This window comes from Garra rufa, chromosome 7, assembly GCF_049309525.1.
Source record: "Garra rufa chromosome 7, GarRuf1.0, whole genome shotgun sequence".
NCBI lineage: Eukaryota > Metazoa > Chordata > Actinopteri > Cypriniformes > Cyprinidae > Garra > Garra rufa.
Window position 1 is genome coordinate 30,856,552 of NC_133367.1, and position 72,089 is coordinate 30,928,640.

Consider the following 72,089-nt stretch of genomic DNA (forward strand, 5'->3'; position numbering starts at 1 on the left):
TGGTTTTTCAGAATATCTTCCAAGCAATGAGTGCAATGACAGAGGCCATGAAGACGCTAAAGATTTCCTACTCCAACCCACAGAATGAGGTGATCAAGAGGCCAAGTGTGTTTTTAGAGCCATTTTATATCAACAATCATGTTCACATTCAAAAGGGTGGTGAGATTGGCAAACTAAATGAATAAATCATTAAATAAATAAAAATGTTTTAAGAAAAAATCTAAAAGATTGGATTTCATACTGTAATGTACTAAAGATTTATGCCCAGTGGGTGCAGGAACAGGACATACATCAGATAACAGAGCTGCCGAGAAATCACGCACAGATTATTTGTCACCTATGGGCAGACAAAGGCATTAAGATGTGTTACAGTCGACGCAGAGAGTTTCAGCTACTAGACTCCATTAAGTAGTAAATGTTTTATCTTCTCTTTTCATAAGCAATTCTATCTCACATTGTGTTTTTTATACAAGAGATGATATTATTAATAATAACAAATCTGTTTTTAAAGTTTTATTGAAAACATGGCACGGATTGTAAATGAAGACTACATCCCAACACATCAAGATATTCTGTGTATCCGATCTCCCACTGACAGCATCACAGAGCAGTGCATTAGTTTTGAGAAGGCGACTCTCAGGTATTGCAATTGATCAACCAAACCTATTAACATTGTAAGTTATGCTTGAAATTTAAAAGGGACCGTTTTAAATAGCATCGAAATGAGACAACTAAACTTGATTTTTGGCTTGTCTGTCTTTCAAAGGTTTGTCGAAGTCAGTGGACAGAGAGGACTGAGAAGGAAGTGGATTCACTACTTCGACAATGTGACGTCGCTCATATTTTTGGCTTCTCTCAGTGAGTACGACCAATATCTGGAGGAGAATAACAAGGATGTAAGTTACTGCCGCTCTCTATATCTAAAATCATTTTCAAGAAAAGTCAGTTTACCATGTGGCCATATTCCGATGTTTCTTCAGAAGCTATTTTTGCTATTGCTTGCCACATTTTTTCACATCAATATTGAAACTAAGCTATATATAAAGTTTTCACCAGTTTCAACTTAAAAACGTAAGTTTAGCAGCTGCCTTAAAATGTTAAGTTAAATCAACTTAAGTAATTTAAACTCACAAGTTGTATCAACTAATTTTGATTGTAATAAGTTAAAATGACTTGTAGTTTTAAGCTGATTTAACTTAAAAACTTAAGGCAGCTGCTGAACTTAGGTTTTTAAGTATAATCTGGTGAAAACTTTTTACAGTGTACCTGATCTCATGACAAAAACATACCTGTGGGAACTTTTTGGACATAACACGAAATACGTACACTGTAAAAAAAAAGAAGTTGATTCAATTTAAAAAAAGTAAGTGTTCATGCTGCCTTAATATTTTAAGTTTAGTCAACATGAAATGTTAAGTTGTACTACACGAAGACGTGGATATTTGAGTTGAGTAAACTTAAAATTTTAAGGAAACACAAACAATTAAATATTTAAGTTGAAACAACTTTTTTTTATACAGTGTACCAATAAGTACATATCACGGCAGTTTCCAACAGAAATGAACACTAGAGGCGGTAAAACAGCGAGCACTTGTAAACGTTTTCGTACACTGTTATGATTACAGCTCCATATGTTTCACTTTCTGGACATAACAAGTTTGATTGGTAGCTCAGCCGGCAAGGAACTGGACTTAGGATGTGGAATCCTTGGGTACAAATCCTGTCAAAAACATACCTCATGATGAAATAGTTGAAAGACGAGAGATCGGAAAACAAGCTAAATCGGCAAGCTTGTGATTGCGTTTTTATGTCACATTTTCTTTTGTTCATACTAGGGCTGTGCAATATATCGAACGATATTGTGAGGCTCGTTTAGTCAATGAAGCCGGTGCTTTGATTAGTAGTAAATCTCCATCACGTGCGTTCCGCTCAGGTTCCGCTGGAGCGGCAATTGATACACAGAGACGTAAATCTCTGACAAGCTACGCCATATCGAGCTTAATATCGCATTTGACTTTTTTTTGCACAAAAAAAATATGTTCAACCCTCATTCTGACTCTGTCTAAAACAATCTGTTTTAAGGGGTGGGTCCTTTAAGGCTTCTCAGTAATCGGTGACTGTTATGATTGGCTAACGTAATTTAATAGTTAACAGCATCAATGCCCTGTCGCTATTGCATGTAAGTGTTTTGACAACATAATAAAAAAAAATTGTCATTTCCAGACAAAGCAATATGAAATAATTTACTTACAGTTTGTGATGCAGCTGCAGTCAAATCTTGTACCTCTTCATCTTTCAACAAAAGTTTCTTTGTACACTTTCCATGACACTGTGCCTCGTTTACAGCGAACACGCATCTGTATGTTGTATCCAGTGTAGACAAGATGGTGGCGGCAGTGATTGTAATTTCTATTTGCTTTTGAAGAAACCCGACACTTGCATTCAAGATAACCACTCAGCCGTAAAGTGACTGAACGCCAGTGGGCGGGTCTTATGATGAAAAGAAGACCAGTCGATGTCTTATGCTGCATTCATGCCATGTCGTATTTCCGAGATGAAAACACGTGACGCTACACAACGCTATCAACGCCAAAGCCCTCACGTGCTCCTGAACTTATAATTACAACTTGTAAACTCGGAATGTTCTGAGAGTTACAACTTAAACCAGTTACAGATGTACCACGTGACCGCCGTCAGGTTCATTATGGTGCTACTGAGGCGCTACCTCTGAGTCCGACAACATGGAAAGCTGTGAGTAAAATGTCATGTGTTTTCACCTCGGAATTACGGTAATTACGACATGGTGTGAAGGCAGCTTTGCTCTGGAGGCAGTGTTTATGTCTTGCACCTCAGATCCAAACGTTGTTTTTGGAGCTTGATTAAATGCTTTGTTTATAATGAGGAGGAGGTTTTTAAAGGTATGAAACTTGCAGGATGTTTTAATGGTACAATTGTGATGCGAACTAGTAAAACCCAACACATGGTGAAATTTTTACCTTTCTGACCAGAACCAGAAAATCAGAGCATATCACACCAGTCCTCAGGTCCTTACACTGGCTTCCAGTTGTGTTTAGGATAGATTTTAAAGTACTTTTACTCATTTATAAAGCACTCAATGGCCTAGGACCTAAATACATTGCAGATATGCTCACTGAATATAAACCTAACAGACAACTCAGATCACTAGGATAGAGTCAGTTAGTAATATCAAGGGTTCACACAAAACAAGGGGAATCCGCTTTTAGCCATTATGCCGCCCGCAGTTGGAATCAGCTTCCAGAAGAGATCAGATGTGCTAATACATTAGCCACATTTAAAAGCAGACTCAAAACTCATCTGTTTAGTTGTGCATTTATTGAATGAGCACTGTGCTACGTCCGAACAGATTGCATTATTTTATGTATAATCATTTTTACTTAAATCAATTTTTAAATAATTTTAAATGTTCTTAAATTCTCTGTTTTTATTGTTGTGATTATTATTATTAATTTTTATGATTTTTATGATATTATAATTTTAATTCCTCTTATGTACAGCACTTTGAATTACCATTGTGTATGAAATGTGCTATATAAATAAACTTGCCTTGCCTTGCCTTTTTTTAGGTTTTGGTACCATATGAAAGCTGGGTTCAAGCCCTTTCCAAAACTTTTTTTTGTTCATAGCTTGAACATAACAAAAGTTATGGCTATCCTAACGTTGGCTGATAGCTACGATTTTCAGGAATGGAATTTTGAGAAAAACAGGTTTTACTTTCACTTCACAGCTTTAACGGTCTGAAACGAGTAAGATCGTTTAAGTGAACAGCTACTTTAGACTGCGTTGTTGCGCTCTTAAGATATTAATATATAAATAACACTTTGCATGCCATAGTTTACACAGGACTGGTGGGGAATGTGCATTGATACACCTTTATTAAGTATGTTACGTGGTTTATTTTAATAGGTTTTTTTTTACAGTCATTTTAACTGTTTTTTGTGGTGTTCAGAGAAATCACCTACACTGTAAAAAGTTTTCACCAGTTTCAACTTAAAAACTTAAGTTTAGCAGCTGCCTTAAAATGTTAAGTTAAATCAACTTAAGTTATTTCAACACACAAGTTAAATCAACTCATTTTTTATTGTTATAAGTTAAAATGACTTGTAGTTTTAAGCTGATTTAACTTAAAATTTTAAGGCAGCTGCTGAACTTAGGTTTTTAAGTTGAATCTGGTGAAAACTTTTTACAGTGTACGCAGCGCATTCTTTAAATAAGAGAAAGACAGTCATTCCTGCTTGCTGAAATAAATCGTTATTTTATGCACTAAACAAGTGAATTTTGCCAAGACATTTTCAGAGATGATAGACAAGATGTTATAGAATAATAACTGAATGAAAACCTAATTTTGACAAAAAGAAATTGACATTCAAACCCTTTTTCGAATTTCCTGAAAATGTCCGAGCGAGACATCCAACAGGTTTTCCCAGATGGCATCACAATTTGATTTCTCATGTCATGACCTCTTTAATACATCAGCATCTTTTTAAATAAGAGTCTATCAACTTAGCAATTCTTGATTTGTCAGTTTTTTTCCCCACTCTTGCAAAAAAGCTCTAGGTTGTTCACATTGTAGGGGGATCTCCTATGTACCATCCATTCAAGTTATTCCACAAGTTTTTTTTTCCTATTTAATTTAGGGCCATTCCAAAATAGTTTAGAATTTTTGTGTAATAATAATAAATCTGTGTACCTTTTCTCCAGAACCAGATGGAAGAGAGTTTGTCGCTGTTCTACACGACCATCCACTCACAGTGGTTTGCTAATTCCTCCATTATCCTCCTGTTAAACAAAACGGACATCCTGACTGAGAAGATTCAGTTCTCAGATCTACAAACATACTTTCCTGAATTTGAAGGTAATCTGGTGCAAATTAAATGAAGCTATGCATTTTCTGTCATACCTGATTAACACTTTCTATTCCTTTCCTCAATGGTTTGGTGCCACCTTCAGGCAAACGTCAGGACGTAGAAGATGCCATGGAGTTTATTAAACAGTTATATGAGCAGAAAACTGTTAGCAAAGAGACAGAAAACAAACAAGTTATTTACCCTCACTTCATCTGTGCCACGGACACAATAAACACCAATGCTATTTTCCACACTGTGAAACGTGCTTCCGTGACAGCGTTATTCCAGCAGTATGAAGTGTTATAATGAGCCCAAAATGCACTTTCACTGACTCATAGACTGCTTTGACCTCCATCTACTGAACATTCAAAGACACTACTGTTTAATAAAGAAAATGCTCAACAGCCAAATAAATCATTCAGTTTTATTTATTTCAATTTAACAATAGAGCTTGCTTGAAAGAAATGTAATAAGGCCTAATGGTTAATTTTTACTACCTTTATTTTGTTAAAAATAAATATTATACATGCTCAAACTTTTGGAGTCCATTTGCAGAAGCAAATCTGATGTTTATTTACAAAGCGATATATGAAGTCAGTCTTATTCAGGTGTAATGTATAAACTCAACATACTGTAAAATAGTAGTAACACTGCCATTCGGAATTTCACTAATGTCAGTAGGGAAGGTAGGTATCAATAATTGGGGCATGCAACAAGACAAAGAACTTAAGAATGATTTACTTTTACTTCATTACTTGAGACAAGACAGATTCAATGCTGTTCATCTCAGAGTTAAATGCTTCAAAAGCATTTACTTTTACTTCGCCCCACGGACACTAAACGCCCTGACTTTCTTTAGCGATGTGACAAACACTGTAAAAAAAAGAGCAGTTTATTATATTTTTTATTATAATTACATATAGTGCCTTGCAAAAGTATTCATACCCCTTAATTTTTTTCACATTTTGTTTTGCAGCGTTATGTTAAACTGCTTTAAATTACGTTTTTTTTTGTTTTTTTTTTTCACATCAATCTACATCTCATACACCATAATGACAAAGCACAAAACAGGTTTGTAACAACTTTGCAAATTTATTAGAAATAAACTGAAAAGATCCCGTTGCATAAGTATTCATACTCTTTTCTGGGACACTCAAAATTTAGCTCAGGAGCATTCATATTGCTTCTAGATGTTACTTCACTTCGAGTGGAGTTAAACTGTGGCAAATTCATTTGAATGAGTATGATTTAGAAAGGCACACACCTCTCAGAAAAGGTCTAACAGCTGAAAATGCATATCAGAGCAAAAACCAAGTCCTGAGGTCAAGATAACTGCCTGTAGAGCTCAGTGACAGACTTGCGTTAAGGCAATGATCTAGGGAAGAGTTCAGAAGAAAATCTGCTGCATTGAAGGTTCACAGAAGCATTATCCATAATGGAAGACGATTGGAACAACTAGGACTCTAGAAAATGTCTGCCAGCCCCCATCCAAGCTGACAGAGCTTGAGAGGTGAAAAGGTGAGGCAAGAATGGCAGCTAATTGCCAAATGCAGATGTGCAAAGCTTGTCACATCATACCCAAAAAGACTTGAAGCTGTAAAGGTGCTTCAACTATGTACTGAGTTAAGGGTATGAATACTTATGCAATGTACTTATTTCAGTGTTTATTTTTAATAAATTTGTAAAATCTGCAAATCTGGTTTTTGCTTTGTCATTATTATGGTGTATGGAGTGTAAACTGATGTGGGGAAAAACTCATTTAAAGCAGTTTAACATAATGCTGCAACAAAACGTGAAAAAAAAATGAAGGGGTATGAATACTTTTGCAAGGCACTGTAATAATATGCCCCAAAAGTGGTGCAATAAGCAATATAGCGACCATGCACTAATTATGTCACGGTTCATTCCTCTGGCTTCCCATTGGTTCTCTGCTCTGCAACATACCCACATATTACGCACTAAAGGCAGACTTTCGGGAATAGTAGCCTAACTGGTTTGCTGATAGTTAATGAACGTGACGCAGCTGACAGAAAGCCACTGTTTATATCAAAGAAGACAGATATTGTGTCCCATTTCACGTCATAGGTTTTACAGAAGAAGGTGAGTGATTCTCTATGTCGTCTGTTTTATTTGTTGTACATTTAGGCTATTTGTTGTCCACAGAAAGAACTGCATTTGCATTCCAGTCAGAGAAACACATCTATATTTTATCACAGACTTCTAAAGCTATTCACGCTATAGTGGAATATACACATTAAGTTAAATCTGGAATGAAATCTGGGATATGTAACTAGTTTCAAAAAATTAAGTACTTGTAATAGAGCAAGGGTCACCAAACTTGATCCTGGAGGGCCGGTGTCCTGCAGAGTTTAGCTCCAACTTGCCTCAAGACAGCTGCCTGGAAGTTTCAAGTATACCTGTTAAGACCTTGATTAACTGGTTCAGGTGTGTTTGATTAGGGTTGGAGCTAAACTCTGTAGGGACACCGGCCCTCTAGGACCGAGTGTGGTGACCCCTGTAATAGAGTGTCACGGTTTGGTCAGTTTCCCAGATGCGCGGCCATATTGGCGATACTCAGATATAAACAACAGCACGGTTAATGCACTACTGAAAACATTGTTCTGCTAATTTTTGCTGTCTAAACCATAAGGGGAAAATAAATGTGTGGAAGCTGCTAAATCATATATGAGAAGGACTTAGTAAGCAGGAAAGGGCGCAGTATTTTGACTGACGAAAATGATAAGAACAAACATGAACATTGTCAAAACTCTTGCCCTGGAAATACTGGTTCAGTTTGGCCAACCACAAACACTGTTTGCTCCTCAGTCAGTTTTTTGCACTCCTCTCCTTGATTTATTATAACTTTTGGCAGTCTATAGTACTCTTCCCGTTCTGATTAGTACAGCCCAAAACATGAGAATAATGGACCATTTTCAGCAGCAATAATCAACAAAATATGCAAGTTTCTTTCGGTTCAGTGGCATTGTTTACATTGCCAGCAATATGGACAAGTCAAAGGCTTTGCACGTAACCTGCAATGTACAGGCTAAACGTCTATGTTCCAACTTTGGGTTGACTTTTTTTTGTAGTTATCGTGTGAAATGGGGGATTACTACTACTGTGGATGTTGCATCTGTTGCTTGTCTAAAAAAAAGAGGAACGCCATCGCCAAAAATGAGGAAATCAACCAGCTCCTTTTGGAGCAAATGAGAAGAGAAAGGAGAGAAATCAAATTGGTTTTATTAGGTGAGATGATTTTGACAGTTATCAGAAATGTTTTTAAAACTTATCCACATGGTCGTATTCATTTATTTTACTTTCTCACAAGATTCCACTCATAGAGAGAAAGGGTATGTTTGTGAAGAATTATTTGTAGTTTTTTTGGTCTTTAAAAGTGAAAGTAAATTTGAAGGGCATTAGATATTTAGACACAGAACAGGTAAATGTAATTAGGGATTTGTTATATCATCTCTTAAGGCAAATTTCAATGACATAATCTAAGAACTGATTCACTCAGGGGCTAGAAATTGTCAATTGAATGTCGAATTTGTGTTGTTATCTAGGCACAGCAGAAAGTGGAAAGACAACTTTTCTGAAGCAGATGAGGATCCATCATGGAAATGGATACTCAGAAGAGGAGAGGCGTAGCTACACTAAACAGATTTTTCTCAATATCTTCCAATCAATGATTGCAATGACAAACGCCATGAACACACTAAAGATTCCCTACTCCAACTCACAGAACAATGTAATCAAAAGAAGCCTGTATGTTTTGCACTAATTTAGAAAGGATCTCATACTGTAATGTATTGTCAGTCTGATGGAGTAATATGAATGTAATATCCACAGATTTATGCCCAGTGCTTCCAGGATCTGGATATACAGCAGATAACACAGCTGCAGAGGACTTACATAGAGGCTATTCATCATCTATGGGCAGACCAAGGCTTTAAGATGTGTTACAATAGGCGTAGCGAGTATCATCTACTAGACTCCACTGAGTAGTAAGTGTGTTTGTATAATGAAGTGCAGTTTCAGTTTTTTATCGAGGTTCGTTTTTTAAAGTTTGCAAAGTTTTTGCACCAAAAAGGCCCAAACTATTTGCATCCTCATTTTAACTCTTTGGGAAAAACACTCATCTTAAGGAAATAGTGAGTTTTTTGTTTAGTTTTCCGTCACCATAGATCTCCCTGCAGTTAGACTGTTCTAGTAATTAGACTGTCATCTTTTCCTGACTTGATGAATATCTTTTTCTTCTTCTCTTCCTGATGCCACATGCATTTTTTATGCAGATAAGGCCTTCATTAACAATTCACTTTTACAATCAAAGTGATAATATTATGTGTTACATTACTACTAATTAAAACATACAGTCAAAGTCAAAAGTTTACATACACCTTGCAAAAAGTTAAATATTTTACCAAAATAAGATGCATTGAGAGGCAGGGGATGAAAACTTTGTCAATTTAAAGATCAGGGTAAATTTAACTTATTTTCAAGTCACAAAAAAAAGTGTGACTTGAAGGATTTTTCTAAAGAACAGCGGGCAGTTTAACTGTTGAGGACAAACCAGGGGCTCATGAAAGAAAAAGCTGTGGATCATTCAGGCAAGTTTATGTAAACTTTTGAACAGGGTCATTTTTGTCATGTGGACTATATGTTTCTGAAATACCTTTTTCAGGTGTGTACTAAATAAAAAATAGCATGCATTTGTATAATATAAATAATTAACATTTGACAGATTCTGTAAGGTGTAAACTTTGGACTTTAACTGTATGTTTTTTAAAGCTTTATTAGTAACTTGGCCCGCATTGCAGCTGAAGACTACATGCCTACAAATCAAGATATTCTCCGTGTCAAATCTCCCACCAATGGATTCACAGAGCAGAGGATTACTTATGAGAATATCACTTTAAGGTATGGCCATGATCAACCAAATCACTTAATGTAGGTTATGCTGGCATTTGAAGGAACAGTTCGTCCAAATATTGGCATAATTCTGTCATTGTTTACTCCAAACCAAATGTTTGAGGAAATCAAGGTTGAGCACAATTCAGTAGAGGACATAATGAAATATGACAGAACTGCTTTTAGGGACAACCCTGGGACTTAGTGTCCACCACAGCAGATTTAAAAGTGAATACAATGATAAGAACTTGATTTCTGGTCTGTCTGTTTTTTCAGGATTGTAGACGTTTCAGGTCAGAGAGGAGCAATAAAGAAGTGGATCCATTGCTTTGACAGTGTGAAATCAATCATATTTGTAGCTTCTCTCATCGATTACGACCAAGTTCTTGAGGAGAATAATGACCAAAAAGTAAGGACCACCTAAATGAAAAGCAACTAATCTCAGTTTGTTAGATTTTTTTATGTGCTATTTTGACAGCATAATTACTAGCAGTCCGATCAAAAAATTATATTTTTTTAGTTAAAATTCAAGGTGAGTGTATTCCATTGTGGGTTACAGTACCTACGTCAGTATACTCTGTTGTACAGTACACTTCACATAATTGCCAAATATAGCCGGTCATAGGTATAAAATACCAAGATGATCTAATACAGGTGCTGGTCATATAATTAGAATATCTTCAAAAAGTTGATTTATTTCACTAATTCCATTCAAGAAGTGAAACTTGTATAATGTATACATTCATTCCACACAGACTGATATATTTCAAGTGTTTATTTCTTTTAATTTGATGATTATAACTGACAACTAATGAAAACCCCAATTCAGTATCTCAGAAAACTAGAATATTACTTAGGACCAATACAAAGAAAGGATTTTTAGAAATCTTGGCCAACTGAAAAGTATGAGCATGTACAGCACTCAATACTTAGCTGGGGCTCCTTTTGCCTGAATTACTGCAGCAATGCGGCGTGGCATGGAGTCGATCAGTCTGTGGCACTGCTCAGGTGTTATGAGAGCACAGGTTGCTCTGATAGTTGCCTTCAGCTGTTCTGCATTTTTGGGTCTGGCATATCGCATCTTTCTCTTCAGAATATCACATAGATTTTCAATGGGGTTAAGGTCAGGTGAGTTTGCCGGCCAATTAAGAACAGGGATACCATGGTCCTTAAACCAGGTACTGGTAGCTTTGGCACTGTGTGCAGGTGCCAAGTCCTGTTGGAAAATGAAATCTGCATCTCCATAAAGTTGGTCAGCAGCAGGAAGCATGAGGTGCTCTAAAACGTCCTGGTATACAGCTGCGTTGACCTTGGACCTAAGAAAACACCAGCAGATGACATGGCAACCCAAACCATCACTGACTGTGGAAACTTTACACTGGACCTCAAGCAACGTGGATTCTGTGCCTCTCCTCTCTTCCTCCAGACTCTGGGACCCTGATTTCCAAAGGAAATGCAAAATTTACTTTCATCAGAGAACATAACTTTGGACCACTCAGCAGCAGTCCAGTCCTTTTTGTCTTTAGCCCAGCCGAGACGCTTCTGTCGCTGTCTGTTGTTCAAGAGTGGCTTGACACAAGGAATGCGACAGCTGAAACCCATGTCTTGCATACGTCTGTGTGTAGTGGTTCTTGAAGCACTGACTCCAGCTGCAGTCCACTCTTTGTGAATCTCCCCCACATTTTTGAATGGGTTTTGTTTCACAATTCTCTCCAGGGTGCTGTTATCCCTATTGCTTGTACTGTACATCTTTTTCTACCACATCTTTTCCTTCCATTCGCCTCTCTATTAATGTGCTTGGACACAGAGCTCTGTGAACAGCCAGCCTCTTTTGCAATGACCTTGTGTGTCTTGCCCTCCTTGTGCAAGGTGTCAATGGTCGTCTTTTGGACAACTGTCAAATCAGCAGTCTTCCCCATGAATGTGTAGCCTGCAGAACTAGACTGAGAGACCATTTAAAGGCCTTTGCAGGTGTTTTGAGTTAATCAGCTGATTAGAGTGTGGCACCAGGTGTCTTCAATACTGAACCTTTTCACAATATTCTAATTTTCTGAGATACTGAATTGGGATTTTCATTAGTTGCCATTTATAATCATCAAAATTAAAAGAAATAAACATTTAAATATATCAATCTGTGTGGAATGAATGTACACATTATACAACTTTCACTTCTTGAATGAAATTAGTGAAATAAATCAACTTTTTGAAGATGTTCTAATTATATGACCAGCACCTGTACATATCCCACAATGCCATATTCTCAGCTGGCATCTTTCTCTACTTGATTTAACAAACAAAAGTTATTTTTCTCCAGAACCGTATGGAAGAGAGTTTGTCGCTGTTCTACACAACCATTAATTCACAGTGGTTTGCTAATTCCTCCATCATCCTCTTATTGAACAAAATGGACATCCTAGCTGAGAAGATTTGTTTTTCAGATCTAAAAACAACCTTTCCTCAATTTGAAGGTAATCTGGCGCACATTAAATGATGTGAAAGCTTCATGAGTGATCTTGTCAGATCTGATTCAGTCTCTCTTTTTTCTCTGTTCTTCAGGCAGACGTCGGGATGCACATGATGCAATGGAGTTCATCAGAAATTTATATGAACAAAAAGCAGATAACTTTAAACTCATATACTGTCACTTCACCTGCGCCATGGACACCAAGATCACCCAGATAATATTCAGTGATGTAAAAGACACTATCTTAATAAATGCCCTAAAAGATTATGAACAGTTTTAATGAACCGAAAACGAACCTTCAGTTGGACTTGACTATTGATCTCAGTGCCAATCCATCTGCATTCAATGACACAACTAATTTATAAAGGAACTTTTACATGGTCGTATACTGATTTAAAGTTGTATTATTATTATTTATACCAAACAATGCTTAGAAAAAAACTTAATTAAGAATTTGTTTTCAGTACACCTATTTTGTTTAAAAGTAGTATGCATTTACATCAGGGTTGTTGATTTACAGTCTAAAAACCCTTTAATTTCATAGCATTAATTATGCAATTGTAACTGCAGTGTAAATGCATTTAAGCCACCGATGAGCTGCAATAAATGATCTGTAACTATATTATGCCATTGTAGCTTACAAATTCTAGGCTGAATCAAATCAAATATTTTTTTCTAAAGCTACTTTGTCCTAATGTTTATTTGATGCTTTTCTTATTTATGATAATATAACGACTATAATAACTATAATGACTTTAAATGTGGAACTGTCTTGAAAACTTTTATTGCATTGTTACTGTAACAGCCATAAAGATGAAGTAATTGTAAAAAATAAATCTTGATTATAGCATTCATCAAAGGTAGACAGCCATGTCTACTAAGCAGATGATGCAATAATCTCCTTTTTGCGACACAATTTTTGCAATCTCACAAATACTTTCATAAAACAGTAACTAAAACAGTGGCAAATAAGAGACTTGTTGAGCAGTGCAATCACTGATAGACTCATGAGTAAAATAAGCTCTGTGGTAAACATAACTTGACGATACTTGGACATTTTGCTGCGCAGACTTACACCCCAAACATACAGTGCCTGGCAAAAGTATTCATACCCCTTCATTTTTTTTCACATTTTGTTTTGTTGCAGTATTATGTCAAACTGCTTTAAATTAGTTTTTTCCCACATCAATTTACACTCCATACACCATAATAATGACAAAGCAAAAAAAAAAAAAAAAAAAAAAAAAAAACAGATTTGCAAATTTTAAAAAATTTATTAAAAATAAAACACTGAAATAAGTACATTTCATAAGTATTCATACCCTTAACTCAGTACATAGTTGAAGCACCTTTACAGCCTCAAGTCTTTTTGGGTATGATGTGACAAGCTTTGCACATCTGCATTTGGCAATTATCAGCCATTCTTTGCCTCACCTTTTCACCTCTCAAGCTCTGTCAGCTTGGATGGGGGCTGGCAGACATTTTCTAGAGTCCTAGTTGTTCCAGTCGTCTTCCATTATGGATAATGCTTCTGTGAACCTTCAATGCAGCAGATTTTTTTATATATTTTTATACATTTTTTTGCTTTGCCATTATGGAGTGGGGAGTGTAGATTGATGTGGGGAAAAAAGTTATTTAAAGTAGTTTAACATAAGGCAGCAACATAACAAAATGTGAAAAAAATGAAGGGGTATGAATAATTTCGCAAGGCACTGTACATATCTGTCTAATTCGAAAAATAATCTTAAAATTTATGTTTTGTAAAGCTGGGCGAGCAAGAGTTCGATATATAAGTCAATATAACGTTTATGCGCCAAGAGCAAAATGAAACACAGACTGCTCGGTTCAAATTTCAAATGGCAGCTTGATTTCTATATTAAAGGAGTAGTTCACTAAAAAATTACAGATAATGTACTCACCCCCTTGTCATTCAAAATGTTAATGTCTTTCTTTTTTTTGTCGTAAAGATATTATGATTTTTGATGAAACATTTCAGGATTTCTCTTATAATTATCGATATCGACTGATATGAAAAATTTTATCGTGATCATTTTTTCTTGGCTACATTGCCTACACTCTTAAAAATAAAGTTTTTTGCTTCACAATTTTGCTTCACGATGCCACAGAAGAACCTTTTTCTTATGGTTCCATGAAGAACCTTTAACATCTGAAGAACCTTTATGTATCACAAAAGGTACTTTGTGGCAAATAAGGTTCTTCAGATTTTAAAAGGGTAAGCAAGAAATGGTTCTTTAAAGAACCTTTGACTGAATGGCTCTTTGTGGAACCAAAAGTTGTGTAGCCCTAGTTTTCAGCATGGGTGTGTGTAATTTAGAGCAAAAGATCTAATATTGTCAAATCATGTTTACCAAAAATGTTATTCGAAAACCCCATTATTAAAGTATGTATTATGTTATAAGTAGTAAGTATTATATTATATAAAACAAGCTATCTTCTATTGTTTATGGCAATAAAGACGCCGTGTCTTCTGGTAAGAAACAAAGCATTTTATGCTTGCAATTGGAGCACCAATTCCACAACAAACAACCCTCACAGCAAATATGCTTCATAAACTGCAACCTATATGTCAAAACATATCCTCCTTATACTGAAAGTGAAATTAACATTATATCTTATTGTACTGGTCTACATTAATACAGTTAAATTATTAAAACCCACAGTAAACCTTTGTTTTGGTCAAAACAACCCCCAGCTAATATACGGTTTGACACATTTACAGGTTGTAAATGTGACAATCAGTCCTCACAACTTCCCTGTGTGACAGCCATGCTCTCCTCTATGGACTAACCTAATAAAACAACACAACACAATGGAAAGAGCTACTCTTTGAATAAAAACTAAACTTTAAAATACAGTAGTCAGCATTTGAAGTGGATCAAAACCTTTCATCAAAGTTGTCCTTAAACCAAAACAATACTTGTTCTTGTCTTAGGACAACTTTGATTAACTTTTTTGATCCACTTCAAATGTTGACTACAGTTACTCACCTTTAAGGAATTATGTCACGGTTCATCTCTCTGACTTCCCATTGGTTCTCTTCAGCTCTGCAACATACCCCGCATATTATACTTTAGAGGCAGACTTTCTGGAAATGCAAGTCGTTTGTCTGTGTTGAACGAATGTGACACAATTGACAAAAACTCTTTTGGGAAAACTCCTTCAAGGTGGCACAGCCACTGTTTATGTGGCATAAGATGGATGTTGTTTCCCGCTTCACGCCGTAGGTTTTACAAATAAAGGTGAGTGTTTCTCTTTGTCACGTTTGCTTAGTTTTCATTGTACAGTGAAATACAGTGAAATACAGTACAGGAAAAGTATATTTGTTGTCTATAGAATTTTCACATTTCCATTTCAGTCAGTGATCGATTGAGTAATCAGTATTATTGGTGACGGTAGAAGCTACACTTAAAAAATAAACGTAATAGACAGATAGACATAGACGATAGGCAGAATGAGTGCAGTTAACATGAACATCTTAAACTCTTGAATTTGGCTTGAACCAAAACCAGTCTTAAGTAGCACAGGTATATAATTTGTAGCAATAGTCAAAAATACATTGTATGGGTCAAAATTATGCAATTTTCTTTTATGCCAATGATCATTAGGATATTAAGTAAAGATCATGTTCCACGAAGATATTTTGTAAATTACTACCGTAAAACTTAATTTGGACAACTTTAAAGGCAATTTTCTCAACATTTAGATTTTTTTGCATCCTAAGTTGAAGATTTTCAAATAGCTGTATCTCGGCCAAATATTGTCCTGTACTAACAAACGGAATCAGATGTATAAATCTTGTGTCGTGGTCTAGGTTCACAATTAAATCAGTACTCATAATACAAGGCAGTAGTCAAGTCTTAAACATTGAGGACCAAACTTTTTTTCTTGTACTAGTTTAGGTTTAAGGATTAAAGTTCTAGTTAAGTTCTGAGTAAAACAATTTTAAGACAGGCTACCAGGAACACAAGTACATAACAATAAAGAATATGCAAACATTCATTCTTAACCATAAGCCTAATCTGTTAAAAACAACTGTGTTGTGCATCTTTACATCACATTCAATTAGTTGTTATTGTCTATCACTTATTTTTATAGTAAAAAAGTAAAATATTAAATGTATAAATACTTAAATCTTACCTCACACTCTTTAACTGTTTAAACTGGTGTAGCGCTTTGAATTCGCGTGGCGTCTGTTTACAAAAGCCCGCCAACTTGAATTTGATTGGACTTTCCAATCATTTTGACGTTGAGGAGCCGGTGTAAATGTAAATTTGGCCATCTCTGATTATTGGGGGAAACTCATTGTTCTCCTCAAAGTTTATGGTGCTTATAACCCTGAAATAATATGAAGTCAATCTTCACAAAAACAAATGGCTAGCTAGTTTGTATTATTTCTTCTCCACCAACGAAAAAGTTCTAGATGAAGTCAAAAGCTGGTAGCTTTGCGTGTAACCTGGCAACAAAAAGACTAAAACCCGGTCTGGATAAGCGTTTATGAGTGGAGCGGCTCTACATTTTCCCTACCGTTTCAAAGCGTTCTGTAATACCTCGGCTGAAAATCCACTCCGGGTTTTTCTTCTTCCAGATTCCCGCACACTAGTTCAAGGTAGCCGAACTGACAGCCGAAGTTTGGATCTAATGAATGATGAACATAACTCTGAATATTATAATTCGAAGAACTGTTTATGTTTTATAGTTCCTCTATTTCTTTTGGAGAAATGGGGCATTACTACTACTGTGCATGTTTCATCTGTTGCTTGCCCGATGAGGACAGGGAGGCCATCGCCATAAATAATGAAATCAAACGTATCCTTGCAGAGCAGAAGAAAAGACAACGGAAAGAAATCAAGGTGCTTTTATTAGGTGAGATGATTCTGTCAGTCTTTTTTAAAGAATTACAAGCATGCTGATTCATTTCAACTTATACTTTTTCTCTAAAAGTGAAAGTAAATTTAATCATAGCATTAAATTTAGTCAGTAAATGTCATAATGGGTTTGTTACACCATCTGAGCTGATTAGACTTGTAGTTCTCAGAATTAACTTAATTTTTTTGGTCCTGGGGTAATTTTATTGGATGTATGACTTCCTCTTCACTCGCTAAAGCAGGAGCAACATTTTTGTAATACAGTACATAGTCTGGATTCAACATAACATAAAGAAAGAAATATTCAAACACACCCTGAGCTTTCTGAAAAGACAATTAATACACAATTAAAACTCAGATTATTCTTGTACAGATAACATTCCACTGTGCACAATGGCAAATTACTATTTTAGAGCCGTGTGAAGTACTAATAGTAGGTGTAGGTTTTCTAATGTTGAACATAATTATTTTGCTTTCTTTTAGGCACAGGAGAAAGCGGAAAGACAACATTTATGAAGCAGATGAAAATCATTCATGGAAGCGGATACTCGGAAGACGAGAGGCGGAGCTACACTAAACTGGTTTTTCAGAATATCTTCCAAGCTATGATTGCAATGACAGAGGCCATGAACACGCTGAAGATTCCCTACTCTAACTCACAGAACGAGGTGATCAAGATCAAGTCAAGTGTGTTTTTAGAGCTTATCGATTAATGCTTATTTTATATCACCAGTCATATTTTTGGTTTTGTAGACTGCATCATGTAGTGTAATATATTGTCAGTCTCATTAGGCCTGTGATATCTGTAGATTTATGCTCAGTGGTTCCAGGATCTAGAAATACATAAGATAACGGAGCTGCAGAGAAGTTTTGTAGAGGCTATTCATCATCTATGGGCAGACAAAGCCTTCAAGATGTGTTACAGTCGGCGTAGAGAGTATCAGCTACTGGATTCCACTAAATAGTAAGTGTGTTTCAGCGAGTTCCTGTCTTTTACTGGCATTTTGGTCTACTTCCTCTTCTCCTTTCCTGATGCCACTGACAAATCATGTGATGAATGTTATGCAAATAAGGCCTTTTATAAGCAATAGCACATAGATTTTCAGTAAAAGTGTTTGAATTCTGTGTTTTTTAAAGCTTTATTGATAACTTGGACCGCATCGCAGGTCAAGGCTACATTCCTTCACATCAAGATGTTCTTCAAGTCCGATTTCCAACTACTGGCATCACAGACCATTGCTTTACTTTGGAGAAGATGACTCTCAGGTACTATAGTTGAGGTTTCAGATTTTAGCACTGATTCAGTGAGTTCGAACCCCTGCAGACAGTCGGTCAGAACTGTGTAATGACATCTAACTTGAAGAATTCACTCCAGACTTCAGAATCTCAGTAAAGCATTTACTGATAGTAAAAGTTGTGGTTCTATAACAGAATACAAACAGAATCTTACATTAGAAATTATTAATTAACAAATATAAACAATTATCAAAAATAACATTCCTTACAAGTATAGAATAGAACACAATTAGGGCAGTTTAACACATCTGTGCAAATAAGTAATGTAGTCATTCTATGACAGCCCACAAGATGGTGCTATTACTGAAGTAAACGTGACTGAGGCACATGTCAGGATATACTAAACCACGAGTCCTTAGCAGTGAAATAACTCGATGTAACATAAACCTAAGTCACGGAAAATACTTAATAGTCATTGCATCAACCAAAATGATTGAGAAAGCAAGCTTAATCGTGACAAATCAAGTATATAATGGCATAAACACATATATATATATATATAACGCAATGGCACTAAACGAGTTTCACTCGCAACATGTAAAACATTCGTCAGATTTAAATAAAGAACAACAGAATACACTTACTTTATATGCACGCACAACTATATTATATCAGCAAGTGTGAGATATCACAGACAAAGCTGAGATGTAGCGGATTGCTTAAGGAAAGAGTTCACGTTCTGCATATCTGCTCAGCGCACCTGTTCCACTTCCTGACCTCACGTGACACACAAGATGGTGACGTTACAAATGGGGATTGGTTATACACATTAGGTTAAAGTAGCCTTTTGAACAGCCGCCCCCGAATTTAATGATTAAATTCGCACATCTTGACAAAAGGTCTTTCTCTTGAAGTGGATATTACTCTTCATCAGATAGGGCTGGTAGCTTGACAAGACGAGCTACAGGTCGAGTGTATGTACGTCTCTCAACTTGTACGATAGCCGACCTTACTCTGTCATCTACTCCTGGATGCACTTCGGAGATTTTTCCTACTGGCCATAAAGCTCGAGGGAGCTGGGGGTCAACAATCATCACTACATCCCCAATTTGTAGATTTCCCTTGTCCGTCTTCCATTTCTGTCGAACTTGGAGACTGGGCAGATAGTACTTAATGAAATGTCTCCAGAAATGGTCGGCCAACAGTTGGCTGTGTCTCCAGCGGCGTCGACTTAACACTCCCGAGTCTTGATACACAACCTGGGGCAAGGAGGCATCTCTGCGTCCGATGAGGAAGCAGTTGGGTGTAATCGCGTCAATGTCAGAAATGTCGGATGATGTGTAGCCTAGAGGTTTTGAGTTAAGGATGCCTTCAATTTCCGTTAACACTGTTCTCAAAACTTCTTCTGTCACGGTCTGTGCCCCTAAGGTAACTTGGAGAGCTGTCTTAATTGAACGTATCTCCCTCTCCCAGCATCCACCAAAGTGGGGTGCTCCTGGTGGATTGAAGGCGAACTTGATTTGTTGGGAAGCAAGGTGGTCTTGTAGTTCTTCATGTAAAGTAACAAGGGACTCCTTCAGCTCTCGCTCTCCACCTTTGAAGTTAGTGCCTTGATCACTCAATAACTCATACGGTTTTCCACGTCGAGCAATAAAGCGTCTCAGGGCCATCAGGAAGGAATCTGAATCTAAGCTCGCCAACAGATCTATATACACTGCTCTGGTGGTAAGGCACTTGAATAATACACCCCATCTCTTCTCATTTCGGCGTCCAATTTTAATCATGTAGGGACCAAAACAGTCCATGCCAGTTGAGAAGAAGGCAGGCTTAAAGAGCTGTTGTCTTGCTAGTAGCAAGTCAGCCATACGAGGAATTTCTGGTTGTCCCTTCCATTTTCGACACTCTCCACATTGACGCTGGTGTCGCCGTACCGCTTCACGGCCTCGCAACACCCAGTAAGTCCTTCTTAGTTCCGCGAACACGCGTTCTGGCCCAGGGTGGTGCAGCTTCTCATCATAATCCTTGATAATGAGTTTGGTCACAGGATGTTGAGGGGAAAGGACGATGGGATGAATAGAATCCAATTCTACATCACTGCATCGTCTTAGACGTCCACCCACACGAATGAGACCACTGGTAGGGTCAAGCTCGGGAGAGAGAGAGACCAGCCTGCTCGTACTGGATACTGGTTTCCCAGACTTCAGTTTGACCATCTCGTTAGGGAAGGACTCTGTCTGCATTTGACAAAGCACTGTTTGTTCCATCTCTCTCTGTTTGTCAGCACATGTAATGTTCGCCGCCCCGTGAAGCTGCTGGCTGCATGCCTTTATGTATTCGGCCAGTGTATCGTACTGCTGTGGATTTGGTAAGGGGACAACTGTAGTCATTCCACAAAATGCAGACTGCCTTAACTCCTTACTTTGTTCTTCAGTAGGCAAGGATGGTTGCTCAGGCCAATCTGCTGGTGGCAGTTTGAGAAATTGGGGACCTTGATTCCACTGGCTTCCCTTTACTAGATCACACAGATGTTTACCTCTTGTGATGCTGTCTGCAGGATTGTCCTCTGATCGTATGTATTGCCAGGTCGCAGATGTTGTAAGTTCTTGTATCTCCGCTACTCGAGTTCCCACGAACACCTTGTAACGACAAGAACTTGACAACAGCCAGGTAAGCACAGTCATAGAATCTGACCATAGTGTTAAGGAACGAATGGGGATGGTGAGTTCTGTGACAAGGACTTTGGAGAGCTGGGCACCACTCAGAGCTGCGCATAGTTCAAGTCGAGGTATAGACTGTTGCTTTCGGGGGGCAACCCGTGATCTGGCTGCTAGGAATGCAACTTCAACCTGGCCTTTTGTATTTTCTGTTCGCATATAGGCCACGGATCCATAGGCCTGCTCCGAGGCATCACAGAACACATGTATATCGTGTCTGCTAGTCGGGAGATCCATGTGTGGACTGGAATAACATCTTGGTAGTGATATCTTATCCAGATCACTCAGTTCTCTCTCCCACGAACTCCATAAGCTGAGCAGACCTTCTGGAAGTTGTGGGTCATCCCAGTCACGCTTTTTATCCCATAGGCGCTGCACCAGTATTTTTGCTCGAGTGGTGTATGGGATAATATAGCCGAGGGGATCATATTGACTGGCCAGAACACGATAAATGCTGCGCATGGTTACTTGAGTGCAATTCACTACCCTGTGCTTGTAGTGCAAAGTGTCCGACTGACAATGCCAGAGGAGTCCAAGGGTAGATTCATGGGTATCTTGCAGTCCCTGATTAAGCCAGAGCTCACAGCTGTTCGATCTAATATTGGAGGGAAGGTGAGCAATCACTGCTGGACAATTGCTGGCCCATTGACGCAGTTCAAAGCCTCCCTCATTCAGCAGGGCACAGAGATGGTCAACAAGATCTGTTGCGTCATCTTTGGAAGTAAGACTGTGGAGGCAATTGTCTACATAGAATGACTTCTCTATAACCTCCCTTATCACATCTCCTGGCTGACTGTGGTCTAGCACATGCTTTTGCAGGGCGAATGTAGCGCAACAGGGACTGCAAGTAGTTCCAAAGGGAAGTACTTGCCATTGGTACACATCTGGTGCCCGCTCTAAGGTCATGTCTCTCCACAAGAACCGGAGTAAAGGTTTATCATCAGGGAGCAGCCTCACCTGATGAAACATCCCACGGATGTCACTGCTTAAGGCTGTGGAATGTTCACGGAAGCGCAGTAACACTGCCAACAGGGTGGGACTTAAGGTGGGACCTGGAAGAAGCAGCTCGTTCAAGTTCTGGCCCTCATACTGGAATGAGCAGTTATAAACGACCCGATTCTTGCTGTTGTGTGTGACCATATGATGAGGGATATACCATGATTCCTGTGATCTCTCTGCCTCGCATGGTTGCAGTCTCTCCACATAGCCCGCATTTTTGAGTCTTTCCATCTCAGTTTTATAAGCACAGGCCTGATCAGGGTTCTTCACCAGTTTCCGCTCAATGCTTCTGAGCTGTGGCAGAACAGCTTCCCTTGGCATACGCAGCGTGGGCATGGGTTGTATGCGGAGAAGCGGTGTAGCGTAACGCATCACACCATCCACATTAACTCTCACTGTTTTCTCTTGTAGAAGCCTGATGGCCTCTTGATCAAGTTTTGACCTTGTCACTTCTTTCTCACTCCTGTACGGAATTACATCCATCTGCCATAGCTTTTCCACATGGGCGAACAGATCAGCATTGGGGGAAATTGCAGTAAAGAGGCACTGGTGAGTGTTGAGCTTGTGCTTGATCGCATGTGTAGGGCCTTGTAGAGTCCAGCCTAGTCGAGTGCGAACTGCAGCTGGTCCACCTGGAGGGCCTAAGCGGACAGGCTCAATTGGAGTAACAAGGTGAGGACAATCTGAGCCAATGAGCAGTACAGGCTGTACTTTATCTATTTGCTGTAAGGGCAATCCAGATAAATGTTTGTACATTTTCTGGAGAGAGGCAACCGGGTGCGTTTGCTCGGCGAGCCCAAGCCTGTCGGCTGTAAAAGCACCTTGAATGGGGAATTTTCTGTGTCGGTTAGTGACAGGAGACACAGTGAACGAGACTGCCGCCCCATGAAGAACCTGCTGGTCCTGTCTCACCGTTCGCAGTATTAGGTCCTCTGGCTGCCCCTTCAGATTTAACTGCTGTGCTGCTGCGTGGAGCAGTATGGTCCTCTCAGACCCATCGTCTAACACAGCATATGCCTCGATAGATTTGTCCCCATTTGTGATAATAACTTTGCTCACTTTTAAGAGAACCTTGCGGCTGTAGACTGGGCGATCCACATACAGGACATCCTTGGTGGTGTTAACCAAACAGGAATTCTCCTTAGCAGCTGATTCCGATTCAGCATCTACAGTCCGCTCATTTACATCATGCAGTATAAGGAGATGTTTTCTATGGCATGTTTTACAGGGAGATTTCAGATTGCATTTTGAGGCATGATGGCTCCGTCCACAGCACCAGCATCGATTGTTCTTACGGATCCAGGATTCTTTTTGTTCCTTTGTGAGCTCTTTGAAATTGACACACCCATTCAGGAAATGATTGGAATTATCACAGTAGGGACAATATGCACGCAATCTCCCCTTAAACCTGGCAGATTTAGATGTTACTTCTGGAGCAGGTGCTTGAATTTCACTCCCAGTGATGGATTCCCCTGTACCTAGCAAGATGGAAGTTGATTTCCTCGAAGCCCTTGGGTCACGACGGTCCTGTTTTCTCTTATTGCTGGGTTCTGGTGGGAGACCTGACATCCTACAGCCATCATCTTGTACTTGGAGCTCATACTCCAACCAGTTGGAGAAGTCAAGAAGAGTTGGTATGGTTACCCTCAGTGGGTGGATGTACCTCTTGAAGCTAGTTCTCAGCTCATGAGGGAGTTTACTTTGAAGTCGTGACACATGCGACCCACAGTCTAGTTCAACAGTTCCTTCAGGTCCCAGCTGTTCCAGCATGCTCACCAGGGAACGCACACGTAGCGCAAACAGCTTAAAAGCCTTCACATCTCCAGTTCTGATGTTTGGGCCATCCATAACTTCAGCAATGTTCTGCAGGACCAGTTTGTGCGGTTGCCCATACATCTTAATGAGAGCCTGCATAGTGTCTGTGTAAGGGTGTGTTGAATTGCAATAGGAATCGGCCACTAGCAGTGCCTCCTCTAACTGTAGATGATCTGTAAGTATCTGATACTTAAAGTATTCAGTGGCATCGGCAGGGAGGAGGTTCTCTAATGCCATGCGCAATCTTGAAAACTCTCTTGGATCTGGTGTTATCAAAGAGGGTACTGAAGGTTTAGGTCCTCTGTACGTCCTCTCCTGATTGCATTGTGCTGCAACTTTAGGGACATTCTCCGATCGTTGTGTAGAACGGAACTCTTTGACCCCCAGGTATGGATAGTAATTGTCTCTGGACACCTTTCCATCATAATGGATGAGGTCAGCATATGGATGAGGCTGAGCAGGATAAGGAGTACTGCCTCTCTGAACAGGGGTACAATACCTTGGCATAGCTTGGGGCTTATCTTTGAATGTAGGTGAAATAGTACAGTCTCTCACCTGCTCTGTTATCTGACTGATCTGCGCAGAGGGGTGCTGGTGAAAGTCTCTGCTTTGTGTGGTGGGCACTGGCTGGCTACGGCATGTTTCCGGCTCATGGAATCGAGGAGCTGGAATGGGAGGAACTGATTTGCATGGGGTGGCTACGGTTGTAGCTAACTGCTGGATCTCCTGTTTCATGAAGGCATTCTCCGCTTTAAGGCCTTGTAATGCACTTAAAATCTCTGGCAGGTGTCGAATGCAGCTGCGAAGCTCATCATTCTCCCTCTTCAAGTCTTCCTTTGTATTTCGCCATTCATCCAGTAGCACCAGTTCACTGGTGGGTGAACGCTGACTTATGGGCGTAGAGACACGAGACTCATGCTCTGAAGACAGTGGAGGACCTTCATCCTTAGATTCATCATCACTGGAACATGCAGGTTGCTGGGATCTCCTTTCAATTCCAGGTCTTTGTACTTGGAAGTCTACTAGGTAAGCAGGTGGCTTTATATGTCGTCTGGGACGTACAACTGGAGGCTCTGACTCTGGAGGGGATGTCATTTCTCTGCAGTAATTCGAGCTCCGGCTCGAAGGACCATTTATAGTTGAGGTTTCAGATTTTAGCACTGATTCAGTGAGTTCGAACCCCTGCAGACAGTCGGTCAGAACTGTGTAATGACATCTAACTTGAAGAATTCACTCCAGACTTCAGAATCTCAGTAAAGCATTTACTGATAGTAAAAGTTGTGGTTCTATAACAGAATACAAACAGAATCTTACATTAGAAATTATTAATTAACAAATATAAACAATTATCAAAAATAACATTCCTTACAAGTATAGAATAGAACACAATTAGGGCAGTTTAACACATCTGTGCAAATAAGTAATGTAGTCATTCTATGACAGCCCACAAGATGGTGCTATTACTGAAGTAAACGTGACTGAGGCACATGTCAGGATATACTAAACCACGAGTCCTTAGCAGTGAAATAACTCGATGTAACATAAACCTAAGTCACGGAAAATACTTAATAGTCATTGCATCAACCAAAATGATTGAGAAAGCAAGCTTAATCGTGACAAATCAAGTATATAATGGCATAAACACATATATATATATATAACGCAATGGCACTAAACGAGTTTCACTCGCAACATGTAAAACATTCGTCAGATTTAAATAAAGAACAACAGAATACACTTACTTTATATGCACGCACAACTATATTATATCAGCAAGTGTGAGATATCACAGACAAAGCTGAGATGTAGCGGATTGCTTAAGGAAAGAGTTCACGTTCTGCATATCTGCTCAGCGCACCTGTTCCACTTCCTGACCTCACGTGACACACAAGATGGTGACGTTACAAATGGGGATTGGTTATACACATTAGGTTAAAGTAGCCTTTTGAACAGGTACACATGAACAACCAAAACCCTGAAAGGGATAGTTCACCCAAATATGAAAATTACCCTATGATTTACTCACCCTCAAGCTATCCCAGGTGTTTATGACTTTCTTCTTTCAGACAAATAAAATCAGATTTATAATTAAGACAGGGCTTAAAGTATTCCGGCACCGTGCCGGATCTCCGGCGTGCGGCCGTGAGGGAAAAATATATATTTATATTTTAGAGCCTGCGCATGCGGTTCAATATTTTCGAGACAATTTATTTCACCTACCAATCATATGAGAGGAACGCAGCCTTAACGAACATTACAAGCCTATCAGAAGCAGAGAAGGGCGGGTCCTTGCAACACAGTATGATTGACACTCATAGGTCTGTCACGTTAGCGTTGTCAGAGAAAAAAAAATGGAGCGCAAGTTTATGAAGCCTGGGGGTGATGTCCTAGCAATAGTTAAAGGATTCAGAAATAATTGGTGCTGGGACCCGACCAGATTTCTTGCGACGCGGGAATAAATTTCCAAATAAAAGCGGTTGCGGTCGGTAACTCTGGTGTAATTTGAACGGGAGCGGGCGGTAACAATATCCCGTTCCCGACGTCTTTTCTAAACAGCAAATCTGCGCTTTACTCATTCCTATCGAGCACCTGTAGGCTACAGCCTGCGCTCAAAACTGTTATGCACTCATGGATCAGTGCTTTCTGCGTCGTGCATTTTTTTGCAAGGTCTCATAAGCGCGGAAAGTGGGGGTAGCCTACTGATGGTGTTTTTTTCCGTGGGCAACTGTTTATCAGTTTATCAGCGTTACTCCAGAGCGCAAAGCCACGTTTGGAGTGCCAAAATCTTCATTTTGGCACTCATTTTGGCACATTTTGGTTATGCAGACTGATTTTTCGCAAACAGTGTGGTTGTTAACTCCTGACCCGAGCCCTTTTCCCCTTTGCCAAAACAACTTATACTGTTTTGGCAATTAAAATAGTTCAGTTTTGCATGTAATGGCAAAGTGGTTATAATTTCGTTTCTTTTTTATTAAGTTAGTTTAGAGAGAGAGAGAGAGAGAGAGAGAGAGAAAAAAAACGTTTTTTTTTGTTCGTTAAAGTAAGCTGTTTCTTAAATTCTGTTCAGTTTCTCGCAAAAAAAACGATCATTTCGTATCTTAGGACATCAGTGTATCGTCACGAGCTGCAGGGTGTAATTTGGATTTGTTTGTGCATGTTTTTTTTTTACTTTTAAAGGTTTGGTGCTCATCCACTGCCATTATATGACTAACAGACTGCAACGGTTTGAGTTAAAAATCTTTGTTTGTGTTGTACTGACGAAACAAAGTAGCCTACATCTTGGATGCCCTGGGGGTAAGAAGATAAACATCAAATTTTCATTTTTGGATGAACTCTCTTTAACTCTACCACCTTCCTAAACATTTTTGCAGATCATGTACACTCTTTCATGGAAATGGTATTCTCTGGTGGCTGTGGCCTCTTTCAGCAGAATAATGCACAAAAAGCAAAATGGTTCAGGAATGGTTTGAGGAGCACAACGAGTTTGAGGTGTTGACCTGGTCTCAATCTAATCGAGCACCTGTAGGATGTGCTGAACAAACAAGTCTAATCCATGGAGGCCCCACCTCATAACTAATGCCGAGTTCAGGCTGCACGATTTTCAAAGTAGTCGCGTCACAGATCTTTTCACACTGCATGACTATCTGGGGTAGCATTCCGTCGCTGCTGTGTTCACACTGCAAGATGGATCAGAGACAGGGGTTTCAAACTCCATGACTTTACAATAGGACGAATCGCCGACAACCATGTCCCGGTCCACAAACTACATTTCACAACCAAACACACGCTAGAAGAGACATGGAAACAACCAAGGTCAAGCGTGCAAGACTGGAGTTCTCACATGAGACTGGGATTATTATTAAAAATGGTAGCCTGCAAGAAGCTTGCCATACAAATTGCATGTTTGCAGCTGGCCTGGATGTTGCTCTCTTATTGGCTGTAGGTAATCACCAATGTTATTTTCAGTCAGAACACATTTCACACGGCATGATTTGAATCGCCAATAGGTCCAGATATTTAGCATGCCAAACATCTCACGGTTGTCAGCGACTCGTCGGCGATTCTCTCAGATCGCGTCTTTGATAGTTGTAGATGAGCACCAATTTGCTGGTGATTTTGGCCATTTGTCTGCGGTTTCTCAAAACCTGTCAGCAAGTCAAAATCGGTGCTAAAATTGTGCAGTCTGAACTCGGCATCACAGGACTTAAAGAATCTGCTGCTAACATATTGGTGCCAGATACCACAGCACACCTTCAGGGATCTAGTGGGTCAGGGCTGTTTTGGAAGCAAAAGCGAGACCAACTTAATATTAGGAAGGTGGTCATAATGTTAATTGGTGTATATCATTCTTTTTCAGGACCTATTGTGCTTAAAGGGATAGTTCACCCAAAAATGAAAATTCTGTCATTAATTACTCACCCTTATGTTGTTCCAAATCTGTAAGACCTTTGTTCTTCTTTGGAACACAAATTAAGATATTTTTGACGAAATCCAAGAGCTTTCTGACCCTGCATAGACAGCAACACAACTGACATGTTCAAGGCCCAGAAAGGTAGTAAGGACATCATTAAAACAGTCCATGTGACACAATGGTTAAACTGTAATGTTATGAAGCTACGAGAATACTTTTGGTGTGCAAGGAAAACAAAATGAATGAAATTATTGCCTCTCTTCTTTGTCAGTCTTCAATCCACGTTCACAAGAGCTGACGCAGGAGCCACACAGAGGAAGATGCACACATTATACATAAAGCATCTTCGTAAACATGTCTAAAGACTTTGACAGAGAGGATGACTTGCAATTTTTTGCTCAGCCTTACTTGTTTGATCCAGAATATACAGATGATGAACTAACAGAGATGGACCTTTTACGCCATGTACACACTGCAAAAAATGCTTTTCTTACTTAGATTTTTTTGACATGTTTCCAGACAAAATATCTAAAAATTCTTAAATCGAGAAGAATTTTCTAGACAAGTAAAAATTATTTTCTTGTTTTCAGTAAAAACAAGTCAAAATTAATTGAGTTTTTGCTTAGAACAAGCAAAATAATCAATGGGGTAATACAAATATCTTATTTCAAACAGAAAACAAGATTATTTTTCTTACCCCATTAGCAGATTATTTAGCTTGTTTCAAGCAAAAACACACTTAATTTTGACTTGTTTTTACTGAAAACAAGAAAATATTTTTTACTTGTCTAGAAAATCCTTCTTGATTTAATTGAATTTTTTTTACATTTCGGCTGGAAACAAGACAAAAAAATCTAAGTAAGAAAAGCATTTTTTTTTTTACAGTGCATTGTGTTATTTAAGTTGTGCATTGTGCATTGTGTTAATTATTGCATATTGTTATTTAAGTGCATTGGAAAAAAAAAAAGGATTCAAGTCATTATTTTTGTTTTCTTGCGCACAAAAAGTATTCTCGTACCTTCATGCATGTTCAAAAAAACGCTCGGATTTCATCAAAAATATCTTAATTTCTGTCCCGAACATGAACAAAGGTCTTACAGGTTTGGAACGACATGAGGATGAATAATTAATGACAGAATATCAGGCACATCCTGAAACATGAAAGCCCAAAGTATGGTTTAGTTTTGAAGCTAATGCTTGGCATATGGAAAAAATATGAAAACATTTTTTTTTTTTTTTTCAAATGGACTGAACTTGATGTCTAGTCTGTCTGTCTTTTCAGGATTGTAGATGTTGGGGGCCAGAGAGGACAAAGAAAGAAGTGGATCCATTGCTTTGAGAATGTGATGTCACTCATATTTTTAGCCTCCCTCAGCGAGTACGACCAACTTCTGGAGGAGAATGACAAGGATGTAAGTGTCTGCCTCTCTCTCTCTCAAAATAGGTCCTGTCCTTCTTTGTAATATTCATATATCTTTTAATCTGTGTTATGCTTTTTCTCCAGAACCGCATGGAAGAGAGTTTGTCGCTGTTCTACACGACCATCCACTCAAACTGGTTTGCCAATTCCTCCATTATACTCTTCCTGAACAAAAAAGACATCCTGGCTGAGAAGATTCAGTCATCAGATCTAAAAACATACTTTCCTGATTTTCATGGTAGTTTGGAGCACATTAAACTAGATGAAAGGCAAGATTATATCGCATTTCTTGTTTGCCATATCTGATTTGCTCTTCCTTTCCTTTCCTCTGTTGTTGGCGCCACCTTCAGGCAAACGTCGGGACGCTCACGATGCCATGGAATTCATCAGAACTTTATATAAACAAAAAGCAGTTTGCAACGAGACAAAGAACTCCAAACACATCTACCCTCACTTCACCTGTGCTACAGACACTAAAAACATTCAGAAAGTCTTCAATGACGTGAAAGATACTGTCCTCGTCAAGGCCTTAGAGGACTTTGGAATCGTCTAATGAGCCCCAGTTGCACCTTCATGGCACTCGGCATCAGACCGTATTGGTCCCAATGCCAATCCATGTACATTCAGAAACACTACTATTTTATAGAGGCATGTTTGTGTACTCTTCAGTCAAATCATTTTTTAATCATTATTTATAATAGAGCACACTTGGAAAACTGTATATTTACAGTTGAAGTCAAAAGTGTACATACAATTCACAGAATCTGCAAAATGTTAATTATTTGACCGAAATAAAAGTGAATCATACAAAATGCATGTTATTTTTTATTTAGTACTGACCTGAATAAGATATTTCACACAAAAGATGTTTACATATAGTCCACGAGTTCAAAAGTTTACATACACTTGATTCTTAATACTGTGTTGTTACCTGAATGATCCACAGCTGTGTGTTTTTTGTGTGTGTGTGTGTGTGTGTGTGTGTGTGTGTGTGTTTAGTTGTTCATGAGTCCCTTGTTTGTCCTGAACAGTTAAACTGCCCGCTGTTCTTCAGAAAAATCCTTCAGGTCCCACAAATTGTTTGTTTTTTTGCAGCATTTTTGTGTATTTCAACCCTTTCCAACAATGACTGCAGGTTCAAACACTCACTGATGCTTCAGAAAAAAAACACCATGCATTAAGAGCTGGGGTGAAAACTTTTTGAATTTGAAGATCAAGGTAAATGTAACTTATTTTGTCTTCTGGGAAACATGTAACTATCTTCTGTAGCCTCTGAAGGGCAGTACTAAATGAAAAAAAGACATTTAGGCAAAATAAGGAAAAAACTCCATTCTGTTCAAAAGTTTTCACCCCCCAGCTCTTGATGCATTTTTTTCGTTCTGGTGCATCAGTGAGCATTTGAACCTTCTGTGATATTTGCATATGAGTCCCTCAGTTGCCCTCAGTGTGAAAATGGTCATTGTTGCAAAGGGTTCAAATACAAAAAATTCTGGAACACCAAAAAATATCGTGGGACCTCAAGGACTTTTCTGAAGAACAGCGGGCAGTTTAACTGTTCAGGACTCATGAACAACTATCACTAAACAACAAAAAAACAAAAAAAAAAAACAGCTGTGGATCATTCAGGTAACAACATGGTATTAAGAATCAAGAGTATGTAAACTTTTGAACTTTTGGGGTCATTTTTATGAATTCAACTATTATTTTCTCTTCTGGACTATATGTACATGTCTTTTATGTGAGATATCTTATTCAGGTCACTAAATAAAAAATAACACGCATTTTTGCAAGATGTATGTGAACTTTTGCCTTCAACTGTAGATGCAAAACTTGGACTATTTTGAAAAGAGAGATTTACAAGGTGTTTTCTTCTGAGAAAAGCTTTGGCATCAATTTATTTAATGCAATGAAACATTAAATTAAATGGTAACACTGTAACTGTGAATTTCTCACTAAGACCAAGAGAGAAGGTAGGTATACCACAAAAAGAGAACTATGGTGTTACAGATGCATCCTGAGACAGACCTGTCAAGTGAAGTGTCATTGTTTGTCAGACTGTGTCCCCACACAGCAAAATAGCATTGGCACACTCACGACTGAGCCATTGTTCACTACACTGTGTTGTAGTGTACCAGAATTCTTCTCAGCTGTGTTCCTACTATGCAGTTTTTTTGTTAACAACCACCAATGACAAGAAAATACTGTAAAAGGTTGATAGTAAAAAATAAAGTGCATCTATCCATCATAACAAGTGCTCTACACAGTTAATAAAGACCTTCTGAAACAAAGTGATGCGTTTGTGTAAGAAAAATATCCTTATTTAAAACTACAAACTGTAATCTCCAGCTTCTGCTAACTGTCGTATGCGCATTAACTTGAGAGTGGCGTTCTAGCGGATGACGCAGGCCAATGCGGAAGCGCAGAGGTTTGTATACATTTTATTTTATTTATAAAGTCTTTTTACTGTGTTGTAAATTACATTATTTTATGCAACGCAACATACAAGGACGAGATGTCAGTCAGCAGCGGTCATTTCGCATAATGGAAAACGCCTTTTGCCTTGCATAACATAAATTAATTAGGGGCCAAGCACCGCAATCGAAATCAAACTCAGTATGTGTCTTCGGGCACCATGCCCTGACAGTACTCAAAAAGTTTGGTGGCAGCGCGGTCAAAAGTTATAAAGAAATTGGGAAAAATGTTAATAACTTTTGTTTAGATTAGCCTATTGTAAGGAACTGGTCTAGATATATTCCTTGGATAATGCCATGAACATCGATACCAATTATGTCATGATTGGAATAACTTCCTGTCCGCCATTTTGATTTGTTGAAAACCTACTTTTGCGAACTCTCCCTAGACTGTTACTCCGATTTTCACTAAATTTGACTCGGATCATCTTCAGACCATGCTGACAGAAAAATAATCGATTTCATGTTGATTCCCAGTAGGAAACAAATTTGCTGGACGCTGTATTTCTGCAAAACATAATTCCGCTAAACTTCGTATGTGCCATTGTCACCTCACTCTGATCACGCCACATCATTTTAGTAACTGCGCCACCTATTGGTCAAGAGTAGTAAACCATTCATTAACCTTAAATTATTACAGTTACAATTATGCCAAAATTAGCTGAACTTTCTGTCCGCCATTTCGATTATTGTGGAAAACCTACTTTTTATAACTCCTACTAGACCATTAGTTGGATTTTTAAAGCTTTGAGATATTTACATTTTGAAAGTGCTCTCAAAATATTCCTTGGGTCATGCCGACAACATAGATATCAATTATGCCATAGTTGACCGAACTTCCTGTCCGCTTTTTGATTTATGTTGAAAACCTACTTTTTCAAACTCCTCCATGACCATTCATTCAAAAATCATGAGTCAGATCATCTTCAAACAGTGCTGACAAAAAGTTATGGATTTCGTGGTGATAGATGAGACTGTTTTCATTCAGCGCCGCTACAAATTTTAGGCTTGATGGCAGAATGACCCCCGAGGCTTTATCACTGCAAAGCTTTGACATAAAGACACCAAACTCTGTGTGTGCCTTTGTCACCTTTGTCACTAAACACACCACATCGATTTGATAACAGCACCACCTGTTGGTCAAAAATGATAAGCTATTTATTCATATTACTAGGCATTCTACATTATTCTGTCATTTTGACTAAAATCATCTTAAAATGGCTTCCTTTTCCTCATTGTTGCAGTAGGTCTGGTGTTTCCACGCCATCCTTAGCTCTTCATTTTCCCTTTGGTGTGCTTGGCCTCATAATTGCTGCTTGCAGCATAACATTTGATGTTAAAATATGTTATCTAATCTCAATACTGTTTGTTTATGAGCAGGTTCTAAGTCAGACACGGCATCTTTCCGCTACGAGTGAAACACGAGACAGCGTTCTGAGGTTCATAGGTCCCCCTGCGAGCAGCAGTCCATCACCGGCTTAGATTTCACAGACACACCGGCACAAGAATTAGCACTACTCTGGTGAAAAGTGATTACAGAGAATGGTTGAATACGTTACTTTTAAATGTTCTATAAGTTTAAATGTATGTAATATTGTAAACTAAGCTGTAAAATAATATATATATTTTTTTTAACAATAGCTAATTTAAATAAAACAACCCATCATTTTGGGTAAAACCAAAAGCGCTAAAACCCAAGTTGAGTTGTTTTTAACCCAGCATTTTTTGGAGTGTAGTCCCTGTGTAACAGCCAACATTATTTAATGGTGTTTCTAATGAAAATAAGCTGTACAAAATGCACATCCTCATCTCTGTGCCAATAAAATGTGCAACACTATGTTTTACTTCCAAAATTATAGACTATGTAATATCTAATTAATTTAATCTAATTTATTTAACACTGTGTGCATCAACAGCGCTGAGCTTTGGCATTTTTCCAGTGTAGGAAAAACTTCCTGTAGTGTGTACGTGCTGTGAAGTGATTTAAACAGTGAGTGTGATTTTTTTAATCCTATAAATACCAATAATAGTGTACAACAGAAGTTAACTCAGACACTAAATTAGTACTTTAGTACCGTGCCGTCCGAATCAAATTATATAAACAAGTTCATAGGAGTTACAGCATCGGTGTTATTGAATGAATCAACTGAGTGAGTGAATTTTATTTCTGAATGAATGTTTTGAATGAATTGGTTCAGTGAGCAAATGCATAGAAGTATTATGTCACTGTTGCCACCTACTGGCGTAACCACGTTAAGTACAGAAAAAAAACGACTGGGAAATCCCCACCATAAATGCACAAACTGTTCAGTCAATCAAATTTGAGAACTAAAATAGCTAGACTGTAGCACCAACACTGGGCCAGTCAAAAATGCTAAATGAAATACAATGCCAAGGATTTCCAGAACCCTACACACATTAACAGACTCAGCTATTCTTAAGGGCAATAAAGACCCAGTGTCTTCTTGCTACCAAAACGCCACAACATCTCATGACCATTTAAATCCATAACACAAAGGATACATACATTTTCCACTGAAAATACGTCATTAAACAAAAGCAATAAAAACTCACATAATCTTGTAAATCGAAGCACATGCTTCAATTTGATGTCATTTAAAGTGGTTCAACAAATCCAAAATATTTGAGTCATTTTAATATCAAAGCTAAATCATCCTTGGATGCCTGGATCTACATCTTTATTGCAATGCATTTTGCATGTGCAACGGCGTATGAGCCCAGCCAAGAAACAATTTTGCATTTGCATTTGGAGCGAGCAGCAATTCCACAGATGGTGCCTACCATCAAAACATATCCTCCTCATCCTGAAAGTGAAATGAACATTAGTAATTTCACCGCTGGACTATTATTGTGGTAGAATATTATATTGAGACGAAACTGAAAGTATCAACATGTTGACCCATGCAGGGCACCAAGAAGCCAAATTTACTCTAAGGTTTGTTGTGGTTCTACTTGCCTTGCATGACTGAAAGCAATAGCTGTCATCTTCCATCAAGTAGCCTACTTTCTAGGTCACCTCTTTCATTCCAGTCAGCTGCCTATCACATTTTTGTTTGTTTATGAATCGTATATAGGTACAAAAAGAGTTACTGTGAAATGTACTTTCAATTTCTGAGTGAAAACTGGTCATTTTTCGTGTAGGCCTATTACTAAATATATGAATTTTATGAATTAACATATGAATAAATTGCCCTTGGAATGCTCAGATTGAAAACTGACAGGCTTGTGCTGCAATTCCATGGATGTTTTGCCTTCCAGGTCTTCAAGTCAGTCAAATGACTGAAAATTATGAAAAGGTTATTAGGCGTGTTGATATTACAAATATCTTCTAATTTGGTTGATTTTCCTAAAACGTGTTTAAAAATCACTGTCGTTCTCCTGGACTTTGACTTACTTACCTGGTTCCCATGGCAATATGTGGACTATAGGCAATCTCGATATCTCACAACACTGTGAAAGGCCTGATAAACCGGTTCTGCGGACCAAGACAAAAGACTGACTTCCAGAGCCCAAGAGAGAGGAGTGTCAAATACCTCCACAGCTATTCAAGAAGTTAACACCACTTGTAACTTCTAAAACAGGTTTTGTACTTTTCTACCTGAAACTGGATGTTTTTCTTCAATTTGATACTCAAAACTAATTATCTGTACTCATCTGCTTGGGTCAGTACAGTACTGACAATATTTGTTGATCATAAACAGCTTTTAAAGTTTATAGTCACTTCAGCGGGAATTTCCCTGGCAAACGGAAGTGTTTAAAAAATGTAGTAACCTGTCTACCTAGACGGCATTTTTGAGAGATATGATGGCTAAAAATGCTGACTAGCACACCCCCAGGGGGGCGTTCACATCGGGCGCGTTCTTGTTGGCACGATTTTCGGTTTATGTACGCATGCGTCACACGGACCTCGCGTCGCGTCTCAAGCGTCCAAACTAAAAACTTTTGAAAACGCGCCTTGAGACCCTTGCGTTCTTTTCCGCCTCATTCCGTCTAGCAGCTTTTAAACACAAGAAGGTGCCACAAACCGCTGCCTAAGTAGGTAGCTGACTAGTTTTTGAGACAGCCCATATTCACCCATTCAAGAAGGACGATCCTGAATTGCAGGTAGACCTGTCTGAAGGCAAGGAGGAAAGATCATGTGACGTTTACTTAAGAATTTGGATGTTTTGGGGGGAAGCTTTTGATTGAAAAAAAAACTTCTACAAGAAAAAGAACTTGGTTCAAACGCAATTCGGCTCAGGGAAAATAATGGATCGTGTTTCGTAAAGGCATTACTGACTCCGTACAGGTGTGTCGACGAATGCAGGTAAGTGATTCATCTTGTTTATGCTGTAATCCCTGTTTAAGTTCATTCAGTTTGTTTCTGTCTTTATAGGTGTAATAAAAGGCACTGCGCACCTGCAATAAGTAGCCTATTAGGTTTCTTCTTTTTCTTCTTAGGGGAAGTCCAAGATTGTACAATGTGTTTAAAATACAGGTTTCAGTAGATATGAAAATTAAACAAAAGTCGGTTTTCCCCCTTTCCCAGGGCCTGAATAGTCAATTATACGCATGCGTTTAACCCATAGGTATACATAGGAATGGAACTTTATACATTTGAATGTACATAGCCTACTTATGATGGAAGGCTCGTTTCTGCGAATCGGTTCTTTCGAACAGTTCGCTTTAAACGATTCAGTGATTCTTTTAAGTCACAACGCAATAATCTTTCACGCATATTACTAACTTCGTGTCTCATGCTCTTAAAACAGCATATTTCATATTATCAGTTGACCTGCTGAAGAACGTCTCGGACCGATACAGTCCGTTTCGTGAACGAACCGAATTGACTCAGTGGAAGGTTTCGATTCAAAACAACTTCGCTATTGTATGCGTTCTAAATTCGATATTTGTTTATTATACAAACCTAATTTTCTTAACTTTTAATGCCTCTTCAAAAGGTTAAATGGTTATTTATGTGCTACAGGGGAGATGGGGGGCTGTTGGAGATGGTGCTACACGACATGCACCTGTTGCTTGTCCGAAGATGAGAAGAGCGCCGTTGTCATACACAATGAAATCAAAAGAATCCTTGCGGATCAGAAGAAACGAGAACGGAGAGAAATCAAAGTGCTTCTATTAGGTGAGATATTTCTACCTATTCAAGTTTTATATAACTAAAAGCGATTAGAAGCACAAATATGTTGACATGGAGACACTGTGGACATCACCCAAGGAACTGAGATCTTTAAATGTGACCCTGGACCACAAAACCTTCTTAAGTCTTAAGTAGCACTTGTATATTTGTAGCAATAGCCAAAAATATATTGTATGGGTCAAAATTATGTTTCTTTTATGCCAAAAATCATTAGGATATTAAGTAAAGATCATGTTCTAGGAAGATATTTAGTAAATTTCCTACCGTAAATATCACAAAACGCAACTTTTGTTTAGTAATATGCATTGCTAAGAACTTTATTTGGACTACTTTAAAGGCGATTTTCTCAGTATTTCGATTTTTTGCACCCTCAGATTCCAGATTTTCAAATAGTTGTATCTCTGCCAAACATTGTCCTGTCCTAACAACCATCCATACATCAATGGAAAGCTTATTTATTCAGCTTTCAGATGATGTATAAACCTCAATTAAAAAAAAAAAAAAATTGACACTTATGACTGGTTTTGTGATCAACGGTCACAAATGTTGTATCGGATGAGTGTATCTCTGAGTCATCTCAACTGTGAAGGGAGTGAACCATTTATCTGAAGAATACTTGTCTATGCATGTTCCTACTGGTGCATTGAAATCAAAATATTTATTTTGGGAAAACAATTATGATGAAGATTTTACATATATGTATTTGAGTTCAATTTTCTGTATTGAATTACTTGCAGCTAGTTAAAATGAGGAAATAAAGATGTTATAACAGCTTGACATGTCATGGTACCTACCCATTATTGTTGTGGGAAGTACTTGGAGATAGTTGTAGATGCAGGCAAGTTAGTATGGCTAATCTCTTCATCAGCATTCAAATTTGGCTTGTGACATCTTGAGGGAGACATTCTTGAGTGATCAAGTGATTAGGACATGCCTGACATATTTTTTTTTTTTTTGGCCGTCGTGGGTAAAAACAGCTTACACCGATTTGATTTGATGTGATGTGTGATTGTTTGCCCATCAAATATTTGCTGTTTGAGAAACGCCGAGAACCGCCTGAGTCACTGATAACTGGTTAACGCTTGCCTGCTTAAATCACTTAAACCAAAACAACAGTTTTAGACTTCACACCAGAGAAAGTCCCCTGATGGATGACACCCCAGGTCAAAGGCATCCAAACACGTCCGGCCGCATACTTTGTGAAAGTCTCCAGCTGTCAGTTTAAAGACGATTAAAACATCTCGCTTTGTAGCTAACACGATGGATAACATTCCTTTGTGTGAAAAAAAAAAAAAAGACTCGTATGTTATCATCTGCACGTTGCATTCCTTTCGGTTCTCCATTTTTGTCATACCTTGGCCTGGTTTCAGAAGTAGTGTTTGACATCCCTTTTCTGCTTCATGTAGTAATATTTATTTTATTGTGGATTTTAGGCACTGGAGAAAGCGGGAAGACGACTTTTATCAAGCAGATGAGGATTATTCACGGCAAGGGCTTTTCCGAAGAAGACAGGCGGGGCTACACTAAACTGGTTTACCAGAATATCTTCACAGCTATGAGGGCTCTGACAGCAGCCATGAACACCCTAAAGATTCCCTATGCTAACCCGCAAAATGAGGTGACCTGCCAGAGAAAAACTCGGATTGTTTCTGAATTCCTCACAGTTTTATAGTTGAAATTAACTGCACAACGGTTCTTTGAAACGCCCACTGATAGCACAATTTACACAAGCAGTTACTACCTGTTTCACACACCGGGTTACGATTACTACTGAGTTTGTATGGTAGGGGTGGGGTAGTTCACTCAAATGAACAGTATTTATATTATCAAGGTATTTGTGTGTGTGTGTGTGTGTGTGTGTGTGTGTGTGTGTGTGTGTGTGTGTGTGTGTGTGTGTGTTCAGCAACCATTTTAGTATATCTTCTCAAGGGACAATACTATAGAAATGAAACTTGGATATTTTAGAGTAGTCAATGTGCAGCTTGTATAGCAGTATAGATTTACTGTCCTCTGAAAATAACTCAACATACAGCTATTATTGTCAAAATAGCTGGCATCAAAAGCAAAGCCACATGTCATATTCATCATGTTTGTTTTTGTCTGCTTGACAGGACCATACAAAGTTGTGTATCTTGTATTAGAGCGATTAAAATCAGGTGCTTCAAGTACAATTCTCTCATACTGACCACTGGATGTTCAACATGGCATCTCATGGCAAAGAACTCTCTGAAGATTTAAGAATTAGAATTGTTGCTCTCCACAAAGATGGCCAAGGCTATTGGAGGTTCAGTAACACCCTGAGACTGAGTTACACTACAGTGGTCAGGTTCATACAGAGGTTTTCCAAGATGGGTTCCATTCAGAACAGGCCTTGCAAGGGTCGATCAGTGAAGTTAAGCACTCATTCTGTGAGTCAGGTGCAGAACCTGGCTTCAAAAAACAGATGCATGAGTGCTGCCAGCATTGCTTTAAAGGTTGCAGAAGTAGAAGGTCAGCTTGTCAGTGCTCAGACCATACGCCACACACTACAACAAGTTGGTCTGCATGGGCGTCATCCCAGAAGAAAGCCTCATCTGAACCTGGCTTACAAGAAAGCCCGCAAACAGTTTGCTGAAGACACCCAGTCCAAGAGCATGAATTACTGGAACCATGTCCTGTGGTCTGATGAGACTATAAGATAAACTTGTTTGGTTCAGATGTGTGGCGATGCCCTGGTGAGGAGTACCAAAAAAGTTGTGTCTTGCCTACAGTCAAGCATGGTGGTGGTAGCATCATGGTCTGGGGCTGCATGAGTGCTGCTGGTACAGGGGAGGGGCAGTACATTGAGCGAAACATGGATTCCATTATGTACTGTACATTCTGAAGCAGAATATGATGCCTTTCCTACAGAAACTAGGCCGAACGACCCCAAACACACCACCAAGATGACAACTGCCTTGCTGAGGAAGCTGAAGGTGAAGGTGATGGGGTGGCCAAGTATGTCTCCAGACCTGAACCCTATTAAGCACCCGTGGGGCATCCGCAAGCGTCTAACATCCAGCAGCTCTGTGATGTCTTTATAGAGCGGAAGAGGATCCCAGCAACAACCTGTGCAACTCTGGTCAATTCCATGCCCAGGATGATTAAGGCAGTGCCAGTTAACAATGGTGCTAACACAATATATTGACACTTTAGACAAGTTCACTTAGGGTGTACTCACTTTTGTTGCCAGCTATTTTGACAATAACGGCTGTATGCTGAGTAATTTTCAGAGGAAAGTAAATCTACTGAAATGGTTACGGAAATGTGAGGGGTGTACTCACTTTTGTGAGATACTGTATGTGTGTATATATATGTACACACACACACACACACACACACACACACACACACACACGCATACATATATATATGCACACACACACACGTAAATATTTCATTTACGTGTCTATTTATATATACATAAATATACACAATAAACAAACATATGTAAACAATTATTATTCGCGATTAATCGATTTAACTGCATTTTATATGTACATATTTTATATGTATGTATAAAATATGTATAGATTTAGGAAATATACAGTCAAGCCCCTGGCAAATTCTGACCTAAAGTTACTTTTATTCAACCAGCAAGTTTTTTTTATATATATATTTATATATATACTTTCAGTTTGTATGCGATTAATCGAATTGACAGTGTGTGTGTGTGTGTGTGTGTGTGTGTGTGTGTGTGTGTGTGTGTGTGTGTGTGTGTGTGTGTGTGTGTGTGTTTGTGTAAATTATACTAAGCTGTGATAGCTGTGACAGCTGTCCTTTCAAATTGACCATGAACATAGAAAGCATCTACACAATATTTATATACAACAAGCCTCATTTGTTGCCATTTATATCCATAGGTATACGGGAAACAGTTTCAGGATGTGGAAATCCGTCAGGTAACACATTTGGACAGAATGTATGTGGACGCTATCCGCCGACTTTGGGCTGACGAAGGTCTGAAGGTCTGTTATGGTCGTCGTCGAGAGTACCAGCTTTTGGACTCTACAGAATAGTAAGTATCTATATCAAAAAAATTAAATCTGGAATCTGACGCAAAAGCCCTATATAATTCTAAAGGGGTTGATTGTGCAATAATGCCCATCTGTACATTGTCTGTACATTAGCATGTTTATTACATGAAAACAAATAAATAACATGGCCATGAAATATTGATTTGAGAGACAGCAGAATAATACAAGAAACTGAATTGAATATTTATTATTTATTACTTATGCTACGAGGTTGTGAATGCTTGAATCTGATTGGCTGACGAACATTTTAAAGGAAAAGTAGTTTCCACTCAGTTCTTGTAATTAATGTAACATTTTAAGTATTTCTATTATATATTTAGAAATATAAATTAACAACAAAATTATTTAAAATACAGTATTAACTCATTTATTTTAACATTATGTCACAAATTCATGTATTCAATCTGTAGGATCTGCAATTATATAATTACTTTACTAATAGCACAGAAAATTGTAATATTTACATCATAATTACAATAATAACAACACTGACTAACCTTTGTTAATGTAATAAATTAGCAACGATTTCTAAAATTACATTAAATTGTAAATACATTTATTAAAATGTAATATTTCTGTCTATATTTTTATACTTAATTTATATATCTGTTAAGTTTATTAGTTATTTCTAATATATTATTTATAAAATAATCAGTATTAAAATTACAGTTATATAACTACATTAATAATGTTAACAAATATTTTAACACATTAAACGACTGTTATTATATTACTACTAACATATTACTACTAATATTTTAACAAGAATTTAAGCAGTTCATTTTGTATGTCAAATGTTTATAAATAAAAACCCTGAAATAATTTGTGCAGATCCAAATAGCACCATTGGAGGGCAATACAGCTGTATCTTTAGACAAGCATGCAAGTCCAAACAAGTCAGTATTGCCCTAAACCACTCAGTTGCATTAAATATTAATGAGTTTTGAACTTTTTTGAACTCAACTGATGTGTCGTCTTTTATTTTACTCATATATTATTAACACATTTAAATTTTTCGGATTGTTATAATGAATAAAGTGTGTTTTTGTTTCAATGCCGTTAACCCACTAGACGCCTGTTAAATGAAGGCAGTAATGCACATTGTTAAGCACATTTCCTGTAAAGTACATCAGTGTGTTCTTGTTAATCGTTACCTAATCACTCCTTTGCACAGTTCTGCATGTCCTTCTCGTTCTCTCCTCCTGCTTCCCCGACCGTGCTTTCAGTTCTACAAACCTGGCCATGATAAGAAACACAAACAAACCAGGACGTTTAATTAAACTGCTGTCTAAAGCACAAACACCAATAAAGCAATAGGCAAACATCATGCCACTTTATCACACTCGCACACTTCTGAAATGTGACACTGAATTATGTTGCATAATTGTTTTTTTTAGCTACATGACAAATTTGGAACGTATTGCGGCCCCAGACTTCATACCTAACGCCCAGGATGTGCTCCGAGTCCGATTCCCTACCACAGGCATCAATGACTACTCCTTCAGTGTGGAGAAGATCACACTCAGGTAGCAAAATAAATAGATAAAAATATTTAATTTTTAAGTAAGTCTTTTGTTTTGTTATTTGCTGAAAATGTACTCATCTGTAGGTCGTCTAAGATGTAGATGAGTTTGTTTGTTCGGCAGAACAGGTTTGGAAACATTTACAGTGCCTTGCGAAAGTATTCATACCCCTTCATTTTGTTCACATTTTGTTATGTTGCTGCCTTATGTTAAACTACTTTAAATTACTTTTTTCCCCCACATCAATCTACACTCCCTACTCCATAATGGCAAAGCAAAAAAAAAAATGGGTTTTTAACATTTGTGCAAATGTATTAAAAATAAAAAACTGAAAAGATCCCGTTGCATAAGTATTCATACCCTTTTCTGGGACACTCGACATTTAGCTCAGGAGCATTCATATTGCTTCTAGATGTTACTACACTTCGAGTGGAGTTAAACTGTGGCAAATTCATTTGAATGAGTATGATTTAGAAAGGCACACACCTCTCAGAAAAGGTCGAACAGCTGAAAATGCATATCAGAGCAAAAACCAAGTCCTGAGGTCAAGATAACTGCCTGTAGAGCTCAGTGACAGACTTGCGTTAAGGCAATGATCTAGGGAAGAGTTCAGAAAAAAATCTGCTGCATTGAAGGTTCACAGAAGCATTATCCATAATGGAAGACGATTGGAACAACTAGGACTCTAGAAAATCCAATCCCCATCCAAGCTGACAGAGCTTGAGAGGTGAAAAGGTGAGGCAAAGAATGGCAGATAATTGCCAAATGCAGATGCGCAAAGCTTGTCACATCATACCCAAAAAGACTTGAGGCTGTAAAGATGCTTCAACTATGTACTGAGTTAAGGGTATGAATACTTATGCAACGCACTTATTTCAGTGTTTTATTTTTAATAAATTTGTAAAATCTGCAAACTGGCTTTTGCTTTGTCATTATTATGGTGTATGGAGTGTAGATTGATGTGGGGGGAAACTTAGCAGTTTAACATAATGCTGCAACAAAACAAAATGTAAAAAAAAATGAATGAATATGAGTACTTTTGCAAGGCACTGTAACATCACTTGCTTACCAATGAATCCTCTGCAGTGAATGGGTGCCGTCAGAATGAAATTTGAAAAATCAGATAAAAACATCACAATAATCCACACCAACAGTTAAAACCACATGTCGGTAACAAATATTTCAAAAACAAATATGGATTTTCATGGACTTTTTCACAGGAGAAAGCATTATGATGAATTACAAACTCGCAGTTTGGTTTTCGCAAGTTTAAAGTTTAAAAACATGCAGTTTTTCACTTCTCAAGATTTTAACTGATGGACTGGGATTACTTGTGGATTATTGGGATGTTTTCATCAGCTGTTCAGACTTTCATTCTGACAGCACCCATTCACTACTACAGAGGACCCATTGGTGAGTAAGTGATGTAATGCTAAATTTCTCCAAATCTGATGGAAAAACAAACTCAATTACATTTTGAAGTGACCTGAGGGTGAGTAAATTTTCAGCAAAATTAATTTTTTGGGATGAACTATTCCTTTAATTCAAGAACCGCCTGGAGTTTTCTCACAAAACTCAGAAAGTGTAAAAACATTCACATTTTTTTTTATATAAAGAAACATGTCACAAGATAATGAGTCGATTACCTGATGCAACCCTGTGTATTTTTAGGTAGACGTGTTTGATATATGACAGCAAGGAAGTAGGAACAAATTATAGGGCTTGACGGTTAGTGTTTTCGGTTTGTACAGAAAGTTTCAAGAATGAACAACACAACTTTTGTTTCTGAAGGATTGTGGATGTGGGTGGCCAGAAGTCCGAGAGGCGGAAATGGATCCATTGCTTTGAGAATGTGACATCGCTCATATTTTTAGCCTCTCTCAGCGAGTTCGACCAGGTGCTGGAGGAGAATAACAAGGAGGTGAGCGTCTCCTTCACCCCAGTCTGTTTGAATCTGTCTTTCTGCCTTGTCCTAATCGATTGCTTTGATAAGTATATGTTGCATCTAGATTTGGATCATTCCTGAGTTATATTTGACTGCAACTGAAAGGCTAAAAGAAATGTGCATATTTCTAATTTGCATAAAGATATGAAGCCTATGTTGTGTTGATTTTGTTAACTGGAACTAATTATTGCTATAAAGACATTTAAAAAATGAAATAAACTAAGAAAACTCAAAAACTTTCAAATGAGAAGTATAAGTTGAATTACTGAAACTAAAACTGAAAAAAAAAAAAAAAAATTATATATATATATATATATATATATATATACACACACACAAATGATAAATAATAACAAATTTACTTTAATAAAAAAATAAAATGGAAACAATGACGTCACAATGAAATAATTCAAGACATTAATAAATGATAAAGTAGTGTGTAACTAGACGACGAAAGTTTGAGAACAAACTTTGAAGTTGGCTTGAGAAAGCCAAGCCTGAAAGTTTGAAGCAGTTGTAAAAAGCTTGGAGTTTTAAACTTTAGATAGGTGGATTAGAGAAATGTTGCTAGCACGTTGCTAACATAATTTTAACATAATTACCATGTTGCTACCATGTTATTAGCATGGTTTCAACACAATTTGCATGTTAGTACTGTATGTTGCTAACATGTTTATAGCATGACTAGCATGTTGTTAACATGTTGCCAGCATGATTAACATTTTGCTAGTATGTTTCTATGTTATTAGCACATGGTTAGCATGTTCTTAGCATGATTAGCATGTTGTTAACATGTTTATACCACATGGTTATCATGTTCTTAGCATGGTTACCACATGGTTAGCATCTTCTTAACATGATTAACATGTTGTTAGCATGTTGATAACATGTTTCTAGCATGTTTCGCCGCATGACTTGCATGCTAACATGTTTCTAGCATGTTTTCCAGCATGACTTGCATGTTGCTAACATGTTTCTAGCATGTTTCTTGCATGGCTCACGTTATTAACATGTTTCTTGCATGGCTCACGTTGTTAGCATGTTACAAGCATGATTAACATGTTGCTAGTGTTTCTACAAAGTTTTAGCATGTTATTAACACATGGTTGGCATGTTCTTAGCATGATTAACATGTTGCCAGCATATTGCTAGCATGATTAGCATATTTTTAACGTTTCTAGCATGTTTTTTCCATCCAAAAAACAAGTTAAGAACTAGCGAAAACCATGCTAAAACCAACTGATTCAGTAAAATAAACAACGATTTAAAAAAAATAATGGTTGTTCAGCAATAAAAAAATCTTTGGACACATGCTTGTTTACATGATAAATGCATAAGTGAAAATTCTGAAATAATTTAGTCATATTTGATTAAGTTAAAAAGTGAAAATTTTACAAATACAATTTAAATGTTATTATTTGTTTTGCATTATATTAATGATTTTTTTTTCATATTAAATTAGGCTACTAACAGGTTTTAATTGTCATGAAAATGTCACAATACAAAACCTCTCAATTTTCCTTATTATAATAACTTTGTTTTGTGCCATTGAGGTGAAACACGACAGACATTTCCTGACAGATTCACATTCTATTGTTTCACATTTGTTTGCACTTTCCCAGAAATGCTCCTTCCTGTTTTCTTCCCATGCAGCACTGATAAATTGTGTAATCTCTCTTGCACCTAGTGTCTCTCTCATTTAATTAACTTCTGCTGTGAATGCTTGCTCTCTCCGGCTCCAGAACCGCATGAAAGAGAGCTTGTCGCTCTTCTACACCACCATCCACTCGCCATGGTTCGCCAGTGCCTCCATCATCCTCTTCCTAAACAAGATGGACATCCTGGAGGAAAAGATCAAGACGTCAGACCTAAAAACTTACTTCGCGGGGTTTGACGGTATGGAAATAAGTATTTGTGCACCAACAGTTTAGTAAACCAGCCTTAAACTGAATAATCAGGCTGTCTAGGAAATGAAATTGACAATGCAGTTGGAATAGGTTTTGCTTCACAGCAGATGGTGTAGGACAGAGATTAGTTTCTTAGTGCTGATATGGAGAGAGTATTTGTGGAAATGGCCCCAGTTTGATCGCTTTAGATCTCTCGCCCTCTACCCCCGTTACCAACGGCAACCAAAAAATAGCCAATTCCGTGCATTTACAGGCAGAAAAAGAGCATCAGACAGACTCTCTGAGAGGAGTAGCTCCATCTTTGAGATTTAAAGATAGAGAAACAAATGTAATAGTTAAATTTAAAGAGACAGTACGCATTTAAAAAAAAAAACTGTTGTAATATATTAAAAAAATATTTATTCCTGTGATGCAAAGCTTCATTACTCATAGTCATCAGTGTCACATGATCCTTCAGAAATCATTCTAATATGCTCATTGTGTGCTTAATCAGTGTCAGTATTATTGGTGCTCAATAATAATAATAGCTCTTATTTTTATCAACACTGAATATTTTTGTGGAAACCATTATATATATATATATATATATATATATATTTTTTTTTTTTTTTTTTTTTTTTTTTTTTTTAGGATTCTTTGGTGAATAGAATGTTCAAAAGCATTTATTTAAAATATTTTTTTTAAATAAATTTAATGCATAGCTACTGAATTAAAGTATTTATTAGTATATATACACGCTACTTGTTATTGAAGCCAGTTTCCACCATTGAATGAAAAGATAAAAAGGTAACTGCGACTTTTTACTTCACAATTTGGATTTTTTTGGATATTGCGTGATAAAAACTTGCAATTCTGAGAACATATCAGTCTTTTTCCCCCTCAGAATTGGACTTTAAAATTCACAATTGCAAATTGATGTCTCACAATTCAGAGAAAAAAAATCTGAATTTCGAGATTTAAACTCACTTTCTGAACTCACTTTCTTTGATTTCTCACAGTTGTGAGTTTATATCTCACAATTCTGAGAAGAAAAAAAAAAGAATTGCGAGATTCAAACTTGCATTGGCAAGTAAAAAAAAAAAAAAGTCAGAATTGTGAGAAAAAAGTCTGAATTCCGAGAAAAAATTCAGAATTGCGAGATTCAAAATTGCATTTGAATTGCAAGATATGAACTCGGAATTGTATTTCTCGCAATTGAGAGTTTATATCACAATATCATAATTGCAAGGTAAAAGTCAGAATTGTGGGATGCAAACTGAATTGCGAGAAAAAAGACAGAATTGCGAGATTCAAACTCGCATTTCCGAGTAAAAAAAAAAGTAAACTGCGAGTTTTTATCTCACAGTTCTGAGAAAAATTGCAAGAATTTCAAGATATAAAATCGGAATTGTGAGAAAAAGTCAGAATTTATCTCACAAGAAGTCTGAATTGTGAGAAAAGTCTTAATTGCGAGATGTAAACACTAAATTACGAGAAAAATGTCAACTGTGAGATTCAAACTCGCATTTAAAACTTGCGAATAAAGTTAGAATTGCGCATTTTTATCTTACAGTTTTGCGAGAGAAAAAAATCTGAATTCAGAGAAAAAAGTCAGAATTGCACAATATAAACTCGGAATTGTGAGAAAAAAAGTCAAAATTTATCTCCCAATTCGGACTTAATTTCCTACAATTATATCTCACTATAGACTATATCTCATAATTCTGAGAAAAGTCTAAATTGCATCTAAAACTTGCGAATAAAGTCAGAATTGTACATTTTTTATCTAACAGTTCTGAGAAAAAGTCAGAATTGCAAGAAAAAAAATCTGAATTCAGAGAAAAAAGTCAGAATTGCAAGATATAAACTCAGAATTGTGAGAAAAAAGTCAGAATTTATTTTGCAATTCTTCTTTTGTGAAAGAAGTTTGAATTGCGAGATGTAAACTCGGAATTGCGAAAAAAAATGTCAGAATTGCAAGAGTCAAACTTACATTTAAAAACTTGCGAATAAAGTCAGAATTGCGCATTTTTATCTTAGAGTTTTGCGAGAAAATAATTCAGAATTCAGAGAAAAAGTCAGAATTGCACGATATAAACTCGTAATTGTGAGAAAAAAGTCAGAATTTATCTCCCAATTCGGACTTATTTCTAACTATTATATCTCACTATAGACTATATCTCATAATTCTGAGAAAAGTCTGAATTGAGAGATTCAAACTCACATTTAAAGCTTGCGAATAAAGTCAGAATTGCACATTTTTATCCTACAGTTCTGAGAAAAAGTTGAAATTGCGAGAGAAAAAATCTGAATTCAGAGAAAAAAGTCAGAATTGCAAGATATAAACTTGGAAATGTGAGGGGAAAAAAGTCAGAATTTATCTCACAATTCGGACTTAATTTCTTGCAATTGAGTTTATATCTAAAAAAAAGCAGAATTGCTAGAAACACAGTTGTGAGGGAAAAAGTCAGAACTACAAGATTCAAACTTGCACTTGCAAGTACATAAAGTCAGAATTGCAAGATATAAACTCAGAATTGTGGAAAAAAGTCAGACTTTATCTTGCAATTCTGACTTTATTTCTCACAATTATATCTCACTATAGACTATATCTCACAATTATAAAAAAAAGTCTGAATTGCAAGAAAAGTGAACTTGTGAGAAAAAAGTTGGAATTTTTTTTCAAAAGTTTGTAATAATACAGTAAAACTTTGTATTTTAAAATGTAATTTATTCTGGTGATAGCAAAGCTGAATTTTTAGCAGCCATTGCGTTTTCAGTGTTACCATTCAAAAGTATAAGAGGTATATGTTTAAAAAAAATACTTCTATTCAGCAGGGATGCATTAAGTTGTTAATATTTGATAGCAAAGACATTTATAATGTTACATTAAGATTTCTATTTCAAAAAAATGCCGTTCTTTTGAACATTCTATTCATCAAAGAATCCTGAATAAAAAGTATCAGTTTCCACAAAAATATTCAACAACACAACGGTGTCCAACATGAATAAAAATAAGAATATAATAAGAAGAAATGTTTCTTAAGCAGGAAAACGGCATATTAGAATGATTTCTGTAGATTCATGCGACTTTGAAGACCGGAATAATAGCTGCTATTTTAAATGGCAAACCCAGCCTTTGAAAAGAGTTGCGTTAACATTCTGCTAAGTATCTCCATTTATGTTTTACCAAAGAAAGTCAGTCAGACAGAGTTAGTATGATTTGACAAACATTTCTGAGTGCTGCATCTCTTTAATTTAACATTAACCCAATGAAACTGCTATGTACTTTGAGCTCTCCTGATTCCAGAAGGGTTAAATATTAATTTTAATAGCGATTTTAAAAATGTTTGCTTAGATGCTTTCTCTCGCCTTAATTGTTCCTGCCTCTATAATTTGCATGTGCTCCGCTGAGTTCAATCGCTCTTACCTTCCGAGCTTGTACTAACTCCTCCCCTCCTCTGTGGTTTGGTGCCACCCTCAGGCAGACGGCGGGACGCGCAAGACGCCATGACGTTCATCCACAATATGTATAAACAGAGGGGAATCAGTGCCGAGTCAAAGGAGTGCAAAAACATCTACGCTCACTTCACCTGCGCCACGGACACCAATAACATCCGGAAGGTTTTCAATGACGTGAAAGACACTGTCCTCATCAAGTCCCTGCAGGAATACGGAGTGCTCTGAGAGGCCCACTTCTTTCAGGATATCGCCTGCTTCTGCCAACCTAATAAACTGAGCTTGGAGGGATGCGCAATTGATGGCTTGAATCTATGCAGCCTTCTGTTTCTTTGTCTTTTGCTCAAACTATTCTATATTTCTACTTTTTGGTGGATAAAAACATCAGATTCTTATGGTATGACACACTTTCTTCAAATCTGATCATTGCAAGTCATCTACTTAAAGTGACATTACTCTGAAGGAATGAGGAAGCTGTCAAATCGCACCTCAGAGGAACGCCACACAACAGGCAAATTTCCAGCGTCTTTTGGTTTCGAGGGGGTGGCAGGAATTTTACACTATAGCTGCTGGCAAGAACGACCTGAGAAACACAAAGCAACAATTGGCTGATCTGCTCAGCGTCCTGCCCAAATATTTGACTTTACTGATTGCTTAGAGCATGAGGGTGGAGAGTTTCTTTTGAAATAGAACCAAAAATTAATATGGAAGCCTGTTTCTGTTTTACAGAATGAAAAAATACATATATTAAAAAGATACAATACCAGTCAAATGTTTTTGAACAGTAAGGTTTTTAATGTTCTTTTAAAAGACATCTCTTCTGCTCACCAAGCCTGCATTTATTTGATCCAAAGTACAGCAAAACAGTAATATTTTGAAATATTTTTACTATTTAAAATAACTGTTTTCTATTTAAATGTAATTTATTTCTGTGAGCAAAGCTACATTTTCAAAATCATTACTCCAGTCTTCAGTGTCACATGATCCTTTGATAAATAGAAAGATTCAAAGATCATCATTTATCTGAAATAAAAAGATTTTGTAACATTATATACTATACCATTCAAAAGCTTGGAGTCAGTATAATTTATTTTTCTATTTCAGATAAATGCTGTTCTTCTGAACTTTCTATTTATCAAAAAAATTCTACTTAGCTGTTTTCAACATAATATTAGTAATAAATGTTTTTGAGCAGCAAATCATAATATTAGAATGATTTCTGAAGGATCATGTGGCTGGAGTAATGATGCTAAAAATTCAACTTTGAAATCACAGCATTTTAAAATAATTTCTAATAGAAAACAGTTTAAGTAGGTAAAATATTTCTAAATTTGACTGTTTTTGCTGTACTATAGATCAAATAATTGCAGGCTTGGTGAGCAGAAGAGAATTCTTTAAAAAAAACTGTAAAAATACTTTTGACTGGTAGTGTAATTAGTAATAAATAAGAATATACAAGATAACTTTTTCTGACAACAATTCTGACTGAATCGTAAGATATAAACTCAATTCTGAAGAGAAATGTCTGAAATTGTAAGATATAAACTTGAAACTGTGAAAAAAACAGCAACTGTGAGGTATAAACCTGAGAAAAAAAGTCAGAATTGTAAGATAAAAAGTCTATTCTGTTATAAAAATTAGAAAAAAAAACAATTGCGAAAAAGAAAAAAATCAGAATTGTGAGATGTAAACTTAAAATTGTGAATAAACAAAATAAACTCAGAATACATTATTTCTTGCTATTGCGATACTGTGATATATGTGTGTGTGTATATACACACACAATAGCAATAAATAAAGTCTGAATTCTGAGAGAAAAAACGTTTTTATTCTGTGGTCAAAACAGGCTTCCATAATTTTCTTTCTGTAACATGTATAGAAAGTTTTTTTTTAATCACACAAACAAAAGCCAAATTGTTAAAATTAAAAATGTTGGGGTCTTAAATTAATGTTTAAAGTTGTTAATAAAAACTATTTTCTTTACAAACCATACTATTTTAAAGCAATATAGTCATATATTTGCTCAAAATGGAGATTTTACTGTTACTTTCTTGTCAAATGTATGAATTTGTTTATATATACAGTATGATGTCTATAGATTTTAAATGTACATATAAAAGTATAGTTCCTCTGGTAGTTCTGATGGTCTGTTTGTTGTATTAAACAAGTGTAATAGTATCTTTAACCATAAAACTGTTATTAGTTAATACACACTACATGCATATGGATTAATTTTGTATTAAATACAAAAACCAAGTTAAGCATTTAAATTAAACTAATCCATCTGCTGTAATTAAAATTAGAAGTTTACATAATTTCTACTACTAGTGTGTTCACTGTGAATCAGTCAGGAAACCTGGAAATTTAACTTAAGGCCTTTAAATAAAAAAATATCACCAGCATCAGCTACATGTAGTTCCCTCTCAGTCGTTCACTCTGACGTTACGTCGAGTGACGTTTTGGGATTGTACTTGAGAGACCCATCACCTTTAAACTATAGAGAAAAGGCCAATGAACATTGGTGAGTGGAATTTGCATGCCTAGCCACTCCCCCATACATATGGTATATAATATTTCCTGATGAAAAGAAGAAAGACGTTTGTGCTGTCTTCAGGCTGCGTAGCCAGCTTCTCTCTCTCTTTTCAAACAGCGAAGTGCTGCCCGAGAGTGCCGTGGTCCTTCCCTTGGCAAACCAGCCCTAAAAGAGCAAATATTTAACACGGTCGATAAAGATGTCTCACAAGATTTATTTTCAACCGTTTGCCTCTGGACTTCCGTAATCAGTCACAATTGTTGCCTTACATGCCCGGGCCAAAAACACGCCAAGGCAGCTTTCGTGGATGGTCCATGCACTGATTGCGAGTGTATGACCATTGCTACGTTAAGATCCCGCCACTCTTTCATGAGATGGCTGCTACATGGCTCGTTCACGTCTGAGCTCCTCCCTCCTTACTACCCTCGATGGCGGGACAGCCAGGGGGTGTGTGGATGTTCCCAAGGTGGAGCATGTGGTTGCGGTGCACTTGTGCCCGCAAAACGACGCCACCTGGCAGAACCATCAGCATCTCCCATCCAAAGCCTGTAAGCTGTCGTCAGCTCTCGCTGTAAAGGCTTATGGTGCTGCGAGCCAGGCTGCCTCCGGCCTGCACACCATGGCCATCCTGCAAGTACATCAGGCTAAGGCACTAAAAGAGCTGCACAAGGGTAGGTCTGACCATTGGTTGATGCTGGAGCTGCGCACGAACCCCGACTTCGCCCTCCGGGCGACGATGGTCATGAAGTGGTCCCTCAGTCAGGTGATGTCCACTATGATGGTCCAAGACCGCCATCTCTGGCTGAACCTGGCACAGGTGGCTGACATAGACAAGGTACGCTTTCTCGACGCACCTGTCTTCCAGGCCGGCCTCTTCGGCGACACTGTCAAGGACTTTCCCCAGCAGTTCTCAGCAGTACAGAAGCAGACGGAATCAATCAAACACATCTTGCCTCCGCGGGAGTCCACCAAGCCGGGTGCCAAGCCTCCATCTGCTCGTCACATAGGGTGCCCCCCTCCAGCCGCAAAACCTTCTCCACCCCCCGCAACACCGAAGGAGGTAGTCTCTCAGCCAGGGCGTAGAGCTGGTCGTAGGGGAGCGAAGTCTGTGAAGCATCCCTGACTCAGGCTACCCAGAAGGATTTGCTTTTCGGGGGAAGACGACATCGGTGCCCCCACCCCCGGGGGAGGGCCGGGGGATTGTCCCTTCGCTGCCATCACCCACACTTTTTACAAAAAAAAGCAATTTTCCAAATCTCTGGGTCTTTCACCCTGATTAATGTTGAGCGACGCTATGCCTCCTCGGACTCGGAGCCTGGATTCGCCACTGCAGGAACGAGTGGAAAAGGTAAGTGCTGCCCTTGGCAAGCCGACTTTTCTCCAGGACGCACTGCTAACGCTCCCCAGTCCGTCTCTCTGGTTGATCCGGACAGTACGACTTCATGGGCACCATCTGGCACCCGTGTCCTGATCTATGTTACCTACATGTGTGGCTTCTGGACGGGACACGGTAGACCTCACAGGCCTTCCCCAGGCCGTGATAGACACCATCCAGGCTAGAGCCTCCTCCACAAGGCAGGCCTATGCTCTGAGGTGGGGTCTGTGCTGACACCCAATATCTTCGTGAGATTCTACAATCTCCACGTTGAGCCTGTGTGCTAAGGTGACATCAAGGTCATTTGCGGGAGGCCGACTCGGTGTCAGCTTGCTGCACCATTCCTTATGGATCCATGCGCTATTCCCCCAGTTGTTCCCCCTGTGTGAACTCTGGGTCCTCCATGCCCCGTCACCCACTAGGACAAAATAGTCCGTGACTGTGCTCTGGTAGAGGGTCTCCTTCGCCCCCTCCAGTTGTGGCATCACGTCTCAGTATTTCTCCATGGTTATTCACCGTGTTTCCCCTACATATATCAATGACCTAGGTATATTCTTCCCTTATTCCACATGACTTAAGTTTCGCCATTGTCTCTGCCCCCCAACGGTTGCCTCAGTAGTTCTGGCACCCCTGTTGTCCCGTGTATCCAGCACACAGGGCGCTGGGCAGGTTATGTGTTGAGTCCATTTGTTCTGGCATGCCTGCCTGTCAGCATTTGGGCCTCAACTACGTAACGTGGTTCAGGATTGTGGTGTTTTCCATGGGTAGATCCCAAAACGACACTTGACGTAACGTCGGAGAAAACGACTGAGAGGGAACGTCTAAGTTACATCTGTAACCCCGTTCCGTGAAGGAGGGAATGAAGACGTTACGTCCATCTGCCACAATCCTGAACTGCGCTGACCGGGTTAAGGCTCGGCTGAATGAGTGAATGCAAGTTGCCATCTTATACAGCCGTATGTATGGGGGAGTGGCTAGGCATTCAAATTCCACTCGCCAATGTTCATTGGCCTTTTCTCTATAGCTCAGAGGTCATTGGTCTCTCAAGCACGATCCCAAAACGTCACTCGACGTAACGTCTCTTTCAGGGAACGGGGATTACAGATGTAACTTAGAAGATGAGGCACTTTCCATGAATAAAGTACAAAAAACTTTTTTTTTCCTCAACAAATGGTCGATGAAAAGAGGTGGTTTATCTAAAAAAAATACTAATTGTAAACCTCAGTAGGTAATTTATTTATTTACATTTTATTTTCTGTTAATTTACATATTTCATTCTATTCTTGTGATTTGCAATTGTTGCACTTCTGTTAACAATATTTGGCAACCCTGTTAATGTTAAATTCTTTCTAAATAGAATAGAAATGCAGTTTACTTTGAACTTTTGTTATTTCTTACCAATAAGAATGAATGAAAATCAAATTATTATTTTCTTTTTACAATAAAATGGGTAACCAGGTTGAAGGTTGAGCATCATGGATGCGGTTAACACTACAATTTGTATAGAAATTAAGAAAATTATTTCACTCTTCATGCTGTACAAAGTGCTATATGTTATATACAATAGTTTATAGGTAACACATCTAAACGTTCTCAATTTTTTTTTTTTTTTGCCTCTAATGCTTTGAAAAACCAAAGTTTACCAAACACATGGAAAGTGCCTCTACGTTTAGCATCAATAAACTTGTTTTCTGTGGTGAAAATGTTGAAATCTTAATTTCCTTTTTTCCATTTCTATCCTATTTTTTTTTTATCTAAATGTTTTCCAACTCCACCTTGTTATGATGCCAGGCAAAAATCGAGACAGGAATGATGCGATGGACTACATCAGCAACCTGTACCTCGAACAAGCTTTAAACCGTGAAAGACGAGTGCGGAAATGCATTTACAGACACTTTACCTGTGCCACCGATACCGACAACATCCGGAAGGTCTTCGATGACGTCAAGAGAACCGTTCTCATCAAGGAACTGCAGTTATATGGTATGCTTTAAGATGCAGAGTGGCGTCCTTTCACGTGCAGACAATCTGAACTGCTTCCTGGAAAGACGAAAAACATTGTGAAGATCACTAAATATGTTATAACATGGTTGAATGGATATCTCTATGAATGTAAAGACAACTGGTCTGAACTTTACTGACTGATTCATTGTACTTGCATTCGAAAATATTTAACATTTTTTGCACCATTAAGAGAAAAGTGTGACTTTCTGACTGTCTTTACACTTCAATAAATTTGCATATTCTGTCTAAAAAAGATTATCACAAAATATGAAGAGAGGGTATACTTACAGTAGATATGGCGTGGCTCAAGAAATGACAAGTGAAATTTTAAATGGTAAAATTTCATGAACTCTTTGATTAAAAACTGTTTGCTAAATGAGGATTGATCATCTTTTTTTTAATCACACAAACAAAAGCCAAATTGTTAAAATGTAAAACGTTGGGGTCTTAAATTAAGTTTATTTAATGTTTAAATTAAGTTGTTAATAAAAACGAATTTCTTTACAAACCATACCTTTTAAAAGCAATATAGTCATATATTTGCTCAAAAGTGAGATTTAACTGTTACTTTCTTGTCAAATGTTTGAATTTGTTTATATATACACACCGTATGATATCTATAGATTTGATATGTACTATATATAAAAGTATAGTTCCTCTAGTAGTTAGTGGTCTGTTTGTTGTAGTAAACAAGTGTATCTTTAACCATAAAGCTGTCGTTAGTTAATACGTACTGCATACATATGGATTAATTTAGCATGAATTTTTTCCAAAATTGAGTTAAATTGTTATTCACGCATTTAAAAAAATCCAATCCATCTGCTGTGATAAAAATAAGTTTACATCATTTCTAATAATAGTGTGTTCACTGTGAATTAGTCAGGAAAGATTACATTTGTTTTGCAATACGTTTAAAATTACAAACCATTGTATCAGAGACCGGAAATTTAACCTTACTTAAGGTCTTTATATTTATATGTACACATACTTATGAGGCACTTTCCATGAATAAAGTACAAAAAGTACTGTTCTATGTGCTGTAACCTATTTACTAGATTTTCTTTTTACAATAAAATTGGAAACAGGGTTGAAGGTTGAGGTTGATGGATGCAATTAACGCTACAAATTGTAGAAAAATTTTGAATATGTAAGATTATTTTACCTCTACATTCTGAACAAAGTGCCACAAATGTTATATAAGACTGTTTATAGGTAACAAATCTAACATTCTCCAAAAATGAAAAACCATTAAAAAAAAAAGTGTATCGTGTACATGGAAAGTGCCTATAAGTTTAGCATCAATAAACTTGTTTTCTGTTGTGAAATTTAAAATCTTAATTTCTTTTTTCCCTTTTCCATCCTAATTAATTTATTTTTTATCTAAATGTTTTTCAACTCCACCCTGTTATGATGCCAGGCAAAAAGCGAAACAAGCATGACGCAATGCACTACATCAGTGACCTGTACCTCGAACAAGCTTTAAACCATGAAAGACTGAAAGAAAGTACTTTCAGACACTTTACCTGTGCCACTGACACCAACAACATCCGAAAGGTCTTCGATAATGTCAAGAGGACCGTTCTCATCAAGGAACTGCAGTTATATGGTATGCTTTAAGATGCGGAGCAGTGTTATCTCACGTGCAGACAATATGAACTGCATCCTGGAAAGACAAAAACATTGTGGAGATCACTACATATGTTATAACATGGTTGAATGGATATCTCTATTAATGTAAATACAACTGGTCTGAACTTTACTGACTGAATAATTTTACTTGCATTCAAAAATATTGGTAAATTTTTTGCACCATTAAGTGAAAAGTGACTTTCTGACTATCTTTACACTTACCTTTATGTATTCTATCGAAATATAATATGGCAAAATATTAAGAGACAATATTATTTATATTTACAGTAGATGACATGACTTGGGTCTCAAGAAATGACAAGTGATATGTTAATGGTAAAATTTCATGATTAAACTCTTTGATGAAAAACTGTTTGTTAAATGAGGATTAATCAAGTACTGTACTTCATGTGTTAACCAGTCATAAGTAGCACGGTTATATTTGTAGCAATAGCCAAAAATACATTGTATGGGTCAAAATGATTGATTTTGGATACTAAGTAAAGATCTTGTTCAATGAAGATATTTCGTAAAATTTCCTAATTTCCGTAAATATATCAAAACTTATTTTTGAGTAGTAATATGCATTGCTTAGAACTTCATTTGGACAACTTTAAAAGCGATTCCAGCTTTTCTAACAAATCATACATCAATGGAAAGCTTATTTATTCAGCTTTCAGATGTTTAAATTCAATTAAATTCTCAATTTCATAAAATTGGCCCTTATGACTGGTTTTGTGGTCCATGGTCGCATATGTCCAATAAATATCGACAACTGTAAAGTTCATAATTCAGATAATACATTAAAATAACATGGTAAGACACACCATTTTGCAATATAAAGCAGCAAAACAAGCGGTTTTGTACAGCTAAAATTAACTGAGACCGGAAGCCAGACCTATACAATTTGCAAATGGCATTCTTTTATGCCAAAAATTATTAGGATATTAAGTTAAGATAACGTTCCATTAAGATATTTTGTAAATTTCCTGCCGCAAATATATCAAAACTTCATTTTTTATTAGTAATATGCATTACTAAGAACTTCATTTGGACAACTTTAAAGGCAATTTTCCTAATATTTTAATTTTTTTGCACCCTCAGATTCTAGATTTTTAAATAGTTGTATCTCGGCCAAAAATTGTCCTAACAAACCATATATCAATGCAAAGCTTATTTATTCAGCTTTCAGATATTGTATAAATCAAATTTTTTATCAATACAGAAAAAACACCTTGATTTAACATAAGCACAACAGAAAGAAAGTATTTATGCTTAAAGTATCTTGTTCCCAAAGGATCAGCTCCACTCCGTTCCATCATAACCCACTCAAGCTTGAGGATATTCCTCTAATCCCCTTGCTTCACTTTCTCCTCCACACTACAGTAACTTCCAGCGCCATAGCCTATTTGCTGAACCTACAGGGCTCCAGGTGCTCTCCAAACAATCTGGAAGTGGTATTTTATGGGTTTTAGGCAGAGAAGAGTAATAACAGGGCAGGTTGTGGTCCTTTACTGCAACTGGAAAAAATTACATCACGCCAAATTTCACCTGTCTTCTCCCTCCGCTCTTTTCCCATTCATTTGATGAACGGGGGAAAGTACTTCAGCGCACAGGGTGGTTTTATCCTCATCGCTATAGAGACCACTTGTCACACTTGTAGAAGCTTTTTGTGACCCAAGTGTGAAAAGAGCCTCTAATTGCTCATAATTTTAGCATGATGGGGAGCACAATCACATGCAGACCTTTAAGGTGTTTGAAAACAGCCACTCACTTGAGGTCTATGAGAAATGCGCTGGGATTCTGTGTACTACTCTCTATTCACTCAATATGAATGTGTAACCTACCTCACAGAATAATTTTGTTCTTTTCCTGCACATCACGTCACAGCATTTTCTGCACATCTCAATTACGTACTTGTGTTTCATAGCCGTAAGAACAGCCGTGGACAATTTTATGGGTTCGGCTTCCGGTCTTATAGGCATCCAGATATTTCTAGCTGTACAAAAGAGCTTGTTAAATCAAGGTTTTTTGGTAAAATCCAGATAGAAATATGTTTTTTAAAGTTTATGACTGTGGTCCTATCTCCTTAAACCATTGCATGTTTGTTTAGAATCACCTGTTGCATGTGCTCACCAGGTTTCATGAAGTTTTGAGTTTTCCTTTAGGCTTTATAGGTAAATTTGGACAGGCCCCTTTTCTAAACGACCCCGTTGCAGCCTCCCAAAGGGTAAATTTAAACATTTTTTGATAATTATTGACCTAGAGAGTTTAGAGAATTGTACTGCAGTATTTTTTTCCCCCAGATTGAGTGAAAAGACTAGAACTAGTTTGCAAAAGTATTTTTTTTATATATCTTCTCAAATGGTTGCGTAAGTATAGCCATTTTTATGTTTTTTTCCCCTCTTATAGCACCACCAAGTGGCCAAGCTCTGCAATTTTTGTCCTGTGACCTCAGATTGAGTTCTTACATAGGTGTTCAGAGTTTGGCGACGATATCTCATTTCGTTCAGTTGTTATAGGCATTTTACTAAAAGGCCCTGCCCCTTTTAAACGTTTTAGTGTCCCTTTCTGTACTGGTTTGGTTCTGATCGGTTAAAAAAAACCTAGGACTGAGGCATGTGTTTTGTCCGAAATTAGCCAAGGATTTCAACAACACAAGTCACTTGAGCCTGGGACTGGCGGTTTAGGAGTTATGAGCAATTTCATACTTTTGATCGCTGTAGTGCCCCCTTCGGGCCGATTGGGGCAAGCATTGGTGACGTTGTCGACGGTGAGAGTACTACCATCCCTCCAAGTTTCAAATCTCTACGACTTACGGTTTGGTCTGCATGATCAGTTTTACGTGGAGATTGCTGATCCTTGGCCATTCTAACAATTACAATAGGGTTTCAGCGCTATGTGCTTGAACCCCTAAAAAGTGTGTAGAATTCCCACAAGAACTTTTGCTTGGTTTATTACAAATGGCAAATACAAATCTTTAACCTCAGGTCGGTTTAAGTGAGTAATTGGTTTGGTCTACTCAGTTTCATCTCCCTGTGGGTTACGATCCCTTTGAGGTCTCAAAAGAAAAAGCTACGGATGCGAATCTCTCAGAGTGTCATTTTCATAATGAGCCGTCCCGTACACTGATTAGCCCATCTGGCCGAAAGCTCAGCTGGGGAAATGCATTCCGTGGCCTGCTGACAATCACCCTGGGCAAGCTGTTCAAGCTCACATCTAGAAACAAGATCTTTCTCAAATCCCCAGACCCAATTAAAGATGAAATTAGGTGAGGGAGAGAAGAGCGAAGTTGAAAGAAACAAGGACGATGTTCATAGTGTGAACTCAGATAGGCGGTTCAGAGTGGACACAAATGTGGACAGAAATAAAGGACAGTTTAAGACCTTGCAGAGTCAAAAACCCATGAGAAGATTTACGTTATTTAACATTTTATAGATATTTTGGCCAGCGGTCGTTTATTTCAATAACGACAAATGGTTGCACTGGGTGACCTACTGCCACTACCTGTTGCTATTTTTACCGCAACACAACTCGGAAAATAAATTACTGATACGATGCCACATTGTGTGATTTTTGATTGTAATTTTCAGTTGAAGGCCAACAAGAGAAGCGATGCAAGTCTACACTGCTTTCCTAGCGATAAGAAGAGGACAAAAGAATGGGAAGATGCCTGTGGACCAATAAAAACTTCTTAAAGACCTGTGTCTTTGTTCTCTCCACTTCAGCTCTGATGCCTTTGAGGATTTTAGTAGGCCACAGCTACTGAAAGAGCTTACAAACGGCAGAGACAAGAAATGATAGCAGGCAGGATGTAAACATGCTGACGCTTGTCATGATGCCACAGCCACTATCTGGGGCGTTTAGACTCATTGTGGGGAAAATCTATGGCATTTGGTTTAAGCCTACACTTATATCCATCTGTAAGCTCTTTCATTAGCTGTGGTCATCATATCAGCATTTTATTTTCCAAGTCGTGCTGCGGTAAAAATAGCAACAGGTAGCGCCAGTAGCTCACAGAGTGCAAGCATTTCACATCATCGAAAAATGGCGCCCCCATAATCCAAAATATGTTTAAAACAATGTGGATTTTTTAAATAATGTAAATCTTTCATGGGTTTTCTACTGCATATTTCAGTAAGAGACGACATTTATGTTAAATTTAAGCCATACAAAATGAAAATATTATCATCATTTACTCACCCTCATGTTGTTCCAAAACTGTAAGACTTACTTTCTTCTCAGGAACACTAACAGAGATATTTTGAAGAATGTAGCTATCCAAAAACAGTTTTGGTTCCCATTGACTTTCACAGACAGAAAACAGATCCTTTCAAGTGCAAAACTGCAGGAACATTCAGCTTAATCAGTATGAATATCTATAATAAAGGTCAAAAATGTACATAAACCTTGCAAAATGTTCATTATTTTACCAAAATAAGAGGGATCATACAAAATGCATGCTATTTTTATTTAATACTAACTTGAATAAGATATTTCACATAAAAGATGTTCACATATAGTCCACAAAAAAAAAAGACAAAAATTACCCTTTTCAAACGTTTACATATGCTTAGTTCTTAATACTGGGTTCTTTGGTATTTCAGCATTTTTGTTTATTTGAATACTTTCCAACAATGACTGTATGATTTTGCGATCCATCTTTTTACACTGAGGACAACTGAGGGACTCATATGCAACTATTACAGAAGGTTCAAACACTTACCGATGCTTCAGAAGAAAAAACACAATGCACTGACAGCCGGGGGTGTAAACTTTTGAGCAGAATAAAGATGTGTACATTTTTCTTATTTTGCTTAAATATAATATTTTTTCCATTCAGTACTGCCCTTAAGAAGGTACAGAAGATATTTACATGTTTCCCAGAAGACAAATAAGTTAAAGATGGTGATCAAAAATCATAGTCATTGTTGGAAAGTGTTAAAAAAATAATAATTTTACAGTTTAGCTGTTCAGGACAAACAAGGGACTCATGAACAACTATCACTGGAAAAAAAAAACAGCTGTGGATCATTGAGGTAACAACACAGTATTAAGAATCAAGTGTATGTAAACTTTTGAAAGGGGTAATTTTTACAAATTCAGCTATTAATTTTGTCTTGTGGACTATATGTAAACTATCTTTTATGTGAAATATCTTATTCAGGTCAGTATTAAACAAAAAAAATAATATGTATTTTGTATGATCCCTCTTATTTTGCTAAAATAATTACCATTTTGCAGATTCTGCAAGGTGTATGTAGACTTCTGACCTCAACTGCATATGCACGCACAAAAAAAGTCAATACACTGGAAACGTCAATTGTATTTGTTTCTTGGTCTATTTGTAAGAATTATCTAAAGATTACACAAACATAATGATCACATGACAGCTCAGGTCTTGACCCAGTTACTCATAGGGGCATCTGCTATTGTTCAGTGTCATGAAAGATTTGCTCTGCCATTTACTGTGCTAATGTTCACAAGGAGCAAGTCGGACCAGTCTGGAAATACTTCCTTATTTTTTTATGAAGTAGTCAGATTTAATCTGAAGTGCTCTAAAATCAGGTTAGACGTCACACAAGTCAAGTTCCTTAACTTAATTTATGCCTGTAGAATAGTAACTATGGTACTTTAAAAGAATTGTGTGTAAATTCTAATAATAGTGTTAAAGTTGATATGCTGCATAGACAGACACATTCGCAGTCATGACACCACTTTACCTACCCACGCGCACTAATAGACAGCGAGTCGGAAACGCGCACTGAAGTGCGTCTTGATGTGTGATCCGGCGGCACTGGTGACTGTCATTCTCCGTTAGTTGAGCTGACACTCTTCCCGCTGGGCACCCTGCGTGTGTGTGCTAGCTTCCTGCAAGTGACAGAAGTGGCGCAGCCAGTCTCACTGCCCTTGTCAGAGGGATGCCTCGTTAGATGTGCTTGCCATTTTCTCCAGCAAACTCTGCTACCCTTCTTTATTTCCTGCAATCGGAGGAGATGTGATAATAGCCTAAATTCAACAAGTTCAAAAAAAAGAAAAAAAGAAAATTGTTCCATACCTGTACTTTCTTCTCTTTTTTTCTTTTTTTTTGTGGAGGAAGTGTCTGCTCAAAATAGTGGAAGAGAAAAAAAAAATTATAGTACAAAAATAAAAATACCACGAATTTTATAAAATACAACATTAAAAGGTGTATAAATCACTTGTGTTGCTAAAGAAACATTGTCCAACAGTGACACCAGCAGGTAATGTTACAGTCCCCTGAGCCCATTGAGTTTTAACAGACCCCCTAAAGCGTGCGGTGAGTTTGGTGGGGGGTAATTGAGAATGAATGGGGAAAGATACTTGAGAGGAGACAATGCCTCCATCGCGATATGATTGGATATGACTTATGATCGGCTGTGATTGGTTTATGCGACAATCCTGACAGAATTATTATTAGAATTAGAATTATTACTTTGTATATCATAGTTACGACTTTTTGTCATGATTATGACTTCTGATGATCTGAGTTTGAATTTATGTAATAATTTCAATAAATTTCGACTTAATACGCAGCTTTGAACTTTCCAGCTCATAATTAAGATTTGGTATCTTATAATTCTGACTTTTTTGGCTTATCTCATAATTATGACTAAAGCCTGATTTGGATGGTAACTGTTTTTCATAGGGATGTAAGTGATTTTCATTATTTACAGGGGTTAGTCTGTGATTTTATTGCCATCCGGATCCAGAACATGTGTTTTTTTTTCCCCACCACCGAAGTAAATATCCACGGCCATATTACCTACTGTTTTGTCTAATCAAACACCAAGGTCATGTATATAAACTTGAAATTTAGAATAAAAACAGAATTGTGAGATATAAACTCACAATTCTGAGAAATGAACGTGCACTTGCGAGTTATGAAGTCAGAATTTCGAGATAAAAACTCACAATTTCTGACTTCTTTCTCACAAATGCAAGTTTTTTTCATTCATTTCTTGCAATTCTGACTTTTTTTCTCAGAATTGTCAGATATAATCTCTCAATTGCATGTTATAAAGTTAGAAATGCAAGATATAAACTCAACTCAGAGAAAAAAGTCAGAATTGTTGAGTTTATTTCTCAGAATTTCAAGTTTGTGTCTCGCAATTCTGACTATAGTTTGCCATTTTGAGTTTACATCATGCATTTCTGTGGAAAAAAAGTCAGAACTGTAAGAGATAATTTCACAACTCTGACTTTTTTCTCAGAGTTCCAAGTTCATATCTCACAATTCTGAGAAAAAAAAAAAGTCAGAATTGTTGAGTTTATTTCTCTGCAAGTAGAACTGCGAGTTTGTCTCGCAAGTGCAAGTTTATATCATGCATTTCTGAGAAAAAAAGTCAGAATTATGAGAGATAAATTCACAATTCAGACTTTTCTTCTTAGAGTTCCAAGTTAATATCTCACAATTCTGACATAATTTTGAGAAAAGTCAGATTTGCGAGTATATATTTTACAATTCTGAGAAAAAAAAGTCAGAATTGTTTAGTTTATTTCTCAGAACTACGAGTTTGTGTCTCGCAATTGTAAGTTTATATCATGCATTTCTGAGGAAAAAAGTCAGAACTGTGAGAAATGATTTCACTATTCAGACTTTTCATGTCATAGTTCCAAGTTTATATCTCACAATTCTGACATTATAACTCACAATTCTGAAAAAAAGTTGGATTTGCGAGTTTATATCTCACAATTCTGAGAAAAAGTTAGAATTGTTCAGTTCATTTCTCAGAACTGTGAGTTTGTGTCTCTCAATTGCAAGTTTATATCATGCATTTCTGGGAAATAAAAGTCAGAATTGTGAGATAAATTCATGATACAGACTTTTCTTCTCAGAGTTCCAAGGTTATATCTCACAATTCTGACATTATAACTCAAAATTCTGAGAAAAAAAGTCTGAATTGAGTTTTTGTCAGAACTGTGTTTTTGTCTCGCAATTGCAAGTTTATATCATGCATTTCTGAGAAAAAAAAAAGTCAGAATTGTGAGATAAATTCACGATACAGACTTTTCTTCTCAGAGTTCCAAGGTTATATCTCACAATTCTGACATTATAACTCAAAATTCAGAGAAAAAAAAGTCTGAATTGAGTTTGTCAGAACTGTGTTTTTGTCTCGCAATTGCAAGTCTATATCATGCATTTCTGAGAAAAAAAAAAGTCAGAATTGTGAGATAAATTCACGATACAGACTTTTCTTCTCAGAGTTCCAAGGTTATATCTCACAATTCTGACATTATAACTCACAATTCTGGGAAAAAAAAGTCACAGTTACTTTTTTAATTTTTTTCTCAGTGGCGGCAACAGGCTTTATTAGAAATGGGCTAAAGCGCAAAGTTATAGAATGGCTTAGGGTGCATATTTTACTAGATGTTTATAGTGCTTTTGTGGAGCACAAATCACCATTTACTGTCACTGTATGGAAAAGAGCAGTTTGGACATTCTAGAAAATAGGGATGGGAATTGATAAGATTTTTACGATTCCAATTCCTTTTTCGATTCTGCTTAACGATTCGATTCTTTATCGATTCCCTTATCGATTCTCATTTAGAAGAAAAGGGACAACAAATTGTTGATTATCATCACCAATGAAAAAATTTATTAAATAATAAAATAAATATTCTTCTGTAAAATTAACAAAATACAACATAAATTATTTTGTGGAAATTCTACAAGAATGTCCAACATTTTCTAATAGAAATTAAAATTCTCCTTTTTAAAAGGATATATATGAACTCAAAAATAGAACTGTCTGCCAGTGACAAATGCAATACAGTGTAAAATGCAGCTAAACTGTGCATTTTGCAAATCTGCAACCATCAGCTTGCTATGAAGATTTAACAATTATTTTGCAAAAAAAATAAGCATATCTGCTTTTTCAGGAACGATACGTGATCTTTCTGGACTTATGTGATGGTCATCAAAATGTAATGCATGAGAAGGCGTTCATTTAACGTTAACCGTTACTAACAGCAAGTTTTACACAGCTAATATGATGGCAGTGTTTGTCAGATAATTAGTTATTAGTTATTAAATATCAGTTTTATTAGCCGAGGAAATAACGTTGTTGCTGCTGCTGCCGCTGCTGGGTTGAGAACTGTTAGTCAACAAGAACCGGTTTTCGATTCCCATCCCTACTAGAAAACATCTTCGTCGTTTATGAGGAACAAAGAAAGTAATTTTACCGAAATGGAAATTTTGGGTCGAATTTTCCATTTGCACTTGAACAAATGTATTTTTCTTATTTTTTCAATTAAACAATGGAAAAATTCAACCTCAGATGCTCAGCTTTATTTCTCTCTGTTGCTTTTTAAATATGTGTGCCAAAAACTAAATCCCCATGCCAAGTCATTTTGAGATTGCGCTTGTATCGGGTTTCATTAATCTCAGGGTTACTTCTGTGCCCATTTAAGAATGTCAGACAGTTATTATGTGACATTTAGAAAGATTTATTCATCTTCTGCCTGAGCTTGATTATTGGCAGGTTTGTGTGAACGTGTGTTAGACTGAAGACATCCAATCTTCTAAAGAATTGGTTTAAGCAATGCTTAATTTATTGAGTCAAATATAACATTATAAACTCAGTATGATAGCTCACCGAAAATTGACGTCCAACCTCAGGTTAATAAAATATGTAGCATACTGTGGCCGAGCCGCTGGAGTTCAGGTAGCTTTAGACTCAGACTTTGGAGAGATGCTGGTCGCATTAGCTGCATGGGCGGCCATGATGTCACTGGCGCGGACTGCATTTACTGATAAGACTCTGCCAAATCCGTCCTGCCACACACACACAGACAGGAAGGAAGAAGGAATTTACGAAAAGAAATACACTGGCTAGAGCCGATTTTTAAGTTCCTCTATGTATTTATCAAGCATCTCCAGCAGTAATGTTTGGAAAGTGTTTTTTTACTTCAGCTAAGAACCAGCTAGCACCTGCAGTATGTAAAACATCAATAATTCGACCGGTAACACTGTCCAGGGAGGCGAGGGGTCTTGAGAGATCAGCGTCAAAGTAAATGTTCAGTGTAAACACCTGATGACTGTCCTCAAGAAACCTTACCCTTCCTGTATTCCCATGAAATTGCATCAATTCCTATTGAAATTGCATCTATTCCTTCTTTCACTAATACTGCTGCTAAGCCCAAACCACCTGTAAGACAAATACATATAAATATAACACATTTTTGTATTACTGGTACTATTGCTCATACTTTTCACAATGATTTGGGAAACATAGACAGAAAATCTGAATCACAAAAGTGGAATTTAAAATGTTACAGAATTCTAAGAACATTTTTTAAACTGAAAGTAGGGCTGCACACTTGTATCAATATGGACTTGTGTCTGTGAATATTAAACATAAAAAAAACTATTTAAATATGAAGTTTGCATGATCTGCGTAACGTGAATTAGTGGTGCAGTCTCATCTGCTCTCAAATGCACGTGATGCTTGTGGCTTTCAGTGTGTCGTACAAGTAAACTTCATGAGTCAATTCATGAGCATTTCAACATTTCATTTGATAAAAAGAAAAAAAAGAAAAAACAAAACACAAATTGGCACACCATAGGCTTTAAAAATGCAAAACAATTATATATATATATATATATATATATATATATATATATATATATATATATATATATAAATTACAAAGTACTAACTTTAAAAGTCAAATTCAAAACATATAAACAAAATTTATAATAAAACAACGATTATACAAACAATGAAAGCTGCAAACCAATATTATACCATAAATGTCTTAAAGAAACAGACACATTTTTAAATCTTTATTTAATCCCCTAGGATTTCAGTTGATAAAACTATCATCAGAAACTCAAAAGTCTTGAATTTCTACATCATGCCAAAAATGAAAGTTGAAAAAAAAATGTATAACTTGAAGAAATTATGACAGAAATCATAGTAATAATAACAACATTAAGGAAAATCATTAAAACAATAATAAAACAGTTTTTGAGAGCAAAATCATTTGATGTTTTAATTAAAACTTAAAATAATGAAAGAAATTTAGTTGATTGAAAAGATGAATACTGATAGGATAAAATCATAAAAAAAATAATCCAACAGACAACAAAACTAACACATTTAATAGGGCTGCACTATTATTATTATTAAATTCATTTTATGAAATTTAATAAATTGTTAAACTTTTACAAATTCACTTCATTAAATTATTAAAAAAAGGGTAATAACATATATACAGAAAACAGAATTTGAGTAAAAATAAAACTGAATTTGGTAAACAATAAAACATTAAACTTTAACAAGTGTTAAACTTTAATGCAAAAATAACTAAATCAGAATATTAGAATTGATTTCTTAAGGATCATGTGACTGGAGTAATGATGCTAAAAATTCAGCTTTGAAATCACAGGAATAAAATACGTTTTAACATATCTTCAAATAGAAAACATTTTTTTAAGTAGTAAAAATATTTTAATGTTTTAACAGTTTTTGCTGTACTTTGGATCATTTAAATGCAGGCTTGGTAAGCAGAAGAGACTTCTTTAAAAAAAAAAAAAAAAACTTACCGTTCAAAAATTTATTAGTAGTTTATATAAAAAAAAATACCTTCATGTAATTACATCTGTAATTAATTTCTGTAATTAAATTTATAATTACACTGTTGTCCCATTCTATTCACCTTAACCAACTCTTTAACCACCAAGCCTGCTTATATCCAACCTCAATAGCAGCAAAAGTGTTTTGTAATACAATATGAACACAAAGTACATTGTACTTCTTTTTTTAAGTACACAGTAGTTAAGGCCACTTAATATATAGTGGGACCAAAAAGTTTAACAGAGACATAACCATACATAACCATAAGGCAACAGAACACTCTAGCAAAGGACTACCTTTCTAATCTATTTTGCACCCTTGCTTTTACGAATTTGTCTTCATTTAGTACCCAATCTGTCTGTTTTGCTCTTGCTGCAATACATGCAGATACGCATACGCACCTGTTTTATGGCCATTAATTAGATTTAACTAAAACAGCTCAGGGCTTTTGGTTTATTAATGCTGAGAAACACCAAACACAAAATGTTCCCAATTAAAACGAAGATGAATGGCAGGGCACGTCCCCCCGTTGAGCCCCTGCGTCTAAATTATCACCGTGCAGACAAACCATTAAATACGCAGCCCTCGCCCCGTCCCGACAGACTGCGCCCGAACCACCCACTGCGATCTGTCTTTCTCAGTCTTGTTTTCTATTTATGTCTCTCTCAAGCCCTTGTTTTCTGTCACTATAGGTGACGAGCCAGGGGACGGCGCATTCATAACAGCTCAAATAAAACACTCATGTTTTTTAAATGAGCTGCATATAAAAAGACTCGACAGCTAACAAGAGACAAACTGTGTGAATAAACACCTCTGATCGATAATCGAGTCAAATATCAAAGAGTTTAAACACCAAACTTGAAAGGATATAAGATGAAAGCGCACCTGAAACTCTTTTCAAATACAAAAGAAACTTCAAATCAATGTTTGAACAACATTACAAGAAACCCAGTCAAAACACAGGCTTTAATTTCCTTGATCTTTTTCAGAGCAGCCTATGTTGCTAAACATCCTGTTTGACTCTCTGTGCCACATCCTGAAAGGTGCATGAATGAATTACCAATCCACGGCTAGTTGTGAAATGGTTGCGGAGAAACTGTTATGACTGTTGACACAAGTGTTCGCTGGAAAAGCAAACATGCACGAGAACAAAATGGTGCCACCGAGACATCCAAACACTCGCTCTGGCACCAGAGAGAGGCGGGAGAGTTTTATCAGTCTCTCTCTTTTGCCTTGAGGCACTACATCTGGTTTTTTTTTTTTTTGCTACTGTAATGTCTGATAAGAGCAAAGGATAAGTCTAATATTGTATATCTAGGCTTGTGACATAAAACAAAAACAAGTCATTTGGTTATTTAATGCATTGCATCTTAACAAAAACAGCTTAACAAAGCTTAACAGCTGAAAATTCATTTTCATATCCACCAGTGCATTACAGAATAACTAGATAACAATTTCAACATGGTGTGATGCCAGAATTTATATATCGAAGCAATAAAATTATCATGACCATTTTTTTCGGATAATGCAGAAATGGCAAAAAAGAGGCAAAAAAAGAGTTTCTAAGAACATTGTTTTTTTTGTTTTGTTTTTTAAAACAGGGATTACAAGAAAATCCCGATCTCATGACGAAACTATACCTGTGGGAACCTTTTCGCAAGACGTGAAATACGTACCAGTAAGCACATATCATTGCAGTTTTCAACAGAAATCAACACTAGAGGTGGTAAAACATAAGCACTTGTAATCATTTTCGTATACAGTTACAATTACAGCTCCATATGTTTCACTTTTCTGAGGTAACAAGTTTGCTCGCTAGCTCAGCTGACACAGAATTGAACTTAGGATGTGAAATCCTTGGGTACGAATCCCGTGAAAAACATGACTCACAATGAAAGAGCAGAGAGACTGAAAAACAAGCTACAACCGTATGCTTGCAATTGCGTTTCTACGTCACATTTGCTTTTGTTCATACTATTGGGTAGGTTTAGGTGTAGTGCAGGTGTAAGTGATAGTTGAAAAAAAATTGTCCTTTATTATTTCTCAGACCAAAAGCTGCACATTTCTATGGAAGCTTGTTTGCGCCACTAAAAAAATTGAAAAAAAGGTTGTTGCGACTTTATAACTGGCAATTGTCAGTTCATATCTCACAATTCTGAGAAAAAAAATGTCAGAATTGTGAGATATAAACTGACAATTGCCAGTTATAAAGTCAGAATTGTGAGATATAAACTCCCAATTCTAAGAAATAAAGTCAGAATTTTGAGATATAAACTCCCAATTCTAAGAAATAAAGTCAGAATTGTGAGATAAACTCCCAATTCTAAGAAATAAAGTCAGAATTGTGAGATATAAACTCCCAATTCTAAGAAATAAAGTCAGAATTGTGAGATATAAACTGACAATTGCCAGTTATAAAGTCAGAATTGTGAGATATAAACTGACAATTGCCAGTTATAAAGTCAGAATTGTGAGATATAAACTCCCAATTCTAAGAAATAAAGTCAGAATTGTGAGATATAAACTCCCAATTCTAAGAAATAAAGTCAGAATTGTGAGATATAAACTGACAATTGCCAGTTATAAAGTCAGAATTGTGAGATATAAACTGACAATTGCCAGTTATAAAGTCAGAATTGTGAGATATAAACTCCCAATTCTAAGAAATAAAGTCAGAATTGTGAGATATAAACTGACAATTGCCAGTTATAA

General features: G+C 37.1%; 3 protein-coding genes and 1 pseudogene across 4 annotated transcripts; all 4 read left to right on the forward strand.

Moving 5' to 3' along the window:
- LOC141338103 (guanine nucleotide-binding protein subunit alpha-15-like) overlaps nt 1-5,192 on the forward strand; it is a 5,595-nt pseudogene extending 403 nt beyond the window's left edge.
- Nucleotides 5,193-7,987: 2,795 nt separating this feature from the next.
- LOC141338104 (guanine nucleotide-binding protein G(q) subunit alpha-like) lies at nt 7,988-12,538 on the forward strand. Its single transcript, XM_073843666.1, has 7 exons — nt 7,988-8,132; nt 8,450-8,634; nt 8,736-8,890; nt 9,675-9,803; nt 10,071-10,203; nt 12,109-12,262; nt 12,351-12,538. The coding sequence occupies exons 1-7, from the start codon at nt 7,988-7,990 to the stop codon at nt 12,536-12,538; spliced, it is 1,089 nt and encodes a 362-aa protein (XP_073699767.1).
- A 4,459-nt stretch (nt 12,539-16,997) lies between these two features.
- LOC141338304 (guanine nucleotide-binding protein subunit alpha-14-like) lies at nt 16,998-30,488 on the forward strand. The gene is made up of 7 exons (XM_073843839.1): nt 16,998-17,142; nt 17,628-17,812; nt 17,954-18,108; nt 18,282-18,410; nt 29,602-29,731; nt 29,824-29,977; nt 30,090-30,488. The coding sequence occupies exons 1-7, from the start codon at nt 16,998-17,000 to the stop codon at nt 30,290-30,292; spliced, it is 1,101 nt and encodes a 366-aa protein (XP_073699940.1). The 3' UTR covers nt 30,293-30,488.
- Nucleotides 30,489-36,142: 5,654 nt separating this feature from the next.
- LOC141338302 (guanine nucleotide-binding protein G(q) subunit alpha-like) lies at nt 36,143-56,457 on the forward strand. 2 transcript variants are annotated; one of them, XM_073843838.1, is made up of 8 exons: nt 36,143-36,537; nt 37,198-37,353; nt 38,802-38,986; nt 41,250-41,404; nt 42,821-42,949; nt 44,738-44,867; nt 46,634-46,787; nt 55,936-56,457. In XM_073843838.1, exons 2-8 carry the CDS (start codon nt 37,203-37,205, stop codon nt 56,136-56,138), a joined length of 1,107 nt encoding a protein of 368 aa, XP_073699939.1. In that variant the 5' UTR covers nt 36,143-36,537; nt 37,198-37,202; the 3' UTR covers nt 56,139-56,457. The 2 variants fall into 2 exon arrangements, with proteins under 2 accessions (XP_073699939.1, XP_073699938.1); XM_073843837.1 differs by lacking the exon at nt 55,936-56,457 and adding an exon at nt 50,262-52,551.
- The last annotated feature ends 15,632 nt before the right edge of the window (nt 56,458-72,089 follow it).

Bases quoted from the DNA above. Each gene is read 5' to 3' on its own strand.
- LOC141338104 (XM_073843666.1), top strand. From the start codon at position 7,988: ATGGGGGATTACTACTACTGTGGATGTTGCATCTGTTGCTTGTCTAAA. The intron at 8,635-8,735 runs GTAATCAAAAGA...TAATATCCACAG, and splicing joins ACTCCAACTCACAGAACAAT to ATTTATGCCCAGTGCTTCCA. The intron at 9,804-10,070 runs GTATGGCCATGA...CTGTTTTTTCAG, and splicing joins TATGAGAATATCACTTTAAG to GATTGTAGACGTTTCAGGTC.
- LOC141338304 (XM_073843839.1), top strand. From the start codon at position 16,998: ATGGGGCATTACTACTACTGTGCATGTTTCATCTGTTGCTTGCCCGAT. The intron at 17,143-17,627 runs GTGAGATGATTC...GCTTTCTTTTAG, and splicing joins AATCAAGGTGCTTTTATTAG to GCACAGGAGAAAGCGGAAAG. The intron at 17,813-17,953 runs GTGATCAAGATC...TGATATCTGTAG, and splicing joins ACTCTAACTCACAGAACGAG to ATTTATGCTCAGTGGTTCCA.
- LOC141338302 (XM_073843838.1), top strand. From the start codon at position 37,203: ATGGGGGGCTGTTGGAGATGGTGCTACACGACATGCACCTGTTGCTTG. The intron at 38,987-41,249 runs GTGACCTGCCAG...TTATATCCATAG, and splicing joins ATGCTAACCCGCAAAATGAG to GTATACGGGAAACAGTTTCA. The intron at 44,868-46,633 runs GTGAGCGTCTCC...CTCCGGCTCCAG, and splicing joins TGGAGGAGAATAACAAGGAG to AACCGCATGAAAGAGAGCTT.